This window comes from Castanea sativa, chromosome 4 (genome assembly GCF_040712315.1).
Source record: "Castanea sativa cultivar Marrone di Chiusa Pesio chromosome 4, ASM4071231v1".
Taxonomy (NCBI): domain Eukaryota; kingdom Viridiplantae; phylum Streptophyta; class Magnoliopsida; order Fagales; family Fagaceae; genus Castanea; species Castanea sativa.
The window spans coordinates 33,976,609-34,048,238 of NC_134016.1; the positions used below are offsets into that span (position 1 = coordinate 33,976,609).

The 71,630-nt window shown below is 37.2% G+C and overlaps 5 protein-coding genes, 1 long non-coding RNA gene and 1 other non-coding gene across 8 annotated transcripts; 5 read left to right on the top strand and 2 right to left on the bottom strand.

The window, feature by feature from the left end:
- The first annotated feature begins 7,073 nt into the window (after positions 1-7,073).
- Positions 7,074-13,307, top strand: LOC142630246 (uncharacterized). Of its 2 annotated transcripts, none has more exons than XM_075804223.1 (5): positions 7,074-7,215; positions 7,797-8,501; positions 9,034-9,167; positions 10,940-11,804; positions 12,896-13,307. In XM_075804223.1, the coding sequence occupies exons 2-5, from the start codon at positions 7,828-7,830 to the stop codon at positions 12,900-12,902; spliced, it is 1,680 nt and encodes a 559-aa protein (XP_075660338.1). In that variant the 5' UTR covers positions 7,074-7,215; positions 7,797-7,827; the 3' UTR covers positions 12,903-13,307. The 2 variants fall into 2 exon arrangements, with proteins under 2 accessions (XP_075660338.1, XP_075660339.1); XM_075804224.1 differs by having other exon boundaries at positions 10,949-11,804.
- Positions 13,308-16,039: 2,732 nt separating this feature from the next.
- TRNAD-GUC (transfer RNA aspartic acid (anticodon GUC)) lies at positions 16,040-16,111 on the top strand. Its single transcript has one exon. It is a non-coding gene; the product is annotated as a tRNA-Asp (tRNA).
- A 2,197-nt stretch (positions 16,112-18,308) lies between these two features.
- Positions 18,309-20,859, bottom strand: LOC142630929 (putative UDP-arabinopyranose mutase 2). The gene is made up of 4 exons (XM_075804995.1): positions 20,436-20,859; positions 19,255-19,505; positions 19,004-19,172; positions 18,309-18,869 (listed from the first exon to the last, which is right to left on the bottom strand). Exons 1-4 carry the CDS (start codon positions 20,757-20,759, stop codon positions 18,540-18,542), a joined length of 1,074 nt encoding a protein of 357 aa, XP_075661110.1. The 5' UTR covers positions 20,760-20,859; the 3' UTR covers positions 18,309-18,539.
- Positions 20,860-26,753: 5,894 nt separating this feature from the next.
- LOC142633129 (uncharacterized) lies at positions 26,754-30,291 on the top strand. Its single transcript, XR_012843812.1, has 4 exons — positions 26,754-26,926; positions 27,959-28,234; positions 28,340-29,375; positions 29,488-30,291. It is a non-coding gene; the product is annotated as an uncharacterized LOC142633129 (long non-coding RNA).
- A 9,083-nt stretch (positions 30,292-39,374) lies between these two features.
- LOC142632759 (uncharacterized) lies at positions 39,375-40,199 on the top strand. Its single transcript, XM_075807103.1, has 2 exons — positions 39,375-39,791; positions 39,939-40,199. Exons 1-2 carry the CDS (start codon positions 39,375-39,377, stop codon positions 40,197-40,199), a joined length of 678 nt encoding a protein of 225 aa, XP_075663218.1.
- A 111-nt stretch (positions 40,200-40,310) lies between these two features.
- On the top strand, positions 40,311-41,335 carry LOC142632760 (uncharacterized). The gene is made up of 2 exons (XM_075807104.1): positions 40,311-41,210; positions 41,300-41,335. Exons 1-2 carry the CDS (start codon positions 40,311-40,313, stop codon positions 41,333-41,335), a joined length of 936 nt encoding a protein of 311 aa, XP_075663219.1.
- A 25,902-nt stretch (positions 41,336-67,237) lies between these two features.
- On the bottom strand, positions 67,238-68,945 carry LOC142632761 (uncharacterized). The gene is made up of 2 exons (XM_075807106.1): positions 68,249-68,945; positions 67,238-67,860 (listed from the first exon to the last, which is right to left on the bottom strand). Exons 1-2 carry the CDS (start codon positions 68,943-68,945, stop codon positions 67,238-67,240), a joined length of 1,320 nt encoding a protein of 439 aa, XP_075663221.1.
- Between the last annotated feature and the right edge of the window lie 2,685 nt (positions 68,946-71,630).

The window sequence follows — 71,630 nt, forward strand, 5'->3', positions numbered from 1 at the left end:
AGGATGTTATTTTTTATTTGGGTCCAACTAAACCTTCTATTAAGTTAAAGAGGATCACAAGAAATTAGAATCGTTTGGGATCGATAGAATCGCACAATCCTACCAATTTTGAACGATTGTAGTGATCCTACCAAAGGTCCTTGAAAGATCCGAATTGTTTTAAGCAAGTGAAATTGTAAAATTATAAGATTGTAGGATCTAGATCAAAATTTTGACAAATATACTATTAAGTAAATTATACAAGAAATCAAAATTTGTTACCAGAAACGTGCATAGAGTTTAATAGATAAGAAATGTACTTTGTGATAAGACTCAACGTATATTCTAAATTGAAAATTATTCGTGTGTAATCAATGGTCAGCAACATAAAGAAGCAAAGCGATTATCAAAAAAAAAAAAAACATAAAGGAGCAAAGCACGTGACCAGATTTTTTTTTTTTTTTTGATAATTACCGGAATTGATTCTTGTTTGTTTCATTTGGGCTAGATACTACCAGCAATCAAGAATTCTAATAGTGGTCAAATGCTCAAATTGTCTAATTTTGGGCATTTGATATTTCTGTGCCAGGAACATTTTTATGTTTGCTTTGTCATTTAGAGAGCTTCCAGAATTTTGAATGAATAAAAAAATATATGAAAAAAATTTATTTCCAAACATGTTTAGAGCCAATGGCTCCAACACTCATTAAAAAAATTAATATGATTACGTATTTTAAAATTTTAATTATTAAATTGTATTTTTTATGTTCTTAACATGTATGTCAAATTTTGTTCCATTTGAATGTTATTTATTATTTGATCCACAAACTTATTTTTTATGCATAATCTTATATCACAAAAAATTTAAAATTTAAACATTTGTTGATACACATAACCATCGATATTTGATTTTTTAAAAATTTTGTAAGCATGAAAAATATGATAAGAAAATATAATATAACGACGGATTTTTTAAAATTTACATTCAATAAAAAGATATTAAATGATGTTGTCAAATATGTTTAAAGCTAAATTTTATCTAAAAATTTATTACTTGTTTTGTTTACCAGAATTAATATGAACCAACTAATATATCTATCTCCTACAAAAGCACAACCCTTATACCCTATAAACTATACAGTATTCCCAGCTAATGCAAAATTTTCGAAACCATGGTCTATCTCACAATTTACAAATGTCTTTGTAACTAGGTTCTCACAATTTGGACCTGTAAAAATCTATCAACAATTTTTCTCCATGGGTTGAAAGTCTTGTAACAACATCCACACTAGATGTGCTAAATGTGCCAAATGCCAAATATTTGGCACATTTAGCACACCAAACATCAAAAACCCTCTTTTATTAGATGTTCCAAATCTCATAATTTTTGCCACATGTAAACAATACCGTTGCATTTTGCAACGGTATGGGCGAGAATGCTAAAAACAAAAAATAGTTTTTTATTCATTCTCTCTCATCCCACTTTGAGCCACTCCATCACTTCCCCAAATCCTACTCTTTCTCCTCCCTCTTTGTCTAATCGCCCTCTCTCTAGTGAAGGATGGGTTCCGATGTGGGTATATTCTGGCGTGGGCTCCGGTGTGGGTCAGGTGACGGTATGGGTCGTGGGTATGGCGGCATGGTGGGTCGCGGTGTGGTGGGTCGTTGCGAGGTGGGTCACGGCAACCTGGGTCGTGGCGAGGTGGGTCATGGACTCACGGCAGAGGTGAGTGGGTTTTGATGGGTTTGTGGTTTCTTGGTGGCTGGATCGATGTTGGTTGTTGTTGGTGTTTGTCTATTTGAAACGGTGGCTGGATCGGTGTTGGTTGTTGTTGGTGTTTGTCTATTTGAAACAATGGCTAGATCGGTGAAGGTTGTTGTTGGTGTTTGTTTGATGAAATGATGAATCGGTGGTTGTTGTTGTTGCTATTGGTGTTGTTGGTGTTTGTCTGTTTGAATCAGTGGCTATTTGTTTGTTTGAATCGGTGGTGGTTTGGCATTTGGGTGGTGGTTGTGCTTGGTGATTGGTATTTCCTGGGTTTTTTTTTTTTTTTTCTTCTTCCTGTTTTGTTGTTGGTTTCTGCCTTGTTGGGGGGTGTGTGTGATGGTGGGGTGGTGGTGGTGGCTACCTTGCTGGGCATGCGTGGTGGCGAAGTGGTGGTTGTGCCGGTGGGGGTTGGTCGGTGTTGTTGCGGTAGTGGTTGTTGGTGGCTGTTGTTGCGGCAGTGTTCGATGTGCCGTTGTTGTTGTTGATGTTGTTGATGGTGATAACTGGGAGGAGATAATATATTATTTTAATGTGTAGTAAATATTATTTTAATGTATAGAATTGAATGATAGAACATCTGATAAATGAGATATTGTAAAATGATGTGATAAAATAATAAAGTAGACTTTTGGTGTGTCAAAATGACATTTTTTTTGCAACATCTGCTGTGGATGCTCTAACTCAACCTTTTAAGGGAAACATTCAACTAAGTTATAAAAAAAATTTAAAAAAAAAAGGTGTCATGTGCTTGTGAGTACATTGGTCAAAGTTATAATCGCTTAATATATTTAATATTCAATTATTTATTTTAATTTTTTTTATATATTACACAAACACAATCAAAAGAAGAAAGAAAGAAAGAAAGAAAAAGGTGCACCCATAAATCATTTTATTTTTTTGAGAATCCCTATAAATCATAATTGAGAATCTAATATTTGTTCCATCTTTTTTAGCAAGAATATGGTGTTTTACAAGTGTTGGGTTGAACCGTTGATGGGTTCCACTGCAATCAAACTTAAAGTTCAAGTGAAATGTAGGAGCTAAAAGAAAGAAAGAAAAAAAAAGAAAAAAAAAGGAGGAGCAAAACGGAGATAGTTAGTTAGATTATAGCTTTGTGGGCAGGGGCGGAGCTGCACTTACCATGGCCCCCCCAAAAGTTTTTAAAAACTTCATAATGTATACGTGTTTTGCAATTTTTTTTAAATATTAGACCTTAAACTTAATAGATAACCCCTCCAAAAAATAAAAGTTGGCCCCTACAAAAAGTAATTGAACAACTAATTGTGGGTTCCAAAAATTATTGGTTAATAACAACAAATTATCCATCTTGTAAGCAAAAAAAAAGTACTTTTTAGTTTTTTCTTCTCTTAATTGGTAAGTTTTAGTTGTTGAGTTCAAATAGTAAGTTTTTTATAAAAGAAACTTCTACTTAGAGTTATTTTGTTTTATTTGAATTAAGTCTTTCAATGTTGTTGTTAAGTTTCGGGTTGTTTTTCAATACTTGATTTAGTCATAAAATGTTGAATGAAAAAAACTACACCGAAAATATGTAATGTTTGGGGGTGATAATACTTAAAAAGCAGTTTTCTTGGACATACACACACATGCGTGTATGTGTGTGTGTGTATGAACATATCAATATGTAGTTGTGTAAATGAATGTATATATAAATATGTAATTCGGCCCCCTCCCCCAAACCAAAATTTCTGGCTCTGCCCCTGTTTGTGGGGGTAACACTAACATAGAGTCTCTCTATTTTTACTTTTTGATGTACGGGGGTTCGAATTTTTTTTTTTTATATAAGTTAGAATTTTACTCTAGCTTAATTTAAGTGTATATGTGTGTAAAGCTCCCTCCTGAAGCTTAGATCTCTTATTTTATATAAAAAAATTATCAATTAAGCTAACTATAAAGTCTTGATTGATAATAAATAGCACAATCATTAAAAGTGGACGCTATAAGTTGAAATTTTATAAAATTAAAAAAAAAAAACTATAACCCACTATAACCATCATTTAAGTAACTTAAATGGTAGTGAGTTTTAATTAGCTCAACTAGTAAAATCTTTGATGGTTGAATAAAAAATCTGAAAGTCAATCTCTGCCTACAAAAAAAATGATTGGTGTCTTCGTCTAATGATAAGAACTATTATCAGGAGCGGACACCATAGGTTAAAACTAAAACTAAAAAAAAAAAAAAGCAAGTTAAATGGTACGAGGTGTGTAAAAAAGAAATTCAATGATACCCAAATTTTTTTTTTTTTTTTTAATAAAGCTATTCATTTTTCTCCTTAAAGGAAAAACATATTTTAGGAAATAATGTCTTACCCATGCTATAAGTTAGATATTTTTGCATGTTATAATAAATGTAAATTTGGTACCATGCTTCTTTAATGACCATTGAGAATTTTTCAATAACTTAGTAATATATTTAATTCAAAATATGTACACTTTAATTTAATTACATAAGTCAAATGCTTTGTAGTTGAATTGACACCTTCTCATATATAAAGTAATTGAGGGTCTAAGGAGAAAAGAGTTTGAACTGCGAAGTTAACAACATATTGTAATTATCTCTAAAAAAAAAAAAATTAATCACATGAAACACTCAAATATAAAAGAGGAATAGAACTGAACTCTAGCCACGCAGGCAAGCACATGGTGTCGGTGTGATATAAATAAGCCTATTAAATTATTAATTACCCATATTATTAGCCTAAGTTGAAGACCATACACGTGGACAAATTCGAGCCTTTTTACCTAACTAATAATAAAAAGTCAAAAGTGCGCATAAATAAAAGACTCAAACAATATATTTGAAAAGAAAAAAAAAGGGTAATTGTATTTTAGTGATTTTTTTTTTCACAACTCATTAATAATACTATTTTTATAATTAATGCAAAAATTACAATTGACCAAGTCAATAATTATATTTAAAAAAATTGTATTATGAAAATTGTCGTGAGACACTAAAACACAGAGTACAAAATACATTACAGGGAAGATCATTATCGGAGTTTTTGTCCTCAAAAGTGATATATCATATCATATGTATTCTCATTTTCATCTATCAAAGATGCTATCCTCATGTCATTTTAACACCAAAAAAAAAAAAAAAAAAAAAAAAAAAATATATATATATATATATATATATATATATATATATATATACACCCACACTGCCATGACTTGTCAAAGATTGGTGAGCTACACCATTTTTCTTCTATTTATCTCATGTTGACAACATTTTACAATAAAGGTCTGATTAATGGGATTAACAGGTGCTCTTGAAATATTTATTAATGGAACATTTAAAAAAAAAATTGATACTAATTTTATGAAAAATATAAATATTAAAAAGTTGTAAAAAAATTAGTTACTTTTTTCTTTTCTTTTTTTTTTGAATTTTTTAAAATATTTCATAAAATAATGTCTTTACACTATCAGTTAACATTTCATATTTCATAATAAATTTTAGGTGGTAAATAATTATTAATTCTAATCTTGACTCATCAATAACATCATTTTTTTTTTATCTACTTATAACAGGGTAAGATTTATTGTGAAATTATTTTTTCACTTTAATTTAAGATAATTTCAAAAAAAGAAAAAGAAAAAGAAAAAGAAAAGTAGGTAAATAATGTGAGCGGTGATGCCCAGTCACAATGAGAGAGCGTGTAGACACGCGCGAGATAGACAAGATAGGGACTGTTAGGTATGGCAAAGGTGGGTGTTGTAGTTGTAGTTCTTAGTTGTGGGGCCTGTCTTCTAGATCCCAACACAAAATGGAGAGTTGGGTTTGATTGTGCGTTAACACTTGCACACTTGGCTTTGGTGGCCATCACTCAGTCACTCTTCACTTCAATTATTCATTGCTAATCTTGCATGGCTATTGGACACCATTGCTTTCTGATGGGGGCTACTTCCTCCCCTCCTCCCCCCTTTGAGCTTTTAATATCATTTCTTGCTACTAGAGAATATTCATTTTTTCTCAATTTCTCACCATCTTCACTAATAAATCCACAATTATCACGTTTTATGCTTCTAGAGGGAGGGGCACCCCTACGGACTTTGGATAACCGAAATGGAGATCTCTACCAACATGCTCATTTGTAGGGGAAAGATATTCAAACCTAAAATTGAAATCTTGTTAGCCCATGTCTCTTACCACTTGGCCATTTATTGTATTCGCATATCGTGTATATATTTCATTTTAACTACAACCAACCCTTTTGGCTTATTATAAGAATTAGGTGTTTATCAAAATTTTGGCTTTTTCTTTTTGATAATTTTATAATTAGGATAAAGAGAATTTACATCTTAAATGTTTTTATTAATAATATCAAAAAAAAAAAAATTGCTAGTTAAATTACAAAATTCTTATTCATAAACTGATGTATTGATTATTGAAGATAGTCATTTTTCTAGGAAAAAGAAAAAGGTAAGTTTTTTTCTTACATAAAATAAAATCTGAAATTAATAAAAATGAAATTTGTATTACATTGATAACTGGTCAATCTGATGATGAAAAATTTTCACCATTTCTAACGATTTGACATTTGACAAAACCTCTGGAAAGGAAGAAAAAAAAATTTATATAATCAAGCAAAAAAAAAAAAAAAATTCAAGTAAGAAGCAAAGAATAAGAGAAAACCATTGTCTTTTTTCTCCCACACATTTTTACTTTCTTTAGTCTTGGACAAGTTGCAAATCCCAATATTCTTTTTTTTTTTTTTTTGAGAAAGAAAATCCCAATATTCTTGAAACTCAATCAAGAACCAAACTATAAAGTAAAGGGCTTTTTTTTTTTTTTTTGGTACTGATTATCAGATTAAGTTCAATTAAACCTTCACTAAGTACATAAAAGTTTACAAATTAAATCTTAATCAAAGACAGATTGATAGGTTTAAGGTTCTAATCACACCCATAATACGTGAAGGTTACTATGCTATAAAGTGTATAAGCCAAACCCAGGGGGTTGTGAGTTTAAATTTCCTCAAAGTCTAGGCTCGGGTGTGCTTTCACTAGTTCGAGTCTGCTACCTGCACTTTGAAAAGAATTTCGAGTCTTTACCCCTTCGTAGGCTCTCGACGAACAGTGATTACCTCTTGAAAGCGAGGATACAGTAGGCAGCCAAAAAAAAAAAAAAAAAAAAAAAATTGTATAAGCCAAGTTCTGATTCAAATCTTGTAGCTATATTTAAAAGAAAAAAAAAAAAAAAAAACTTGTCCTAGACTTTGGAAATTTCAATTCTCTACTTAATAAACAAGGCAGAAAGAAGTTAAAAACTCCATAAATGTCAGTAGTTCAACCCTCTCTCTCTCTCTCTCTCTCTTTCTCTCTCTAAAAATAGCAACCACCACAACCTCTTCCTGTCTTCCATGGAGTTTGGGACACACTAAAATCTCTTTCACATAGAGTTCTGTCTGCCATAGCCCCACACTGCAAAACCACTATACCAGTACATTGGTAAAGTAACCTCTCTCTCTCTCTCTCTCCCTCTCTTATCATTTAAGTAACTTTTAGTTTGTTTTGTTTTTGTTTTTTTTTTTTTAATGAAAAAAAAATCAGCTCAATGAATAGGTTTCTCATTCTAGTATCTGAAGTGTGTTGTTGCTTCTACTTGTTCGTTGTTTCCACTTATTAAGTATTTGCATTGAGGATCCTTACCTATTTCCTGGTTATATTCACGTGGGGTTTAGACATTTATGTAGCTTTTGTACTGTTTAGTTATCTGGGTCTGTGTTTTTGTATTATTGGTTCTTTGATTTTTTTGGTCAATCCAATTGGGTTCTCAGGCATTGAGATTTCCTTGACTATGAAGCTTCAAGTATGGGAATTTGTGAGACTTTTCTCTTTGTATTGAGTTTGTCTTTTTGTGCCTTTTTTTTTTTTTAAACAGTACCTATCAAGATTTTCCATTTGTCACTCATATTTAGTTTTATGCACATTTCTGGACTATAAGAGATTGAGATTCTGCTTTGGTTATGGCTGCAAGTGCATGAGATTTTTCATTTTTGTTGCGTGAACTGAAGTGGGTTTATGTGCAGTCTCATAAAACTGTGATTCTGTTGCATAAAAATGGAGTCTTGGAACTGCGTTTCTGAAGGGAAGGAGTTTGAATCCGATGAAACAATTTTACCTACTAATAATTCACACTCAAGAAGTAAGAATTGCTTGCTGGGATGGGAATTGAGAACCCCATGTGGTTTTGGCAACGACTTGCTAGTCTCAAGTCAACAAGCTGTTGAGAATCACCGATTTGGGGAATTGGGTTTTCCAGAGATGATTGGGAGACAACTAAACCACAATTCCACTAGTGAAGTTGTGAGAAGTAGCAAGGTTGGTGGTGAACATGTTGGTAATCTGGTTATGTCTATGCCGAATGGATTTTCTGGTGAAGATGATTCCACTTCCAAGCTCACAAGCTCTGTGGCAGACTCAAATAGTAGGGATTCTTCATTCATTGATTTGAACCTCGGGCGTCTTGCTGATATTAGAGATGCTCATAATTCTAAATTTTCTAAAGGAGCTCCCATTTTATTATCTTCATCTGAATCATCTTCACCTGCCAAGAGAATTCGAGCATCTGGTATGCATTCTCAAATTTCCTTCTGCCAAGTTTATGGCTGTAATAAAGACCTCAGCTCTTCTAAAGACTACCACAAGAGGCATAAAGTTTGTGAGATTCACTCAAAGACAGCCAAAGTTATCGTTAATGGCATTGAACAGAGGTTTTGTCAGCAGTGTAGCAGGTATCTTATGTTTCTTTCTTCAAGTACCTATTTTTCATTATGATGATTAACTGCTGAGTACTAGACTTCAATCTTAGAATGCATTTCCCTTTTCATGTCCTTTTGCCTGTCAAAAGGAGCCTTGAGGAACGTTGAGTTTTTTCAATTTTGTTTCTCAGCACAGAATTTTAAAATTGGATTTTCACACATTGCTTTTCACCATTTGTTTTTCCTGTTATCTTTAGATCATTTAATATTTCCTTATTTATTCTTCCATAAAAGGTTAATGTCCTACAAAGAATTATTGTTTTAGGTTAGTGTGTCCTAATATCTTAAGTTTAGAATGGATCTGATCCCGTTTTCTTATGTATGGCTTGGATTTTCAACTCTAGACATGTTTGGAAAAGATAAACTTACAATTTTGGAAGATAGTTCATTTTGTTTATATACATCCAATTGATCATACTTTGTTCCTGTTAGTCTAGAACTTGAATCTAGTTCATAAATTTTTGTTGGTGCTCTGTATGGTATGCTCTAACTGTTAACCATCCAGGTTTCATTTGCTGGGTGAATTTGATGATGGTAAGCGTAGCTGCCGTAAACGCCTTGCAGGCCACAACGAGCGTCGGAGAAAGCCTCAAGGTATTCACACTGGGAGGGCCGGGAGATTTCTGCAGTCATATAATGGTATTGATTAAAAACTCTCTCTAATTAGAAATCATTCATAACCAACCACATACGCCGCCCCCCCCCCCCCTTTTTCCTTTTGTGCTTAATTGGACTAAAAAAATCAACTCATTCTCATGAACTAAACTTATTGAATCTTCAAAATTTATCATGGTTTTGTATTGCTTTGAAGATTTTTATTTTTTATTGTTCAAAATTTGAATGGATTTTCTTGGATCAAATAGAAAACCTGCTTGAGGGTATCAATTTCATTACCTGTTAAATGAAAGGAAAAGTAAAGGAAAAAAAGTGGAGAAGAGAAACCAGTCTGTTCCAACTCTAGGCGTTTGACTGTTTGTTATCGGCCCAATTGTGTGATAAGTTATCGCACAATTGGTCTAATAGAGTGCAGAATTTCATTATAGGGCATGGCATTTAGAACTTCCAGCTTTTGCTCCATCCTCTTTTCTGTCTCTAATTCATGAGTTATATTTGTGAGTTGGTTTATATCATGTGATTTTTTTGTTTTTGTTTTTTTGAACTTGATACATCTTAAACTTAAAGGGTGTTTTTTTCCCCAACTCTTATGTACAAGTAGATATATAACTTAGCAATCTCTGATAGTGTATTTACATTATTAATATTATATATTCTATTCTGGTTGTCCTTTCCTGGGAAAACTGGAATGTAAGCTACTGAAATGGTGAAGGCTGTTGCTACACTATATTGAGTTTTATGTGAATTAAGCTTTGATATCTGAATTGGGCAACAAACTAACCAGAAGTAGTTTTACTCACAATTCAGTTGACTTGAATGTCCATAAATCGCATTTTTATATTGCTAATTCAATTGGATATTCAACAATTACAAATTGATGGAGCATCGCATTTAGCCCATTGCTTCCTCATTGAAATCTAAACATTTTAATAATAAAATGTCCCCTAATTGGGTCTAACAACCTAAACATCTTTGAAGCTACTTTCCTCAATGTATTCCTTTCTTTCTCTAGAGGGTCAGTTTCCTGGGCCATGATAACGAAAAATTCTTGTTATGGTTATACATAACCACTTCCGTGCAGCTGAAAGGATTCTGTTATTTACACCCATCATTCCTTTAAACTCAAGCATACAAGCTGCTTTATTAGATGTCAAGACTCCAAGTAAATGCATCAACTAGTTGTTGGGGACTTAAGGTCGTGGGAACTAGCATCAACAATTGCAACTGGTAGAGTTTTATTCTATGTTACCTAATTTTAATTTTGCTGATTGCCTGCTATGGTTAAACTTAAATTTGTATGTTCCCAGCCCAAAAAAAAAAAAAAGACTTACATTTGTATGTTACCTACTTCTATCATATATAAATCAATATTTAAGGCATCAATATTGGACCAAATAATTTCCAGAGCATCTGTAAACACAGGAATCGTTTAGCCATTTCCATAATGACAGGATAGTCCTCTTGTTCTCTAAAATCTCTCTGGCCCTTGCTTAATTAATTTTGGTTCTGTTCGTTTGACTATGAGGATTTTCTTGTTCAGTTCTGATTGCAAATTTTGTTTCTTGTGAAGATGGATTCCTGAGTCCGCATTTTTATTGTTGCAGTCTTCTTGTATTCTTGAAATTGTTATTTTAATGTTCTAGGGCCTGTTTGGCACCCTAGTTTTAGCACACAACAACACATTTTAAACAACATTACACATATTTTCATGCACTTTTTCACCCACACATATATCAAAAACACTTAAACAACATAACTTAAACTACTCTCTTAAACACCCTCCTAATTTTCTGAAGACATTGCAGGCAGCAGATATCAGGGAAGTCCTTTAACAACGACATCCTTTGTTTGCCAAGAGATCCCCCCTAGTGGTCTTTTTCAACCTGAGAAATATGGAACTAGTGACTGGTGTAGGCATATAAAAATTGAAGATGGGTCTGATTATAGGCCTATGACAGCCTTTCCTATTACCAATGGGAATCAGAATTCAAAATCCCTCTTCCCTACCTATAATACAGAAAAACAGTTTCCCCCTTTTCATGAGAGTGGAGCTAATACTACAACAGGAAGCATTTTCAGTGAGAATGCTGGTCAATATACACATGATATAGGAGGCCAAAATTCTAGCTCACGTTCTTTTTTCCAGAGCACCTCAGGAAGTGAAGACTTCAGTGTTTTTGATGCAGCATCAACCGCTCAAGGATTATCGGGAATTTCAGATTCTGGTTGTGCTCTCTCTCTTCTGTCATCTCAATCACAGAACTCTTCAAGCCATTCATCTGGAATCCCCATGGCTCGTCCATTGATCATGCCAGGTAGCCACCCCCATTATGGCATTAGTCGAGTCTCCGAGAAATTCATAGGAGTAAGCTCACAAGCTTCCCCTAGTGGAACATCAAATAAGTTCATTTCATCAGAAATGAATTCTGCAGAAGAGAATCACCTTGGTCATGTGTTTATATCTGATAGTAGTGATGCTATTAACCTTGAAATTACAGATGGGATTTTCCAAGGCTCTAATTTTTTGCATTCCAGTGATCGCCATTCCTGTGAAAGTGGACCTACCATTGACTTGCTTCAACTGTCATCAGAACTCCACCGAGTGGAGCATCAGAGGCAATCCTTGCAGGTTAAGCAGGAAAATGATGCTCAGCAAACAAGGTATATGAATATGTCCCTTGGAAAATTTAATTTCTATGCTTCCACATGACTCAACAACTTGAGAATTTCCTTAGGAAAATGCTCCTCCTCACTGTTTACCTTTAAAATAATATGTTATTACTTGGGTAGAAAGGGGATTCTATGGTCCGATCAGGTTGACTTCAATATCAGTGGTTAAAGCTAATCATGGTAAAATAAAGAATAAGAAAAAAAAAAGGGTAAATAACCGTTGGAGAATGAATTATAATGCTCAAGCTGATGACTGGACAATCTGATCTATTCATAAAACTAATAACTCTGAATGCATTGCTTTAGTATAATTATTGTATTTGAATGATGTATGACACAAGTAAGACGGCAAGTTTCAAGAATCTGTATGCTATACTGTGTATTTAGGCATTTCATGGATAGCATCTTGGCAAACATCACACGCTACTGCTTGGGAAGATTATTAGTTATTGGCCAATTTGTGTTTAGTAAGACCTTTTAAAATTACTATCAAGAAATGGTAAATATTTTCAGCGAAAGAAGAAATGTTGCTCTTCTGATTGGCATGACCACACTTATGCCCATCAAATACACAATCATCAAAATAATTGGTGATATATCACCAGACCTCTACTACTACTATCTCAACGCATGACAACAAACACCATTACGTGGGGAAAACAATAGGCTTAGCAGAAGATAAGTTGATATGTCACTTCCAGAATGTCATGGTGCAACTATAGTTATGAAAAGCACAAGTCTCTCGTCAATATACTATAATTTTATATCAGATTATATATTTGATATTTTTCCTCTTTTGCATACAAAACACTAATTAAAATCAATATGATTGTGGGAATCGTTTGAAATTTGAACTCTGTAGTTGTGGTTGCATAAAGAAGCCATGAGATATTTCTTTTTGTTTATTTTACACAAGTGATGATTATATCACTGTCACTAGTGAACTTGGACCTGTATTAGTGAGAATTGCGCCATTTTATGTTTTGAATAAGCTGAATTTACTGCTCATTTTTAGTGATGCACTCATTTAAAACATTCATACGTGCAATTTTACCATTTTTAGCACTTTTTTTTGGTCTTAGGGGCTGAAAGGTTGCACTTGTATTCAGACAAGGAGAAAGGTATCATAGAATGCTGCAGTACAGAAGGCAACCTAAATTGAAGAAATAACATGGATGGATGTGCTAAAGAGCATCGAGGGAAAACTGAGAATATTTTAAATCATTCTTTAGAGTGGCTAACAAAGTTGTATAAGCCTGTTAATTCAGTTAGGCAGTCATTCTTTAGAGTGCTAATGGCTCCAAAATTGAAAATTTCACCTTTATGAGAAGTGTGAACTGATTTGGCCTCCATAGTCCAATCATTTTTAGTTTTTGAAATCCTCTTAAAAAATGGCATTACAACTCTAATCTTCCCACTGTCAAGCTTTAGTGGTGTAATAAATAATGAATAAAATTCTCGTTCTCACATTGAACTGTTCTATTTTATACTTTACCAATCGTAGCAAGTCATGTGTTTAAATTTTTATTTTTAGTATTCTTATAAGAAAACAGAAAAGGTCATGTTATGCTAATCTATTGATAAAGAGTAATGTTAAAGATGCAAAATATTTCACGGTACTTTTTCGACTTACTAAGATGAAAAGTTGTGATGGAACATCATTTTCACATGGGTTCATAACAATTAGCTCCATTTTTATCATGCATAAATCTCAACAATATATATATATATATATATATTTGACAATTATGAAACTTTTTATCACTAGATTTATTGATGGCCACAACGCTAATAGTATTGCTTATATGTCAATTTTGTACTTACGCTTAAAGGTTCTCACATTGAACTTGTTAATTTACTGTATAAAATTTTACAATTTTTTTCATAGTTGTTAAGGCGGTATGTTATGATTAGTGTATAATAAAAATAGTGTCAATGGTAGGCTTATTTTTAAAGTACTAATTTCAACTTGCTAGCTACCGATCTACTACCTAAACAAGATAAATACAATATATTAGGTGATAAATACGATATATTTGAACATATGGGGTATAATTCTTGATAATTGTTTTTTTACTATTAGGTTAAGATTTCATTTGATTTTTTGTATACAAAAATTTAAATCCAATTTTTTTATTCGATTACAAAAAATTTTACCCATTGAGTTAACTAAACCCATTACCACCTTAAGTGAAAATTGGTATGCTAAAATTATAATTTTGAAACTAAAATAAACAACCATGACATCAAATCTGAAAAATCTGATAGTATAACCCAAAGAGCAAAGACATATGATACTCACCGTGTGCTCAAAATTATGACGTGAAGAAGTATTTCCTGCAAATAGCAATTCGTGATAAGAAAAATTAATAGTCGATGAAAATTTTTAAAAGGGAAAAAAAATTAAAACGAAGTGAGTCTTAATATTTTGTTTTTCATTACCGTTAAATATTCACAATTTTACTGTTCAAGAGAAAAAAAAAAGCACAATTTACTGTACTGTTTCCATTTTCTTCAATTGGGAGAAAAGAATATAAATTAAAAAAGGAAAAAAAGAAGAAGAAGAAGGTAATACCTTTTTTCCCAGGACGTTATAAGCATTCCTTTGTAGCTGCGTCCTGAGCAAAAGTAAAGAAACGAAGTCGTTTTAGTTCTAACTTTGTGAGACAAAAAGAGAAATTAAAAGAATAAAGAGGAAATGGAGGAATAATAGAATATGCCAAAAATGTCCATTGCCAAGTTAATTAACCTTTTAAGAGGGTTCACATCATATTGGAAGAGAAAATAAAAGCATTTTTTCTCACCACAAAAAAACTTGTTTATATGAGAATAACTTATCTAGTTTTTTACTAAAATTATTTTGCTAAAAGTGTACTAATGTATACTTAACACACTTGAAAAAATGGAGTTTTAAAAAACTATACATAAAAACTTAAAACTAAAAGCTAAGCTTATAAGTTGATATCAAATAAACACACATAACCAGTTAATATATTTCAAAAAATAAGGTTTTAAAAAGTAATACATAAAAACTTAAAATTAAAAATTGAGCTTATAAGTTGATATCAAATAAATACACATAACCTGTTTTATTTGTGCTATTCATGTTGTGGTATGAAGATTTGAAGACAATGCATCAAGAAAATACGTTTTCTTCTATAAAGCTTTATAAAAGGCATAAATGATATCCAGTTATTAAGTTTCATCAATACTTGTAAAAATAAAAATACAAGAGTGTAAAAACAATAATACCTAAGTTACTGCACTTAAGTTTTCTCCCAATAAGTATATTTGCGCATGACATCAACTAAAAAACACAAAGACCTCAAAAAAAGAAAAAAAGAAAAAAAAGAGGAGGTTTTAGCGAAGTGGGTAAAGCCACTATTAGTGTGGTTTAAGCTTAATACAGATTGATCATCTAATCAATATAGAGGACTTGCGGGAGGAGGAGTTATCCGAGATGCTTTTGAAAATTGGGTTGTAGGATTTTCTAGTGTGATTTTTTTTTGATAACCTCTAGTGTGATTGATTTTACTAGTAGTGTCATGGTGGAATAGTCGGAATTACGTGATGGGTTGGTAATGGCAAAAAATCTTGGGATTGCGAAAATAGTAGTTGAACTAGATGCAGTTGTCAACCTTGTCACCATCAGTTCCAAGGCAAAGAAATTAATGAAGAGTATTGTGATGGAGTGCAAGAATCTTTTTCTAGATTTTGAAGAATATATTGTACACCATGACTACAAAATACGGAGTAGGTAATAGAGTTGTTGATGTCCTTACCAATGGGGAATCATCAAGTTGATACATTCGCTATTTGAAATCATTATGCCTTGTCTCATCTTCAGGTCAGTTTTCTTTTAGTTTTGGATAATATGGATGTACTCATTGCTCATAGTATTGAGACTTGGTATGGTATCTCTAGTAAATTGCCTGCAATCGTATTGAAATTATCCATAGCAGAAAGATAGTATAATGCAAATTTGTTAAGTATTGGCTTGGGTCTATTTTTCTGACTCATGCTTGTGAGTCGTGATCCTGGCGCAAAAGGGTGGTGCTAGATGTTCCTTTAAGGGGCTTTAACTACATTATCATATTCACAATATGTTTTATTCGATAGAGCCACCTTATTATAAACCACAGATGCTTGAGCTCTCTTTCCCAAAATAGGTCTCCATACTTTTATTTTGATTTGAATAAGCTTGGTGGCATTGCAGCAACCAACAGGTCGTTGTAGTATAGTGGTAAGTATTCCCGCCTGTCACGCGGGTGACCCGGGTTCGATCCCCGGCAACGGCGTTTTTTTATTCCTTAAATCTTTTGCATTCTCTTTTTCCTTTTCCTATTGAAATCTACAAGCACAAAAAATCTTTGTTTCTAGCATTGAAGCCCATTGGTAAACTCCAAATGAGATAATTCCCAATGTCCCTAAGCATGACAATCTAAGGAGTAAGTTACAGGCACCAATGATTTGTCTCAATTGTTGACACACCTCTTGTCTCAGTTGTTGACATACCTCATGTCTAGCTATATGTATGTATACACACACATCTCCCTTCTTTTTTCAAATCTCATCCATTCTCTTTTTTGAATATAGCAAATAGCCAATGATACAGTGCAGTCAAGTGTAATTCCAAATCAAACTACACTTGTACTAGTAAAATGCAAGATCATGATCCTTGTCTTCCTGTAGCCAATTTCTAAATTTTATATGTACTTTCAGGTATGGAGAATTAAAAATAACCAAAGGTGGGAAAATTAAATAGAAATCTGACATCCAACTGTATGTGCAGTGTAGGCCTAGTATTTTATTTAATTTAGTGACCATACAACTATATAACAGGCAATTGTGATCTGGAAACATAAAATAAAGTAGATCAAATACAACTATATGATTGACAACTGTGATCTGGAAAAATTAAAATAAAGTAGATCAAATGCAACTACATGATAGACAATTGTGTGATCTGGGAAAATAAAATAAAATAAAGTAAATCAAAGAAACAAACAAAAGGAATGAAATTTATGGGTCTTAAAGAGGCAAACTCCGCTTGACAAAATTTTCCTCCAAACCAATTTTCATTACATGATGGTTTATATGAATTTTTTTTTTTTATATGTTTAATAAATCATATGATATATCAAATCTTTTAAACAAGTAACATGATTTTTTAAATAGGTTACGTGACTAAAAGTAACATTTTACATTTACTAAGTCACAAGAATTATTAAATCTTTTATACAAGTAATATGAATATTTAAATAGGTAAATTTTATTCAAGATTAGTTAAAAAAAAAAAACTGTCCAACTCTTCTGGGGTGTTCAGTATCTAGCTTTGAGAATGTAATACACCAGAATGTAACAATATTCGCTCAGTAAAATCCCCAAAAATCCGTCTACTTTCATCATGTTGTCAGATCAAGTTATTTTTCCTTATATTATATAGTGATGATTAAGGCCTCGATTCTTTTTTTTCAAAACAATATAAAAATAATTTTCAGAAAATTGAACTGGAAATTAATTTTCAGATAATAATTTTTATATTTTACATATTTTGCTCACACTTTTCAGAACAATTTTTAAAATACTAAAAACAAAAAATAATTGTTTGGGAGACCATTTTTATTTTTGAGATTTAATTTTTTTTTTAAAGTAACATGTAAAATCTGTAGTTTAATTTTTTTTTTAAGTTCCTTAATTTAAAAGATAAAAAAGTTTAGACAAATATGTAGAATTCACTATTTCAATTTATTTACAACTATGTTATTAAAATCATTTTCTATAACCTGAAAATATCCCTTTGCCGTTTTAAAAATCATGTTCTGAATGATGAAAATAAGATACTGTTTTTTGAGAACTGTGTTTAGAAAATAGGCAAGTCTATTATACAAAATGAATATGGGTTTTAAGTAAAATTGCCTTAGGTTGAAAATCTATGTAGTGATTATAGACATGCCTCAAAACAATATTCTGCCGAATGATTCTACAATACCAATGTTTATTATAATTTTATCTACTTTAGCTGCAGTAATTGCAGTGCAGTCTCCAGATTATGTTAGCAACTGATAATTGCTGCTACCATAAATAAACCATGTTTCAATTAAGATTGCAGAAGCATTTCTGGGGTAAAAGTTTTTAACCTTCTAATAGAAATTACACCCAAAGACAATAGAGACTCCCCATTCCATTCTCTTTCGTTTTTGTTTTCAAAATGATAATAATAGCATCAAAATATAAAAGAAGCCCAGTCAAGATTCAAGAATATTTAAAGAGTCTAACAAGCAGTGACAGATTGCCGAATCCAATAGATCAATTTAGGCACTGGTGCACTGCGAAAAGCCATTTGCCAAGATGTCAAATGCAACTCTTTTTTCAAAAAACTTCCCACTATATTTTGACTCAATAGTCAAAAGTTAGGTTAAAGCTACTGAGTCCAGAAAAACGGACTTCTGAGTCCAAAATTTAAAGCACAAAATATTTAAGAGGTCACCAAAAGACAAATAAATGAAACCTAATATTAAATCAACCAAATTTGTGACTAACATTTCCGAATACCATAATCTCAATCAATGTCAAATAAATAGCTAAGCTCAATCTATAGAAATACAAAATCCTTGATCTTTTATTGTTCTAAGGTCATATAGAAGTGTATCCTCCGCCTTGCCAAATGAACTCTCATTAGCTTCATCGCAAAAGCTTGGATAAAAAGGGATGATGGTCAAAAATCTATTTTGCAGGACCCTTGGGTATATCGGAGGTCGAGTTCAGCTCATCCCAAGCTTCAATCCATGTGACCATGGCATCAGCCAGCTTGATGAAGTATTCATCCACGTGACCAAGTTTAGCCTTGACTTGCTTGGAGAGCTCAATGTAGCACTTCTGCACAGTGGTGCAATCCTTTGTAAGGGTAGCTGATTGGAAGAATGGGATCAGCTCTTCTTGCCAGTAGATTCCTTTGTATTCCTTCTTGAGGTTCACAAAAGGGTTGCTTGCTTTGCTGTGCCAGATATAAGGCAAACCAGTCTTGACTCCAAGTCCTAAATGATCGCATATCACCTACACATCATTAAATCAACTAGTTGTGAGCTACTGCAGCTTAACAACAATGCAAGAAGTAATTGCTGGAGAAGCAGACTGTAATCATTATATGGACAAAATGGCAGATGAAACCAACGAAAAAAAGTAGATACCTTGGTGCACCAGCCAGCCCACATATCATCGTAGCGTCCAATTGGTTGGCCGTCACCCATAAGTCCAAAGTACATTGCAGGGCCAATCAACTCACGGTCGAATGCCAGATTCATACCACACATGGGGAAGAGGGTTCCCTTTGGTATTGTCATAACGGCATCCACATACCTAACAAAGAAATGCATTTGGATAATGAGTTTTTATAACATAAGCAACATGCAAATTCTTTTGAGCGAAGGATCTTTATTACCTTGTGTTTCTTTCACGTGGTTTGACAAGCTGTGTGGGAGCATCATAATCTGGGATGTTGAGCCAGAGGCCATGAGAAACAGCTGTTGGAGCACCTTCACGGAGGCTGAATGGATATCCACGGACAAAATCTGCACCGTCTCTGTATGGGTCATACAGGGTGTTGAAGAAAAATGGAGTTGCTGGACACAGAAGGTTCTTTATGTGCTGCTCAAGCGCATTAATGTCCTTGCCAGATGGATCTTTAGCAACCTGCAAATCATACAGAATCATAGCTTGAGATCCAAGTGAACGACTGAATGACTCCACTCAAATTCATACTAACAATTGAATCCTAATAATATAGAGCAAAAGAAAAAACATTAAAGCTTCTAGAACAACGAGTAAGGAATAAGTGCAAAACAAGTTGTTCAGTTCAGTTGAAACTTGAAATGAACATGCATTGGGAGATCTCAGTAGGTAATGCTTCCTGGAATGGTTAAAAACTTTCGGTACCAAGGAGCGCAAAATATATTAAGTAACGCATGCCAAAAGTGGATGATCATCGATTAGATCTGGAGGCAACAAGAACTAAGTACACATAAAACACAATGACATATCTACTATACCTTGTTCATATTTCAACTTAAATTAAATAATCTAAAACATTCACTAAAATCAAAGATCTTAGAATAAGTTTACAGCAAACATAATTGCCAAAATGCTTTAACATTCGAGAACACTTATAAGCAAACAGATCTGTACACACATACCTCACCTATTATGATTCACCGTCAAAAAATAACAAAACAACAAAGATCATCTTTGATCCTACTGCAAAAATATTTCATCACAAGAATAAAACCAAAATTCACATAAACAAAATCCAATCTCTTATTGTTCAAAACCCCCATCAGATCCATACACTCGGACCAAAATGAATTCAAAAACAACGACTTACTCTTAGTTGATTTTTATGCTCAAATACCCAACAAAAACAATAGCAAATCAAAACCAAACACCATCAAAATCCAGCTATTCACCAAAAAAACAAAAAAAAAAAAATCCAAAACCCACAATTCCAAAATCCCCCAAAAAAAAAAAAAATATTCACATCAAAATCCAAACTTTCTCACCATAATATCCAAAACCCACATCCAAAACATCACCAAAAAGAGAGAGAAAAAAAAAAGTACTACTCACAAAGCAATCGTCATCGATGGTGTAGATGTACTTCTTCTTGGAGACCAAGTAGCCGAAGCAACGGCAAGCAGAGTCCTTGAATGAAATGCAAGAGGCTTTGGGACCGAGAATCCTGTTGATATCGTTGCGATTGTAGAGCTCATAGTCGAAGCCTTCGGGGACCTTGACGACCCTACTGGGGTCACCGTCCTGAACGATGATGATATGGTATGGCTGGAAGAAAGGCCTCCACATCTCGAGGAAGTCGAGGTTTCGGATCGTGGGGATCACGATGTCCAGTTCATCTTTCAACAGAGGAGTCGGAGCTACTGAGGTTCCAGCCATTGTTTACCGGATTTTGTGTTTCACACCCAGAGAGAGAGATAGAGAGAGAGAGAGTTGAGTTGAGTTGAGTTTGTGTTTGGGTTTGCAACCTTCTATTTATAAAACGAAAAGAGAGATTACTTACTTTTAACACTAGTAAAAAAAAAGTAATTTCTCATTTTCTTAAAAAAGAAAGAAAATAATTTCTTGCTTTACTTTTATATATTTTTTTAAAAATATATAAAATTGAATGATTATGATAGTTATAATTATTAATAAGAATTTATTATAATTGCGCTCATATATAATATTACCGTATATTCTAGCTGGCCAAGGTATTTATTATAATGTATGTGTAAGTTATATATTATTATGATATTATGTATTTATTATGATTGTATTTATATATAGAATTATAAATTCTATTGTTTAAAGAAAATATGATGTTGGTTGATTTTAATGGAAGGTTTAAATAGAAAATAAAATTTAAATTCAAATGAAAATAATATATTCTAATAATACTAAATATGTAAAATCTTAAAAGTTTGTGGTATAATAATATTATAAAGTCAATTAAAAAGTTAGTTACTTTGGGTTTTGAGGTTTTAGATTAATAGGTATGACTCTATGAGTAATTGTGGTTAATTAATGTCATTCAATGAGAGAATCTGAGTTTCAATATTATCTTTTTCAAATCCTTTCATAACTGTTTACCCAAAAAAAAAAAAAAAAAAATCCTTTCATAACTTTTTTTAACAAATAAAGAATGTTACCTAATTATTATTATTATTATTTTTTACTCAATTGAGAAGCAAATTTCATTTTTGTGTAGTTATCTCCTATGCTTTGGGATTCTTGTTTATTGTGTTAAGGGAATTTTTTTTTGGTTGCGAAACTAAGACACTAACACTGCAGGGGAAGAGGAAAGCTATGTAAAATAATCCTTTTTATACAAGGTAAAGAACTAAATAACCCCCTTTATCCTCCAACTGTATTATTTCCCTAATTAAACATCATTCTCGCACTTCCACACAAATATTAAAATAATGCTCTTTTTATTTATTTGTTTTTTTTAGTGTTATAATTTTTAGAAGTGATATATAAATAACTGTTTGTATTTTTTTTTAAAAAGAGATAAGATAACGTGGAATAATTTTTAAGAATGAGGTAAGGTAAGGTAAGGTGAAATAATTTTTAAAAATGAGATAGAGATAGTGTCCTAAATTTTAGGCTTAATTGAGAAGATAAAAGAAAAAACCTAAATCTTAAGAATAATAAATTACTTTTTTTTAAATTAGTTTCTTTTTTTTTTTTTAAATTTAAAATTATTTAACTAAAAGATAGAGATATTTAAGAGAGTTTAATAATGAGAAATGATATGTCCACAACATTTTTACAATATTTTTACAACAAATCTTAAATAGCAGGATGTTACTGGTTGTTATTATTGGGGCAAAAAAGTAATCTTAGTGTTAGGTTCAAATTTGAACCAATAACAACTAACCACCTATGATTTATTCTAAAAATGTTGTAAAAATGTTGTGGACGTAGCACCTCTCTTTAATAATTTATGCGAGGGTATTTAGTACGCAAAATGTTAAACCCAAATAAGGAATCAAGTTTTTTTTTTTTTTTTTTGAGTAGAAGGAATCATGTTATTAATAGTATAGATTTTGAATAAATATTTAAGTGGATTACTTGTATATGTACTCTGTAGCATCTCATGTATGATGGAAATTTTCATAATTTCAAATATTAATAGCGAGTTAACATTACCATATGGTGGTTCTTAATACACAATTGATCAATTTACTGTTTTTCTAAAAAAAAAGAAAAAGAAATGTACAAACACTTATCAGGATTTGTTTATGTCATAGTTACCAGATCATTACCAATAACTTCATAAGTATATATATTGCACCTATATTCTAGGTTTTATTTTATTTTTTTCAATATCAGAAATAAACAAAAATAAGTAATGGCATGATGACACCTCCTCTGTTACTCATTTTAATAACACAAGGATATCAAAACTTTTTTTAATTTATAAGTTATAATTTATAACTCCATATAGAATAACTCCATTTTCTTTTTAATACAAGATAGAAATTCTACTCTAACCTAATCTAAGTATATATGTGTGTGAAATTTTCTTTTGGAGACTTGAAACTCTGTCCTTGTCCCCACACTCTATAAGAAATTATACTTATAGAGTAATAAAAAATAAGTAATGGTACCTCTGTTATTTAAATTAATAACCCAAAGAAACCAAAATCTTGTTATTACTTTATAACTTTATATTGAATAACACAATTAATCTCTTTAAATGATATTAATAGGTATTTAATGAAAGGAAAAAAAAGTTGAGTTTCGGCACAATATGTGGTGCAACTTGTTATTAGTTTTCTCTAATATTTTGATAAGTTTTATCAAAAATCTTATAACTTAACTGATTGTTACCTCAATTTCCAATAAAAACATTCATGATTTAGATCTCACCCCAACTATCGAGGTATAAAAAAGATATTTCAATAAATTTTATTGTAAAAAATTGTAATCTTTAGTTATTTTATATATAGACAAAATTAAAATACACTAAGAATAGTATAGTGATTTGATCATACTATATATATATATATATATATGTGTGTGTGTTTACAAATTGAAAATTGCATGATATAGTAGCTAATATAGACAGACATGTTTCATGTCTACTAAAAAATGCATATATCCTTTAATTATTATTTTTTTTTTTACATTCTTATTGTGTGTTACTAAAAAAAAATTTCCATTTTTTTTACATGGTTTCAATTATTGCAAAAACAACGAAATTTGAGTAAAACTGCCATATTTCAAATTAATTGTTTCTCACATAAAAAAACAACAACTATTTCTCATAAATTTTACAAAATAGTATTAAAATTTCATTATGCTTAAAATAATTAATAAAAAAAACATATTTTAGTAATCTTTCTAATTACATAGAATACATACTACAGTGTTAGTTCCACACACACACACGTACGCATACCCACACGCGCAAATGAGTTAGGAAATTTAAAGGATTAAGATTAATTTTAGTGTATTCATAAATATTTAATTTTTTTATGGCTTTTTGTGACAATTGTTATCAAAGCAAGGAACCATGAGTAAAAATGTCATATTCAAAATTTATTATTATTATTCCGACTAAAAATTATTTTTTATATAGAGTTTATAAAAATAATCACATAAATTCAATTAATATAAATAATTAATGCACAACAATAGATAATTAATATATGCATTTATTTTATTAACTAATGCAATGAACTAATACTTTAATATAAATGAAAACTTTGTTGAAGTAGAAAATTAAATAAAGAGAATTTTAATAAATGCGTCATATGACACAACCTTATACTTTTAAATATGAGGCCTATACTTTTATATATATATATATATATATATATATATATATATATTTTGATAGATTGATTAATGAGTTCTCTTAAAGTATTTGTTAACGACTACTTAAAAAAAATTAATACTACTTTCATAAAAAATATAAACAAAAACTATCGAAAAAATTAGTTAATTTTTTCATAATTTTTCTTAAAAAAATTAATTCTTAAACCTATGCCTTAGACACCGGCTAACTTTTCCCTATATTAATGGCTAGAAGAACTCTTAAATTATTCTCTTCTCTCGATAGTCAATAATTGAAAAACATACTTGGAATGTATATCCAAGTGTCACACATAGCATGCAAGTTGGGAGCACAAGATAAGTTTTGTTTTTTTTTTTTGGGTAAACGAGCACAAGATAAGTTGGTATATAAATATAAAGGGAAGAGAGCGACGTGTCTGGACATTCTTGGTTATGGCCATTGTGGGTGGCGACTCCTTCAAAGTCTCAAAGTCTCAAAGTCGTAGGTGGCTTTGGACCCCTTGAGCTAGACCTAGACGTGTATGTAATTATGTACTGTATGTGCTTTGTCCAAAACCAATTAAAAATGCTTCTCAACACTGTTGTGTGAACCTTTTTTTTTTTTTTTTGAGAAAGATGTTGTGTGAACCTGATCAATGGAAACTCCACCGACACTAAACTACAGGGTCTTCATGCCGTAGATCTTGAACTTGTTAATGTGGAAATTGCAATAGGAATAGGTCTTGTTGACTGGGTTAGGCAGCTGGCATGCTTGGTTTGGTTGGTTTCACTTTGAATTGTCAGAGAGGGAAAGGTTACTTACGGAGTAAACAAGTTTTGGACAGTTTCTATTGTTTTTGGGGGTAACGGGTCCAACCCGCAACACGAAAATATGAGGCACGAGAATTGTCCCAATAACTGGGTTACATCTTATTATTACAAATGATAATGAAAACGAAAAAGTGTTCATTTATAATATTTTTATAACAAAATTTTATAGTTTAAAATTTATTATAAAAATATTGTGAAAATAACACTACTCGTTATAAAATTTGTTGACATTTTGGGCCAATTTTAAATTCTAATGCCGTGCTTGTGCTTGTGGAGTTTATGCCTTTATGGAATTTAATAGGATATTGAATGAAAATAATGGGAATTTAATGGTATGAAGGAAGATGGGGAACCTTAGAAAAAAAAAAAACAAAATAGGGTAAAAAAAAAGGGTTTCGTTAATCAGCGTCCAAAGGGTATATATTAAAAATTGACTACAAGTTAAAAATAATATGAAACAAATCAATAGATACTAAAATATAAGGATTTAATTGACAATAACTTTAAAATGTAAAAGTTAAAATGATATTTTCCTATAAAAAATTGCTGAGATTTTTTTTTAATGTTTTTTACCTTAATGATTCTCGTGACAAGTTTTTTTTTTTTTTTTTTTTTTTTGGAGAAACGAATCATACCCGGGTCTCCTGGGTTCGTGACGAGCATTTGGTTAAAAAATAGTACCTTTGGAAATTTAAATTAGAATAGTAAGAAAGCAACTTTAGATTATAAAGTGAAAGAAAAAGGGCCACTTGTATCCTTTTCGCACCGACGCTGTTTTAAAAAAAAAGAGTCGTTGACCTCATAGAAAACTTCTCTCCCTGACTTTGCATTACTTTTTTTAACTGGCAATTGCAGAGTAGGAGCTGAATCTCGTATTTTCCCTGCCGCAAGTTCACAAGGCTTTTGAGCTTTACAGTCACTGCTGCAAGTTCTTACATTTGTAAGATCTCACTTTCACCTATGTCCTTCTCTTTTATTTCTTTCTTCTTTTGATAACTTCTTCAAATAAAAATCCATATGTTTTTTCGCATATCATTATTGTGGTTAAATTTTTACCAGCGTACTGTCAAAGGCTTTTATGGGTACCAAAAGATTGACTTCATCTACCCCACAATCGACTTCGTCTCCCCCACAATGGAACTACGATGTCTTCCTCAGTTTTAGAGGTGACGATACCCGAAAGAGTTTTACAGGCCATCTATATTCTGCTTTAAAACAAAATGGTATTTTCACCTTTAAAGACAATGAAAAACTTGAAAGAGGAAAACCTATTTCTTTGAAACTCTGGAAAGCAATAGAAGGATCAAAGGTTGTTATTGTCATTCTCCAAAAACTATGCATCTTCTACGTGATGTGTGAATGAGCTTACAAAGATCATTGAATGCGTGAAAGAGATAGGATTGACTGTTCTACCAGTTTTTTACGACGTGGATCCAGTTGATGTAAGGAAGCAAACAGGGCCTTTTGCACAAGCCTTTGCTTCAAGGAAAACATAGAGAAGGTGCATATATGGAGAGCAGCTGATATCTCGGGTTATCATTTGATGGACAAGTAATTAATTTTACATTTTTTTTTTAAAAACATTCATTCTCACTCTTCTTATATATTGCCTTGTTTTGAACCTTAAGCAAACTTATTTACAAGTCGGTAATTCTTTCAATTTTTTTGAGCTAAGCAATTTACATATTTTTGTATTTGACATGAGATGTTTACTCTTTTTATTTATTTTTGTTTCTAGACATATCATGTATTGTTCATTTTTCACTGTAGGTGTGAGTCAAAATTTATTCTAGATATCGTGGGGGTGATTTCTCATAAATTGAGCTATGCATCTACATATACCAAGAACTTAGTAGGAATAAGTTCTCGAGTCGAAGAACTAAAGTTGCATTTAGCTATTGGGTCAAATGATGTTCGCATTATAGGAGTTTGGGGGATGGGTGGAATGGGTAAGACATCTCTTACTAAAGTTGTTTATGATATGGTCTCTAATAAATTTGAAGGAAGTTGTTTTATTGCTAATCTTAGGGAAGTTTGTGAAAAAGATGGTTTACTTCCATTACAGCAAAAACTTATTCATAAAATTTTGAAGGAAGAAAATATGAAGATAGAGGATATTGATGGTGGAGTTCTTATAATCAAGAATAGGTTACGTAATAGAAGGATTTTCCTCGTTTTTGATGATATAAATCAATTAGACCAATTAAATACTTAGTTGGGGGACATGATTGATTTGGTCTAGGTAGTAGAGTTATCATAACAACAAGAGATAAACATTTGCTAAAAATACTTGAAGTAGATGAAATATATGAGGCTGAAGGATTGAATGATGGTGAAGCTCTTCATTTCTAAGTTTAAAAGCTTTTAAACAAGACCATCCTCCTCAAGATTATTTAGAGTTGTCCAAACAAGTTGTTCATTATGCTAATGGTCTTCCTTTAGCTATTGAGACTCTTGGTTCCTTTTTGTTCAATAGAAGAAATGATGAATGGAAAAGTGCATTAAGTAGGCTCAAGGACTATCTTGAAAGAAAAATTCTTGAGATACTTTAGATAAGTTTTGATGGATTACATGAAACAGAGAAGGAAATATTCTTGCATATTGCATGTTTCTTTAATTTGAAACCCAAGGACTATGTAGTAGAAATACTAGATTGTCTTGTCCTTTACCCTGATATTGGATTAAGGGTTCTCATTGAAAAATCTCTCTTAAAGATTTATCACAACAAATTGTTGATGCATATTTATTACAAGACATGGGCCAAGATATAGTCTGTCAAGAGTGCCTTAAAATGCCAGGAAAGCGTAGCAGGCTATGGCAATATAAGGACATTAACCATGTGTTAACAAAAAATAAGGTAAGAGCTTATTTAAAGAATTTTATAGGATATAACATATCAAAATATTCAACATAATTTGAATTTGAACGGTTGTGCTCATCATATGTTGTGACTGCTAATCCATTTTTTCCTTAATAATTAGGGAACAGAAGTAGTTCAGGCACTAGTTTCAATTTTTCCTCTACCAAAAGAGGTACATTGGAACCTAGAAGTCCTATCAAATATGCCTCAACTTAAATTGCTCGTAATTCAAAAGGTTCACCTTTTGCGTGGCCCCAAACATCTTTCTAATGAGTTAAGGTTCCTTGATTGGAGTGAGTACCCTTCAAAATCTTTTTCATCAAGTTTCCAACCAATGGAGCTTGTTGATCTTTGCATGTGCTACAGTAACATTGAACAACTTTGGAAAGGAATAAAGGTATGATTGTTACTTAAGTACCCTCATCTCGCATACATAATTGTTTGTATTTATAAATAAATTATAAGGTTTATTAAAGCTAAACCTTTTTTATTTTTTACATAGTATTTTGACAGTTTGAAGTTCATCAAATTGAACCATTCTCAAAATTTGATTGTTGAAGGTTGTACAAGTTTACGTGAGGTTCATTCATCAATTGGAGTTCATAAAAGGCTTATCCTTCTTAATTTGAAAGTTGCAAAAGCCTTTGTAATCTTCCATGCAAGTTTGAAATGGAGTCTCTTGATATTCTTATTTTTTCTGGATGTTCAAAAATCAAGAATATTCTAACATTTGTGGGAAACATGAAATGCTTATCCAAGCTTTATGTGGAAGGAACTGCTATTACAAAACTACCCATGTCAATTGAGCACTTGACTGGCCTTAAATCATTGAGTTTAAGAGATTGCAAAAATCTTGTGTGCATTCCTAGCATCATATGTAATTTTAAGCTGCTCAAAGATCTTGATATTTCAGGATGCTTAAGACTTCAAAAACTACCAGAAAACTTGGGGAATGCCAAAGGTTTAGAGGAGCTTGATGTGAGTGGAACTGCAATAAGGAAAGCACCTTCTTCCATTGTTCTCTTAGAAAAACTTGAAGTACTATCTTTCCGTGGATGTAAAGGGTCATTGTCTAAATCATGGAATAAAGCTCTTAGTTTTGATTTAATGTCAAGAAGAAGTCTAGATCTTGCAGTTTGTCAGTGCCTTCTTTGTCAAGTTTGTCTTCTTTGAAAACACCGGATCTAAGTGATTGCAAAGTTCAGGCAATTCCCAATGAGCTTGGCTGCCTATCCTCTTTACAAGTACTAAATCTAAGCAAAAATAACTTTGAGTTCATTCCGGAAAGCATCATTCGACTATCAAATCTTAAAGAACTCTACCTGTTGAATTGCACTAGTATTCGTTCATTGCCAAAGCTTCCCTCGAGTATTCGTTATTATTTGACAACTGGTTCTTCCTCATTGGAAAGATTATCGGATCCACAAATGCCAAAAGCTTCACTTGAGTTATCTCCTAGTCTTCACGATTGCTTTAAATTGCTTGACATTCAAGCCCACAATGAAGATTCATTTAAAATTCTGGGAAGGGCCAATCAGGTATCTCTATCTCTCTCTCTCTCTCTCTCTCTCTCTCTATATATATATATATATATATATATATATATATATATATGTCTGAGCTCTAAACACCATGGTTTTTATGTTTCAGGAAATTTGTATTCATGATTCGAATTTAGGTAAGATTGATCTTATCATTCCTGGAAGTGAAATTCCAAAATGGTTTAGGCGTCAAACTATGGGGAAAAAAATGAATATACAAGTGAATTCTTATTTGAGTAATAAGTGGATGGGAATGGCTTTATGTTGTGTTTTAGAAGTAATTCTTAGGTACTTCCGGAGTATAAAGAATGGTACTCCCTCCTTTCACATTCATGGTGGAGTCCACTCATTAAATTCATAGTGGAGTCCACCATGAATGTGAGAGGAAGGAACACAATTTTTCCATACTCCGGGAGCACCTAAGAATTTTCCGTGTTTTAGTACTCAATGAGTATCATGCACCAAACCAAAGTCTTGATGGAGACACGCATTCCTTTGATTGTGAACTGAGGGTCAATGGACATAAATATCATATTGACTCAAACTTTTCCTTTTCTAAAGCATTTGGTAGAGTTGAATCATGTTTCCGTTGGCTGATTTATTTGTTCCCACAATACTTTGAAGACTATAGGAATGGATCATGGGGTTCAATTGAGGAGAATATGTTAAGCCGGATTGAGATTATATTTGAAACAGAGGGTACAGACTTGGAGGTGAAGAAATGTGGAGTCCATTTGGTATATGAGCAAGATATTGAAGATCTTAAACAAAGTATGGCTCAGTGCATCAACAACGTCCCTCCTTATGATGATTATGATTGGCTTGGACCTCGTCGAGAATTCATTTTTAAGCTGTGGTTCCTAGTCGGATTCTACAAGGATAGAAAATATCTGGCTATTTCATTGTTTACATGGAAAACAAGTTATAAAACATTTATGCTTTGTTGTTGTTAGAGCATCCACAGCAGTGGAGTTAAAAATTTAGCTTTTTAGCTCCACAAAAAGTTACTTTATCTATTTTACCTACTCACTTTACAAAACATGCTGCAGCAGTGGATCTATTTTAGCTTTCAACACAATAAAATAATATAAACATCACAATAAAATAATATATCTATTACAATAAAATAATATATCCAATACAATAAAATAATATATCCACTACAATAAATAACAATCACAACCACCCACAACCGCAACTGCAACCACTGCCACTACCGCCGCCGCCACCGCAATTGCTACCACCGCCACTACCACTGTCGCCGCCGCCGCAACAATCTTTATTTTTTCTTCTTCTTCTATTTATTCTCAAGAATTATATTTTTCAAAAAAAAATGTTACATCCACAATATTTTTTACAATACTTTCACGAGAATCATAACAAAATCTTATATGGAAAATTGTTACTAATTCTAATTTGATCCCGCCATTAAAATTATATTTTTACTCACCAATATTAGTTAATTACTTAAAAATTTATTGTAAAAATATTTTTAAATTGAGATGTCTTATTCTTTGCTTTTCTTTCATCCGTTTCTTTTCTTTTTTCTTTTTTCTTTTTTTTTTCTCTTGCATTTTGTCCACCACACACGTAGATAGGACTCCATCCACTCCTTTTTTTTTTTTCTTTACTTTCCCCTTTCTCCAAACCCACCCTCCCTCTTTCTTTCTGCCTCCTCCAGCTCTCTCGTTTTCTCCTCTCTTCTTCTTCTTTTTTTTTTTTTTTTTTTCATCTTCTACTTGATTCCATAAATTCTCTAGCTCTTTTTGTGGTTTGGGTTCGTGTGTTTGGGTCCGTGTAGATCGGTAGTGGTGGTGGGTTTGCTCATCAATGGTTTTTTTTTTTTCCTTCTATTTTTGAGATGGGTTTGGTGATTGGTGGTAGTAGGTTGATGGTGTTGGTTTTGGTTTTGGTTGTGTTGACGGTGGTGTGAATTTAATGGGTTTTGGGGTTATTTTGGTTGTTGTTGGTGGTGGTTCATGGTGGATTTATGGGTTTAGTGGTGGTGGATTTATGGGTTTTTGTGTGTTGGAGGTGGTGGAGGTGTGTGTATGGTGTTGGAGAGGTTGCTGATTTTTTTGTTTTTTTTTTTTTTTTTTGTTTTTTTTGTGATTGTTGGGGTGTGTGTGGTGGTGAGGTGGTGGAAGAGACAGTGTCGGCTTGGGTCAGTGACGTTGAGGCCGGCGGCTTGGGACTTGGGTCGGCTTTGGCCGATGACGTTGAGGCCGGCGGAGGTGCGCTGAGCTTCAGAGAAGGAGAGACTGAAATGGATGAGCTTTCCGGAGTGACTGAAGCGAGGAGGGACAGCGTGAAATGAAAGCCAGGGAGCAGGGAGTCTGATAAATGGTTTTTTAATCGAACCCGAATAAAATACTTTTTTTTTTTTATAACTTTCAGCTACAGTGCTCATGTATTGATACATGAGCACTGTAGCGCAAAGCTAAAAAATTTTAGCTTTGCCTCCACTGCTGCGTATGGGATTTTGTGGTTTGAGTGGAACTAAAATAGCAATATAGCTATTACTAGTTATATGGTGTATAATATATATATATATATTGGTAATCTGGTGTGTAATAATATGATTTTTGTATAAATAAAATATGTATATATAAATATTTGTGCATGCCTCTTGTAAGAAGAATTCTTGGTTTCTTTGTTTTGCTATTGCTGCAATATAAGAACTAGAGTAAAGATTGTGTGAACTGGTCAAAATTATTACATATATCTACTTTTGGTCAAGTGTCATGATCTGAACAGGTTCATTGTATAAATAAGAACACTAAATCCAAGCCAATTCCTATTAGCTAATGCAAAAACTATTTTATATCTTCAAATTTAAATAATGTCCCCAAGAGAGATGTGAGTTCTTGATAAACCGTGCTTTTCCAAAATAACATTTGTTAATTAGCCCCAACTATCCCAAGTAACACACAAACTCAACCGCAAGCAGATGCATCGAGAATTCTCTTCTGTAGAGCCATTGTTCAAACAAAACGTGGTGGAAGCAAAATTATGAGAGGCTCTATATATATTGAGTTTGTACCAAGGTAGTCAATACCGTACCGATATTGGCCGTACTGGCCGGTATGTATATTGGTATTAAAACGTCAACGTTTCATACTGGTTTAAATACCGGCCATACCAGCCAATTTCGAGTAATACCGGCTGGCACCGGCCTGTACCAAAAAAAAAAAGTTTTTATTTTATTTTATTTTAGTTTTGTAATTTTTGAATTTTTGTAAAGGCAGAATGGTAACTTATTTGCGTTAACTTATTAATATTATTTGTTTTCTTAGTATGCAATGAACAATTAAGCTTTCTATTTTTTATATTGTGTTTTTTTTTTCTTCTAATTGATGCCAAAGTCTAAAACCTTGAATAATTTGTTCTAAATTAAGGTAATGTTTTATAGTAAACTTTTATATTTATTATAATATATATACACACACATACATACATATATATATATATATATATATATATAAATAATGGTAAACCCGAAATGGAATACTAGTATTGACTGGTACCGAAATATATAGTTTTGCTGGTGAAATCAGTATAACCTCTGATATGAGATTGACTCCCTTGGTTTCTACCAACCCTACCTTGGAGGAGAGGAGACCATCAATCGGGAACAAACTCTTCCCTCACTTTGGCTGTGAATTGTGATGATACTCCTCAAACTAATCAGAAGTTTGTTTGCATGCACTTCGGTAGCTCCAAATTTTCCTTACCACAATGCAGAGAACATTCCAAGGCGAAAAACTATTTCGGACTTGCTCCACCAAGTCAATGAATGACCCCCATGTTGTCCAAAGGCTAGTGTACTCTGGGCCCAATACCCTGTTGCGCTGACTAACCAACTTGCACTACCAAAGGGCATGCAATTCGATCATCAGTCTCTTCACCATCCTGGCATTAGGTGGTGATTTTGTGCTTATTGAAGACTAGAACTTCTATTTAAGTTGGGGATTTCATCAAATCAAGGAGTAATAATGAAAATAAACAAATAAATAAACGCATCAAGTAAATAGAAAATATGATTGACTTGGAGGCACAGTTGAATGTTATCCTTAAACAATATTTGTCCCCATGCGCAAGTTGCTAAAGGGTTTTTACAAACTTGTCCTCAAGATACAACCAAGTTATTAGATTCTACGAATAGTAATTTTGGAAAATACTCACAGGATTTCTTATTTGTTTAGACCTCTTAAAATTAGATTAGTTTAACCTAATGAATTAGCCAAGTGTTTTCTTAAGTTAATTATGAGATCTAGGTTAAACAGTGAAAGATCATATCATGTACAACAGCGAAAAAGTAAATAACTCATAAATATGATCACCCAGGAATACCAATAAAACAAACTGTTTCAAGGTAAAAACTTGGGGAGGATTTGACCTAGCTGTCCCAAGGTAAACAAATCCACTAATTGAGAATTGAAGTTTGTGGTGAGCCTTTTTTGTAATATTGGGCTGAACTGCCTCCTGTCACGCTGGGCCCAAGTGTTCTGGATTAGGGAGTTGGGACCGGTCCAATCGCAATGCACCTTGGTCCGACTTGTGCACAAACTATGCCTTGTTTACCAGGATTTTTTATCACATGCCCATGGCAGGCAGAGCTGCTAAAATAATTACGACAGACAAATATAGCAAAGATAATAAAAGAGATACATTCGCTATTTAGACAAAGGTAAATGATGGGCCATTACAAGGAATGCATATTTTATGAAATAGCAACAAAAATAAATACGGGAGAGGTGGTAATAAGCTTATTGAATCAAAGAGAAATATTAGTTTACCGTGTCAAGTTATGTTGCGGGGTCTAAGTCGAGAAGGAAGTCATTTCCTCAATGCAAATAATTTCTCTGGGAATAAATTAACTCCTTTAAGGGAACAGGCCTAAATGACTTATGCCTAGAGAAATCCCTTGCCTTTAGCAGAGAGCATGGGTCTGAGAGGGAGAGAGGGAATCAACCTATTTGGTGCATGCTTGCCATTCTATTCTCTCCCTTTTGTTTTTCCCGTTCTCTCTAATTCTTTCTTTCTTTTCTCTTCGTTTTATCTCTCGGTGTTTGCTTAGTTGTTGTGATTCTCTTCTTAGAGGTTACTATTACCGTCCCCCTCTCTCTGTGCACAGTAAGAGTTCTTTATATAATGCCTGCTGCGGCTGGCTTTTACCATTTTAGTCTTTAACCGTCTTTGTCTGGTGTGGGTGTCCTTACCAACCATTATTGATTGGTCAGTCGTCCAACCAGCACCATTTACATGTGCTGGTTGTGCCACTCCACATCACCAGACGAAGATAACTATTTTGCTTGTTTGCTTGCCGTGGCATTCTTACCTGCCACGATGTGAGTGCTCTTTCTCTTCATCCCTCATGGCATGCACCTAGTGGTTCCAACTCATCCTTACTTCTTTTGGGCGGTATGTCATCCCAACAGGACATATCGACCATGCCCTCTTACCTCTTACCCATGACCCACCACTTCCTGTATCGGCTGGGTACAGACTAATGGTGTCTAGGTCTTGCGCGTGCCTCACTTCCATGCTTGTCCAAAATCTGCCTGCTGCTCATGCGTTTGCCGCAGTCTGGAGGTCCGCCTGCCTATTCTATTGTTCGTCCTTAACTTCTCATGGTGTGAGTTGTTTCCTGATTTCTCATTCTTTATGGCTTGCTCCTTTAGAGGCTGGGCTTTGCCTGATTGTGGACTTTCCCTCCTTCAAGCCATTCTTATTACTTTATTCCTACGGTCTTGTTATTACTTCTCGCCGTATCATTTTGCTATTCTTGTCGTGATGTCATTTGACCAAGAACTGCTGGGCCTCTTTGGGCTTGCTGCTTATTTCTTTTTTGATGACTCATTTAGCTCATTGGGCCTTTTACTACATTACTTGCGGGCTCCCGTATTGCATTTACTTTCTTTTGGGCATCCTTGGCCCATTTACTTTCTTGGGGCATTCTTGGCCCTTTCTAATTTTGTGTTTCCCATGAGCTTTTATTAACTCCTTGGACTTCCCTGGCCCAATTACTTTATCCTTCATCCTTGGGGCTTATGGACTCTTCATTGCCCCTTACTTTCTTTACTTGCATTACTTTGGGCCTGTTGTGGCTCATTCTCACTTTTCTACATTACATACTGCCCATGAGTTTGCTACTTCTCTCTTTTCGGGCCTTTTGGGCCTATTTGCTTCCTCAAGGTCCATTTGTTTGCTTTATGGACCTATGATCCATTATTCTTGCTGCTTGGGCTTAATGACTTTTCTATCCGATTTCTAACTCTCTTCTGCCCATGTTGTTGGGCTTCCTAAAAAATGAGCATCTACAAAGTTTTTACAAAAGATTTAACCTTAAATCTATTACTACCTCCAGTAGTAACTTACTAAAAAGACCATGTGCAAACTGCGAATCAACAGACTCTTCTCTCTTGGATTTGAAGTACACATGCTCCCATGCTTATTACTTTAAGATCCCACTCAAAGGTTACAGATCACCACGTGTTGATCTTGCAGCAACTAAACTCCACCAGCATTTGATTGCAGATCTAGTTCCGATAGACACTTGTAGAGTTAGAAAGCATAGAACCTATCATATCTCACAAGAGTAACTCACAAGTCTTCCAAGAGTCTTCAAAACGTAGTTAGAGTTTTCCTTTTATACTTAAGAGTGTTGGGTAGAAACCCTAAACATTTTCATGGGCTTGGGCTTGATTTAAAATTCTGTAGAATCTGTTTTTCTATGATTTTCGATCGATCAAGCCTGTCCTTCGATTGATCGAGCTTCACTGAAATTTAATTCTTTTTCCTGTAGCTTGAATGTTCTTGCGACTTGACTTGAATCACCTTGAGCAATGTCTAACACGTATTCTAGACATGTTTTTGTTTTCAGTTTGCCAACATAAACAAATTAGGACTATAAACATTTAATCCTAAATCTTTAGAACCTAACAACAACCATTCAAAAGGTACATATAGAGAGTTAAAATGTTTCATAAAACCTTTCACAAGGCTTGAAACATTTTCAAACGTTCAGAACAGTTATAAGAAATTTTGTAGAAATTCAGTTTTGACAAGTTCTGATCGATCGAGAGGAATCGAGCATCGATTGAAAGTTCTTTTCGATTGATCGAACATGAATTAAAAACCAATCAAATTAGGCAGAAATTCCAGGATTATTTTCCTCATCATTTCGATCAATCGAACAGAAGTCTTAACCTATCGAAAATCCTAGAACTTGAATTTTCACAAAGAAAATTCTAGAACTTGAATTTCCACTTTATTCATTTTACAAATGAATACTCTTTAACCTTATATCATTATTACAACCTATACTTGTATATACCTATATATATACAACATTCAATGTGCAAGATTGAAGACTTGGCTCAAGTAAAATCTAACAATTGGTCAAGCAAAAATGAAGATCAAACATAAAGTTTCATAAGACGCTAGATAGTCCCTCAGTCGACCGAAACCTTATTTTGGATGCTATAGATTTTTACTTCCAGCTATTTTTGTAGCCACCTCAACCCTTAAACCCTACGTGTATTAAATTAATTAAAATCATATTTTAACCCAAATCTCTATAGAGGAAGACGGCTGTAAAAATTGTGAAAAAGTTAGAGAGAGAATTAATCCGTAGTTTGCCAACCTAGCTCTCCAATTGAATACCCATGAGACGCTTTTCTATTCCAACACCTTGATCACCATATTGTGTGTGATGAACCTTGATTACAAAAACACAAAGATGATCCCAAATATCCAAGAAGCTCTAGGAGTGGCTGAGGGATCAGTCTACAAGCAGTGATAACTTGCAAAGCGGATTATATAAAAGACATATAGAAGACAAGAGTTTGCACTTGCTAGAAAGAGTGGAGAGCTTGGATACAGTGTCTATCTACATATACATGGTGTTGTGTGAATGTTGGATTAATTTTGTGCAAAGTTAACTATGAGATACTCTAAGGTTTTCAAAATTGAACAGTCTCTTAGCTTCGGCTTTATTATATTTATAATAAAAAATAAAAAATAAAAAGTTATAAGTGTTATTGGATTTTGAATAATACTAGAAATACAAATTATTTTACAATTTTTTTTACAAACTACTGACGTAGTGAGTGATTATTGGTAAATGAAAAAGTGATATTAGTAGTAAGGCTAAATGAAAACCAATAAAAAGTTGGTCATATCAACATTTTGTAAAAATGTTGTAAAATAGTTTGTGGCTGTAACATTGCTCTTAGATTTTAACCTAAGAAATTACATAACAAATATGAGTAATACTACAGCCATAAACTATTTTACAATATTTTTATAAATTGTTGATGCGACTAACTTCTTATTGATTTTCATCTAAGCTTACCATTAACATCGTTTTTTCATTTACGAATAACCACTCAACTCAACGTATCAACAGTTTGTAAATTTTTTTGTAAAAGGTTTGTATTTCTAACATTACTCAACAAATATATTAATGGATTGGCACCTTCTGATCCATGTGCACTCTCTCTCTCTCTCATGATGGGTTTAGATCCAACCATTAACTAGACGTTAGCTTGCTCTATTTTGAAAGTGCTCCAACTTGATCGAAGCAATGAGATCTACCCGGTGAACTAGATAATAATTCCTTGAGTCATGTTGAGACTCCGAATTCCTTGAGTTCATTTCAATGCTAATTTATTGATGACCCATGATTTTTAAAAATACAAAAAAAAAAAATCTTGTTTTTTTTTAAAAGTATTTCGCACCTTTAATGATGTTATAGTATTACCCCGAAACCAAAACAAATATTTTAATTTATTTTCCATTTACGGGAGATATTCAAAATGAGGTAATTGTTAAGCCAAATTGAATATTTTAATTTATTTTTCATTTATAGGAGATATTCAAAATGAAGTAATTGTTATATAACAAATATCATGGGATGGTTAGCACATTTTTCACTTATAACTTTGATGGGAATGACGAGAATGGCTCACAGACGGGTATAATGCTACAGACGACCTATACCCCCATGACGAGAAAAATATTGCCACGTCACTGACGAAGGCACCAAAATGATTCAATGCCGGCAGTAATACCTCGAGCGGTTACGACGCCAGCTAGGTAGACCGTTGGAAACATATTAAAGAACCATTACTCGGCCAGAAGCACCATTAAGCCAGGAATTAATGCCACAACGGCTAGACACAAAAAAAAAGGTATATAAAGGAGAGGCACCACCCACATAAGGGCGACACGAGAAAACACAATTATAGGAAAAACAAAGTAATTCCTTTATAAAAACTCTATTTTCTTTTTGTGCTAACTTTGGCATCGGAGGTGTTGTGGCAGGCACCGCACCGGTGACCGAGTAAAGAGGCTTCTGTCTTATTCGCAGGAGTGATACAATCATCACCTAGACGGACTACCACCGGCTGGTATTCATCTGGACGAACCCTCCTCAACTGACGATATTCTGCTTCATTAGTTTGGCGCCGTCTGTGGGGACGACGTTCTCGTACTACGATCCGAAAGCGTAGTTCCTACCAACTTCAATATCCAGATGGAGTCCAACCAAGACCCAGCAGCTTTGGCTCAGCAAGTTCAAGCTCTTGCGACCACTGTGGAAGAGCTCACCAGACAGAATGAAGAAATGAGGCAAAAGCTTCAGCAGGAAGAGAACCGATCGAGAGCGGTCCAAGAAGACGAAGGAGATAGCCACGGGAGAACTGACCGACGAAGGACCATCACTCCAGAGGAACAACATTTTGATCTCCTCCAGGAAATGAGAAAGGAGATGAACGAGCTGAAAAATGCCATCAAGGAGAAGACGGACCGGAGCCTAGATAAGATGGTCAGGGCCACAGATTCACCCTTTACCATGACAGTTTTAGAACAGCCAATACTGCCAAAGTTTCGGTTACCTCAACTCGAACCCTTTGACGGACTGAAGGACCCCTAAGACACCTTAATACCTTCAAGACGACATTGGGTCTCCAACAGCCCCCTGACGAGATAATGTGTCGTTCTTTCCCTACCACGCTAAAGGGGGCTGGCAGGGAATGGTTCACGAGGCTGCCCACCTCATCTATCGACAGCTTCGAACAGTTAAGTAGCGCCTTTCTGCGCCATTTTTTCGGAGGGCAACGTCCCAAGAGACCCGTGGATCACCGGCTCACTATTAAGCAAGGTGAGAAGGAGACCTTGCGCTCGTACGTGAAGCGCTTCACTCGAGAGACCTTAGAAGTGGACGATGCAGACGACAAAGTACAGCTGACGACATTTAAGGCCGGGCTTAGGTCTCGGGAATTCGTCGTCTCGCTGGCAAAGAATCCGCCCCGGACGATGGCAGAGATGCTCCTAAAAGCGCAAAAATACATGAATGCCGAGGACGCATTGGCAGCCATTATTGACGAGGGCAGATCAAAAAAGGAAGTCAGGCACGAAGACGAACGTAGGGGGTAAAAGAGGGAACGTCCAAACCGTCGGGGAAGTGACGTAGACAAACGAAAGGAAGAGAAGACGCCACGAACGGTAAAATTTACCCCTCTGATTATGCCTATTGACAAAATTTTGACACAGATCCAGGATCAACACTACCTTCAGTGGCCAAAGCCTTTACATTCATCCCCTAACGTGTGGGACAAGAACAAATACTGCCGATTCCACAAGGATCACGGCCATTACACGGAGGACTGCCGAGACCTGAAAGGACAAATAGAAGAGTTGATACAGAAAGGAAAATTGCAGAAGTATGTCAAGAAGGGAGAACCCAGCAGGTTCAGAGACGAAGGCAAGGGCCAGTGCGAGCCTTCGGCAAAGAATGGGGTCAGCACTTCTTAACTACCACAAGACGTGATTGGAGAAAGACACACGATTGCAGGAGGGCCGCCAACGGGAGGGTCGTGCAAGTCCCTCAAGAAAGCATGCCAGAGGCAAGTGAATAGCGTCCATATGCAGCCCCCATTCAAGCAGAGACGAACAGACCATGACATATCTTTCAACGAAGAAGATGCACGAGGAGTAAGACAGCCACACAACGACCCCCTAGTTATAACACTCACGATCGAGGGATTTAACACCAAGAGGATACTTATAGATAATGGCAGTTCTGCAGACATTATGTACCTGCCAGCCTTCCAGCAGCTGAAACTTGATCCCAAGAGGCTGCGCCCCTTCGACTCTCCTCTCGTTAGCTTCAGTGGGGACAAAGTATACCCCAAGGGCATAGTAACATTAAAAGTCACGATAGGAACATACCCAAAGCAGCAAACACGTCAGTTGGACTTTCTGGTAGTAGACTACCCGTCGGCGTACAATGTGATCATTGGTAGACCTACGCTCAACAGATGGAAGGCGGTCACGTCCACATATTGCTTAAAGGTGAAATTCCTAACTGAGGACGGTGTCGGCAAAGTTAAAGGAGATCAAGTCCTGGCCAGGGAATGCTACCAGGCTGTAGTGGCCACAAAGGAGAGTCAAACATGGACGATAGAAAAGGAGAAAGAAGACAAAGCAGAGGCTTTGGAAGCCGTTGAGCTCGTAGAGGGGGAAACCGCGAAGATGACGAGGATAGGGACAACACTAAGCCCCGAAATGAGAACGAAGCTCATTCAATTCCTCAGGAAAAACCAGGACGTCTTCACATGGAGTCATGAGGATATGCTCGGCATATCGCGACAAGTGATTCAGCACAAATTAAACGTAGATCCCGAAAAGAAACCTGTCCAGCAGAGGCGCCGCGTCTTTGCCCCCGAACGAAGCCAGGCGATCAACGACGAAGTTAACAAGTTGTTGCAAGCAGACTTCATCAGGGAAGTGTATTATCCCGAGTGGGTTGCCAATGTCGTGCTGGTAAAGAAAGCAAACGGAAAATGGAGAATGTGTGTAGATTTCACGGACCTAAACAAGGCATGCCCAAAGGATAGTTTCCCCTTGCCTAGGATAGACCAGCTGGTGGATTCCACGGCCGGGCATAAAATCTTGACGTTCATGGACGCCTTTTCAGGATACAACCAAATAAAGATGGCTGAGGAAGATCAAGAAAAAACCGCCTTCATCACGAGCCAGGGGCTCTACTGCAATAAGGTAATGCCTTTTGGACTGAAGAACGTGGGGGCAACGTACCAAAGGTTAGTAAACAAAATGTTCGGCAAGCAAATTGGCAGAAACATGGAGGTATATGTGGACGACATGCTCGTCAAGAGCAAAAAAGAACTGGCACACTTGGACGACTTGGAAGAAACATTCAACACCCTCAGGAGATATCAGATGAAGTTGAATCCCAGTAAGTGTGTTTTTGGGGTAGCATCAGGGAAATTCTTGGGATTCATGGTGTCCCAAAGAGGGATAGAGGCCAATCCGGAGAAGGTGCAAGCAATACTAGACATGACGTCACCAAAGTCCGTCAAAGATGTCCAGAAGCTCACAGGGCGGATCGCTGCATTGAATAGGTTCGTCTCCAAAGCAACAGACAAATGCCTCCCCTTTTTTAAGACGTTGAAGCAAGCTTTTGCCTGGACTGACGAATGTGAAGCCGCGTTTCAAGAGCTCAAACGCTACCTAAGCAATCCACCCCTACTGAGTCCGTCAAAGGAAGGCGAAAGCCTCTACCTATATCTGGCAGTGTCAGCAACTGCCGTCAGCGCGGGCCTGATCAGAGAAGAAGACAAGAAACAACTACCAGTTTATTACATAAGCCAAGTCCTCCAGGGGGCAGAAGCCAAGTACCCCAGGATTGAAAAAATTGCATTCGCTTTGATAGTAGCTTCACGGAAGCTGCGACCATACTTCGAAGCACACCCAATATTGGTAATGACGGACCAACCGATCAGGAAGTCCATGAACAAGCCAGAGGCAGCCGGGAGAATGGTTCAATGGGCAGTGGAACTTAGCCAGTTTGATATCGAGTACCTTCCCAGAACTGCCATCAAAGCCCAAGCGTTAGCAGATTTCATTGCCGAGTTCACCCCTAACGACGATGACAACTGCGAAGATGCTGCGGAACGATGGATGATCCATACTGACGGATCATCAGCCCAAAAAAGGGGAGGAGTAGGGATCGTTATAACAACTCCCAACGGAGAAAAACTCAGGTATGGAGTTCGACTTAAGTTCCCAGCCACCAATAACGAAGCCGAGTACGAAGGAATATTGACAGGGCTGAGACTAGGGAAGGCAATCGGAGCAAAAAACCTGGTCGTCCAAAGTGACTCGAAGCTAGTAGTAGCACAGATCAAGGAGGAGTACGAAGCAAAGGAGGAAAGAATGCAGAAATACCTCAAGATAGCAAAGCATTTGGCCCGGGAATTTGACAAACTGGATTTCATGCAGATCCCAAGAGGCCAGAATATGGAAGCAGACGAGATTGCAAAGATAGCCTCGTCAGAAGATGAACCAACATGCACAGAGCTGACCATGGAAATACAAGAACGCCCCAGCATTGAAGAAATCTCGATATTCGCAGTCCAGAGGATAAACAGCTGGATGGCACCAATCATATCCTTCCTCCAAGACGGGCACCTCCCCCAGGACCCCAAAGACGCCAGGAAAATCAAGCAAAGAGCAACCAGATTCACCATTCTGAATGACCGACTATACAAAAGAGGTTATTCCCTACCATACTTGAAATGTGTCGACGAGGACGAAGCCAGGTACATCTTAGAAGAACTACACGAAGGCGTATGCGGGAACCACGCTGGCCCCAGATCCCTGGCGAGCAAAGTCATCCGAACAGGTTATTTCTGGCCAACCGTCCAAACGGACACAGCGCAACTCATCAAAAATTGCGACAAGTGTCAGAGATTTGGGAACATCCAACGACTCCCGGCGGAGAAGTTGACGACCATATCATCCCCGTGGCCATTTGCACAATGGGGAATCGACATCGTCAGACCGCTACCCCCAGGAAAAGGACAGGTAAGATTCCTACTCGTCGCAATTGATTACTTTACAAAGTGGGTCGAAGCCGAGGCAACGGCATCCATCACCGAAGCACGAATCCGAAGCTTCGTGTGGAAAAGTATCATCTGCAGGTTCGGGATCCCACGGACAATCGTCACGGACAATGGGTGGCAGTTTGATAACCAAGGCTTCAAAGATTTTTGCTCCGGCCTTGGCATCAAAAATCAGTTCTCATCCCCTGGGCATCCACAGGTGAACGGGCAGACGGAAGTAACGAATTGGACATTGCTCCAGATAATCAAAACCAAGCTAGACGACGCGAAGGGTGCCTGGCCAGAAGAATTACCCAACGTGTTATGGGCCTACAGAACCACGGCAAGAACTCCGACGGGCGAAACCCCATTCAGGCTTACATATGGCACTGAAGCAGTAATCCTGGTCGAAGTGGGAGTAACCAGCATCAGACGAGAAGCATTCCACGACGAAAGCAATAACCAACAGTTACGAGTAAACCTGGACTTTCTGGACGAGGTAAGAGACAGAGCCTCGGACAGGATGGCGCAATACCAGAAGAAAATGACCGAATACTACAATAGAAGAGTGAGGCTCAGGCGACTCCACATTGGCGACCTCGTCCTGCGGAAGGTGACGACAGCAACTAGAAACTCCACCCAAGGGAAGCTCGTCCCCACATGGGAAGGACCATACCGAGTCACTCATTACTCCAGGCAAGGCAGTTATCACCTGGAAACCCTGGACGGTAAAGCGCTTCCTCGACCATGGAACATTGAGCATTTAAAGAAGTACCATCAAAAGGTGTAACAAGCTAATGTATTCACTTTTCTGAAATTAATAAAAGCATTGCCTACAGTCGTGCTAACTGGCCAGTCCACATTACTGACGAGGCACAAAGAATGTCTCCAAAAATCTAAGTAATAAAATTCCGCACCGACGGATGTATATTACTGACGAGGCACAAAGAATGTCTCCAAAAATCTAAGTAATAAAATTCCGCGTTGACGGATGTATATTACTGATGAGGCACAAAGAATGTCTCCAAAAATCTAAGTAATAAAATTCCGCATCGACGGATGTATATTACTGACAAAGACACAAAGAATGTCTCCGAAAAAAAAAATATCTAAGTAATGACAGATATGCATTACTGACGAGACAGAAAGATTGTCTCTAAAAGTCTAAGTAAAAGAATTCCACAATAACGGATGTATATTCTAGGTGAAGGCAGCAAAACATGTAGTATCCTCAAAGTACAAATAAAATTTGAGATAACAAGACAAGTAGCTATGAAACCAAGAGCAGTGAGCGATTTCTTTGAAACAAAAATAGTATTCTTAAAATATGAGTAAAATTGTTCTCAAATTAAAGCCCAAAATACAAAGGGCACATCCAAAAAAAACAAAACACAAACAGAAATTATAACAACTTCTCATTCGTCATCTCTTTCATCAGCAGGAGGAACTTCAGCTGGGGTACTGGCATCAAGAACCGATTGCTGCACAGCCTCATCAGCAGACATCTCCTTATCTACCTCCTCCATATCTAGCGTCTCCAAGTTTACTCCAGAGGGGTGTTTGATCAGGCATCTCCGCAGCAGCTCGAATCCCTTGAAGTACCAGCTGAAGAGAACAGAGTTGTACTCTTCAGTTTGCTGGAAGCCCTCTATGGCCCTCGCGGCAACTCCCTTCAGCCTCTCCCGAGCAGAAGCAAGTTGTTCGTCCTTCTCTAGAACCAACTGCCGCTCAGTTCTAAGGTCATCCTGAAGCTTCCTGGCCTCTTCCTTTGCAGCATTGGCCTCACCCACGGCAGTTATAACCTCCTTCTTCAGCTTTGAATTATCCATCTCCAAGATCGATATCTGCGATAAAGCAGACTCGACCTTGGCCTCTTGAGCTAAATACTCAGAGGAAAGATGGATACTCTCCCCCAACACCTGTAGAACACACAGGGAGGTCACATTCAAAAAAAAAAAAGGAGAAGGGGGAAGTGGACGAGCATATGAAGCAAAAATAACACAAGGGCATTACCTGGACTAGCTTGTGCAAATGACGATCCACGAGGTCCTTTGTTGATGAGCCTGAAAAGACCCTTAAGTCCTCTGCCGTCACCACCTCACGAGCTCTGTCCACAGCAAGTTTCTCGTCGTCCCAGATTAATGACGAACGAGAATCAACTTTCTCCTTCCCCTTGTCTGAAGTTCGCTGCTTCTTAGAAGCAGGAGTGGGGATCTCCTTGATAGAGGCAACAGGAGAGGCTGACCTCGTCGTGTCAGTCCCAGAGGCAAGATGCGTGACAGAAGCCGCAGAAGTAACCGGAGGGCCCTTCCCGGTAATGCGTACCACCTTCTTCCCGAGGTGGGACAAAGGTTCGTCCTTTTTTGCTCTCATCTTGTCATACATGCCTTTGTTAAATTTGGTCGTCATCTCTGCAAGAAAGAAACATACATAAAAGAAACATACATGAGAAAGAAATACACGAGGCGAAAATTCCTTTTTTTGCCCTCAATCCTGAGGTTACGCAAGACGAAAGCAGAAGGTTCGGGGCCGAGGCAATAGAACGCGAGAGTGCGCGGATCTACAAGGTCGTCCCAATCCTAAATTATCCGCGCGTACTCGATCGCCTTCTCCACATGTTCCTTATACCTGCTCTTGAGCTTAGGACGCCTTTTTACTGCGCAAAACAATGAACATAGAAGTTTAAAAAAAAAAAGAAGAGAAAGTCAAGTTCAACGAAACTTGGGTGACGGGAATAAGTAATGACGCACCTAAGTTTGGGGTCCTCCATTGACGAGATAGCCTCAGGAGTTCACCCCAAACCCCTCCAAAGGGGGTTTCAAAATCGTCCCCCGACACAAAGAAGAACCGAGATTTCCAGTACCTGAAAGACGAGGGTAGATTTCGGACGATCCTGGTCCTCTTTTCCCATGGGACTAACTCATAGTACCCGAACTCTTTAGACGGTACAAATAGGTGAGCTCGTCCACCCTAAGCTCTCCACCGTCCGTAGCGGCCAGCCATATTCCCATACAGCTGACTAGTATTCTCCAGGAGTTAGGCATAAGTTGCCCCGGAGCAATGCCGTAACGATCTAACAACTCCATAAAAAAAGGATGGACCGGGAGCCTCAACCCGCAGATAAAGGAAGACTCATAAAAACAGACCTCCCCAAGGAAAGAATGACAAGCCCGATCCTCCTTGGTGGGCAAACGAACCCTAACCCGCTCCGGGAACTGAAATCTTTCCCTAAATCGACCTAGAGTCTCAGAATCCAGCCCACATACCTCTCTAAGGGCGTGGAAAGCCCTTAGCTCCCGGAAGGAAGAGACGGCGGTATCTCCCCCCACTGGGTCGTCACTAGATGACAACCCGGTCTCGAGCTCACTAGTCCTCACCTCAGACATTTCTACCCACTCCCTTAACAAATTCCCCAACCAATTGACGGATAGACGAAGCAATGGCAACAAATTGGCCACCACTACTCCCAAACCGTTACCCTCTAAGACAAAACCCTCAAGGCTTGGGGAAACTCCTATAAACCCTCCTAAGCGCATGAAAAGGAAAGAAACCGAAGGACAAATAGCCCAAACCTCAGAACTATCTATCATAGAAAGACCAAAGAAGCTAAAAAAAAAAAAAAAAAAAGGGAAAGAGGGAAAAAAAGGGGGCATCAGAATCTCATTATTAAAAAAAAAAAAAAAAAAAGAGGGGAAGAAGAAAAGAAAAGGAAAAAGAAAGGAAAGATCGAGAGGGGAAGGACATACCTCGGATAGAGAAAGCTAGGGAACCTTGCCTCGCACCAGCTTTGGAAAAATGGAGAATGCGCACTAGTTTACAGAGAAAATCGAAGAGATAGGAAAGAGCATAAACAGGGAATTTTAGAAGATGAGACACGAAAAAGAAAAGGAAAAGAGGGAGTTTTTAAATGAAGCCCAGAAAAAAACCGCAAATCAGCGGCAAACCCAAGGGTCACACAAAAGAAACAGTAACTGCACCCACCAGTAAGCGCCACGTGGCAACAACCAGAATGGCGCCGCCACTACGCCTTTATTACAGCACAAAACCCCAAAAGTCATCTGCAGCTCAAACGATTTGCATTCTGTGGACGACGTATTCGAACGATTCGCATTCTGTGGACGACGTGACGTGTCACGTCGACCACATGATCCGGGGGCATCTGATGGGAATGACGAGAATGGCTCACAGACGGGTATAATGCTACAGACGACCTATACCCCCATGACGAGAAAAATATTGCCACGTCACTGACGAAGGCACCAAAATGATTCAATGCCAGCAGTAATACCTCGAGCGGTTACGACGCCAGCTGGGTAGACCGTTGGAAACATATTAAAGAACCATTACTCGGCCAGAAGCACCATTAAGCTAGGAATTAATGCCACAACGGCTAGACACCAAAAAAAAGGTATATAAAGGAGAGGCACCACCCACATAAGGGCGACACGAGAAAACACAATTATAGGAAAAACAAAGTAATTCCTTTATAAAAACTCTATTTTCTTTTTGTGCTAACTTTGGCATCGGAGGTGTTGTGGCAGGCACTGCACCGGTGACCGAGTAAAGAGGCTTCTGTCTTATTCGCAGGAGTGATACAGTCATCACCTGGGTGGACTACGACCGGCTGGTATTCATCTGGACGAATCCTCCTCAACTGACGATATTCTGCTTCATCAAACTTAATTTTCATTGTGGGTTTCAATTAACTGAACTAGTAAAGTTTTTGACGGTTGAATAAGAAATCCAAGATTCAATTCTCACTTACAACAAAAATTAATTGATTTCTTTATTTAATGAGAAAAACGGTAATCATTAGAATCAGACGCTATAGGTTGAAAATTTAGTAAATAAAATAAATTAAAAACTTAATTTTCATTGATTTGTTTGAAATTTAAGATGCAATTTTAACTTATCATTTAGGGGTTGGTCCGAAACCCAAAATCAAAACAATCTATGAATCATCTATGAGAGAAAAAGAGTATTGTAAATGAGAATACAGATCATTTGCCCCACTCTTAATGTTCTATTTTATGCTCCTCTAATGCTTGTCACACAATCTGTTCTTCTTTTTCTTTTTTCCTTTTTGGTAAAGTAACTAAAGTTTAAAAATGTAAAAAATTAAAAGTAAAAATAAAGATTCATGGTATATTATAATTGATTGAGTATAAGTAGAACAATCAACGAGGGAAAAAGATTTTTATTCTGTAACAGAGAGCTACAAATTAATATGAAATATATTATTAAAAAAAAAAATGTTTATACTTCGTATTTTTTTTCCATTTTTTTTCTTCTACTTTTGGTTTGAACTGGTGAGCAAGATTAGTTGGGAGAAGTTACATTATCTAAACATACATCAACCAAAAAGACATCAAACGTAGATGGTAGAGAAATCCATGTTTGAATTCGTCATGAAGCTGATGACCTCCCTTAAAATAGAAAAGTAAAACCGATGATTCTTAGAATAATTGCATTAATTTTCCTCAGTCTTCTCCGTGTGATTCATGCTCAAAAGTCAATAAGCATTGGAAGAAAAATAGTGAATCAATCGAATTTTCAATTTTGTAATTCACCCATAAAAACAATATTATTGCAACCTCCAGTCAACATCTCAATAACGTATATAATGTTTCGGGTGTATAAAGCTAGACACTCGCAATAATAATTAACAAAGTATAAGAGTTGATTAGCATACCTATGAGAAAGAAAGAGATGCCAGTCTATGTTTTGGAGAAAATTAAAATATACCTACATCTGTATAGTAATTAACAAAGCATACATGATTACAACTTAGTCTAATAATTCTTGTAGGGAGTAAAAGGATCTAAGTAGGCATTTGGGCTCTAACAAGGAGGGCCGACCTGTTCTTAAATTAAGAACCTGTTAGTACTGCAAATCGGCCCACACGCCGAGGGTCCGAGGATACATTCGAGGGTGAGTTTCTCCTCGGATAGACCCAAGAGAACTCGGAGATTCACTATAAAGGTCAAGGCAAAGTTCCGGAAGGACTGTTGGTTAAAATAGGGAATCCCTGAACCTTTTAGATGCACCGGTGTTAGAAAAATATCTTAGGCAAAGGCTGTCACCTCCACATTAAAGACCCTTCACCTACCTCCCTGGCCGCATTAATGGGGAAGTGACCCCTGAACAGTAGAACCGAAACTTCTGGTTACTATTTAAAGTACTAAGAGAAGAAATGTCTGGGGGGGAGGAGATTTGAGCAACACGTGGATAAAGCACTAAGGGAAGAAGTATTTAAAGGGGGTGAAGGCCAAAGAAAAGAGGATCGATTAGTAACAAAGAAAGAAATTAAGAATTGTAACCTTTAAGAAAAAAAGAGAAATAATACAAAAGTGGTCTTCGGCTTACGTCCGAGGAGATCCCTTTGCAATTACCATCTACTATTTACAAGTATCTTCACACCTTAGCCTGTTATCAAGTTTCCAGCACCTCTAAATTAGATTTCAAACCCACACTCTACAAATTTCATTGTTTAAGGCTCATTAGGCCTGAGCCCATAATTGTCTTTGGGTCCAGGTGTAATTGTGCACTTACAATTGGCGCCGTCTGTGGGGATCTAGTCTTGAAGGAGCTGGGATATTATGGTAGGCCTAGGCTCACACCATGCAGAGTCTCAAGGATCACAACTTGAGGATCTTTTAGAGCGTCTTGAGCGTCGGAGGGATCGAGAGGGAAGCGTTCATACGGAATACCTTAGGACGAGCCATACTCATGGCGGAGGTAGCACCACCCATGAGGATGGTGCTAAGGCCATGCAGAAGGAGATTAATCATCTGAAAAGGAAACTGCGCCGCGTTAGACGCAAGCATTCACCGTCCTCATCTAATCCTTCTTCAGTGGAGGTCTGTGGAAGTAGCTACAACTCGAGGTCATGGTCGCCCCCCAGCGCAACGTCCTCTTATGAGGAGGACGACCCACCAACTCACAAGCACAAGGAGCTCCCTTCCAGGGGCTTGGGGAACGATGCTATGAGTCGGGCGTTGTACCAACTCTCTAAATCACCATTCTCACAGAGGATTGAGAAGGGGAGGCTCCCCAGGAGGTTTACCTAGCCTACTTTCACCATCTACAATGGCTGGACTGATCCGGTGGAGCACGTGAGTCACTTTAATCAGAGGATGGCGTTGCATTTTCATAATGAGACCCTGATGTGTAAAGTTTTCCCCTCTAGCTTGGGACCTATTGCTATGAGGTGGTTCAACGGCCTTAAATCGGGGTCTGTATGTTCGTTTGGGGAGCTTACTAGAGCATTTGCGTCGCGGTTTATCACATGTAGCAGAGTGCCTCGACCATTGGACTCACTGTTATCCATGGCCATGAGGGAAGGGGAGACGTTGAAAGCATACTTCGACTGGTACTGGGAGATGTTTAACGAGATAGATGGTGATTTTGATGAGGTGGCACTCAATACCTTTAAGGTTGGCCTTCCTACTGATCACGACTTGAGGAAGTCCTTGACCGAAAAGCCCGTCCGCAGCGTACGTCGCCTCATGGATCGTATTGATGAATACAAAAGGGTAAAGGAAGACCAGCAGCAAGGAAAGGGTAAGGAGAAGGTTATCCTGCAGGAGAGAAGGGATTTTAGGTCGGACAGATACCACAACAACAAGCCGAGAAGAGATTACACCGGGCAGTCCGGTTCGGCAGCACCTCAGACCGTGAATACTGTGTTCCGAGAACCAGTACACCAGCTACTGGAGAAAGTTTGTAAGGAGCCTTTCTTTAGGTGGCCTAGTAAGATGGCGGGGGACCCTGCGAAGAGGAATCATAATCTCTTTTGTCAGTACCACCAGGACGTGGGCCACGCTATCGAGAACTGTCGGACCCATTGGAACCACTTGGAGCAGCTTATCAGTGAAGGAAAACTGAAGCAGCACCTTTATCAACCTAATGGGTAGGGCAGTCAGTCCGGCTCAAATAATCAAAGGAATAATCAATCTCGGCCGGCATTGGGAACAATTAACGTTATCTTTGCTGCACCTGGCAGGACCAGCTCAGGTCCCACCAAGGTAATGGCAGTTTCTCATTCTCAGGCCGAAGAGGCAGGTTGCAGGCCGAAGAGGTTAAAGGTGAGTTTACCCGTCTTGGGATTCTCAAAGGAGGATAAGGTTGGTACCATCCAACCCCATGACGATGCACTTGTGGTCACTCTTAGGATAGGGAATTATGACGTAAAGAGGGTGATGATTGATCAGGGCAGCGGTGTAGATATCATGTACCTTGATTTGTTTAAGGGGCTAAGCTTGAAGTTGGAAGATCTTACTCCTTATGACTCGCCACTCATAAGCTTTGAAGGAAAAGCCGTTGTATCGAAGGGACAGATTCGTTTGCCCATTCAATCTGGCTCAGAAACGGTTGAGGTGGATTTTATTGTGGTTGTCGCGTATTCCCCATATACAGCCATCCTTGCCAGGCCATGGCTGCACGCTTTGGGTGCTGTCTCCTCTACCTTGCATGTTAATGTTAAATTCCCGTCGGGAGAATATGTTGAAGAGATCCTCGGCAGCCAATCGGTGGCCAGGCAATGCATATCGGCTGCAGTGTTGCATCAGACGAAAGCTGAGTCCTCGACTTTGATCACCAAAAACTTATAGCAATTAACAGCTCCGGATGCGCCCGATGCGGTGACAGGAGAGGAAGCTCTATGTGAGGGTTTGAAAAAATTTCTGATAGCGAATGACCCTGAAAGGTTCTTTCAACTAGGCATACGTTTGCCACATCAGGAGAAAAAAGATTTGTTGGAATTTCTGAAAGACAACATTGATGTTTTTGCGTGGGACCCTTATAAGGCTCCGGGCGTAGACCCAAGCTTCATTTGTCATCATTTGAATGTCAACCCCACCATTGTTTCGAGAAGGCAGCCACCTCGGCGTTCTTCCAAGGAACATTCCGAGGCTGTCAAAGAGGAAGTGCTCAAGCTCAAGAAGGTTGGGGCTTTTAAAGAAGTTTTCTACCCCGAATGGTTGGCACATATGGTTGTGGTCAAAAAGAAGAATGGAACGTGGAGGGTATGTGTGGACTTCACCGATTTGAACAAAGCCTACCCCAAGGATTCGTTCCCAATGCCACGTATTGATTAGCTTGTGGACGCCACTGTCGGATATCCTTGTATGAGTTTTTTGGATGCCTTCCAGGGTTACCATCAGATTCCATTGGCATTGGAGGATCAAGAGAAGACTGCTTTCATTACTCCAACAGGGAACTACCACTATAAGGTCATGCCGTTTGGGTTGAAGAATGTTGGGGCTACTTATCAAAGAATGATGACCAAAATGTTCGAACAGCAACTTGGGAAGACCATTGAGGTATACGTGGATGATATGGTGGTGAAGAGTAAAACAATACCTTCGCACGTTAAAGATTTGGCCGACACCTTCCAGGTGCTTAGAAAGTACAAGCTACGCCTTAACGCCTCAAAGTGTTCTTTTGGTGTGGGTTCTGGAAAGTTCTTGGGTTATATGATTACTCATAGAGGTATAGGGGTTAACTCGGCGCAGGTCAAAACTATTCAGGACTTACAGCCGCCTCGGAACCCAAGAGAGATCCAGAAGTTGACCGGAATGATCGTCGCACTCAGCAGATTTATCTCTCGGTTAGCTGACCGGTGCCGTCCTTTCTTCCAATTGTTGAATAAATGGAAAGGGTTTCAGTGGACCAAGGACTGCGTGTTAGCCTTCCAACAGCTTAAGCAATATTTTTCTCGGCCACCCATTTTGTCTCGGCCCGAAGTGGACGAGGTCCTGTTTGCGTATCTGGCAGTGGCCGTTCACGCAGTCAGCCTGGTCCTCATAAAGGACGAGGATGGGGTGCAGAGACCGGTATACTACGTCAGTAATTCTTTGAATGAGGTCGAGGTACGTTATCTACTTTTGGAGAAAGCACTGCTGGCCGTAGTTCATGCCACGTGGAAGCTTCCTCACTATTTCCAGTCTCACACTGTGGTGGTTCTAACCCAACTGCCCCTCAAGTCAGTGTTACGTAGTGCAAATTATACTGGCAGGGTGGCTAAGTGGGGAACCATTTTGGGAGCCTTTGACATTAAATACATGCCTCGCACCTCGGTGAAAGGCCAGGTCCTTGCTGACTTGGTGGCAGAGTTTGCCAAACCATTGCTGGAAGAAACTCTGAAGGAATCACACATGGATGAAAAATCAGTTGGTGTGATCACGGGCGCAGCCCCTCCGACGTGGAGGGTGTATGTGGATGGGGCAGCCAATCAGAGAGGGTTTAGCGTTGGACTTGTCCTGATGTCTCCTGAGGGAATTGTCTTCGAAAAATCTCTGAGACTGGCGTTCTCGGCTACTAATAATGAGGCTGAGTACGAAGCAATCTTGGTGGGCATGAGCATGGTACATAGGATGGGAGGAAAGGAAGTTAATGTATTCTCGGATTCTCAGTTAGTGGTCGGCCAGGTCACGGGGACCATAGAGGCTAGGGACCCAAGAATGCAAGAGTACTTGGCCCAGGTCAAACGTCAGCAAGCTAAATTTAATTCTTTCGTCTTATCTCATGTTCCTAGAAGTGGAAACACTCATGCAGATTCTTTGGCCACATTAGCAACATCCTCAGCTCAGTGTTTACCTAGAATTATCCTTGTAGAGGATTTGCTAGAGCCAACTCTTACCTTTGTCAACGCAGCTCGTATCCATCTAATAAGGCCTGGACCTAGTTGGATTGACCCGGTGATATCTTTTCTGAAAAACGACATCCTTCCTGAGGACAAGTCTGAAGCAAATAAAATTCGTCGAAAGGCGCCACGTTTCTGGTTGTCCGAGGATCAGAAATTGTATAAACGATCCTTCTCGGGACCATACTTGTTATGTGTGCACCCTGAATCAACGAAAACGCTTCTAGAAGAATTGCATGAAGGGATTTGTGGGAGCCACACTGGGGGAAGGTCCTTAGCCCATAGAGCCCTAACTCAGGGATATTGGTGGCCCAATATGCAGAGGGAGGCTCAAAACTATGCAAGAAAATGCGACCAATGCCAGAGGTTTGCCCCCAACATTCATCAACCTGGAGGGGTTCTCAATCCTCTCTCCAGTCCTTGGCCTTTCGCGCAGTGGGGATTGGACATAGTGGGGCCATTTTCAAGGGTTGCGGGAAACAAAAGGTGGCTGCTCGTGGGGACCGATTACTTCACCAAATAGGTTGAAGCTGAGCACTTAGCAAACATCAGAGGCGTTGATTTCAAGAAGTTTGTTTGGAAAAATATTGTTACCAGATTTGGTGTACCAGACACACTTATTTCAGATAATGGCGTCCAATTCGATAGCAAGGCTTTTAGGAAATATTGTGGTGATATGGGCATCATAAATAAATACTCCACTCCAGCTTATCCGTAGGGAAATGGGCAAGCTGAGGCCATTAATAAGGTCATATTCAGTGGGCTCAAGAAAAGGTTGGAAGATGCGAAAGGTAGATGGGTAGAAGAACTACCACATGTTCTATGGACCTATCGAACTACGCCGCGCAGGTCCACTGGAGAAACTCCATTCTCTATGACTTATGGAGCCGAGGCAGTGATACCTCTGGAATCTGGTTTCCCCACCCTAAAGACGAGTTCTTTTAACCCAGAGAATAACGATGGCCTCCTAGAGAAAGACTTGGATTTAGTTGAGGAACGGCGCGAGGCAGCTATGGTCCAAATGACTTATTATCAACAGAAGCTTAAGCGGAGGTATGACGCCCACGTGAAGTTAAGGCCACTCGCACCTGGGGATCTTGTACTAAGAAAAGTTGTGGGTACTGCTAAGAACCCAGCTTGGGGTAAGCTAGGACCAAACTGGGAAGGGCCCTATCGCATTGTTTCAGTAGCAGGCGTAAGGTCGCATTGACTAGCTGACCTAGATGAAAGAATTGTACAACGCCCATGGAATGTAAATAACCTTCGAAGGTATTATTATTAATAAAAGGTGCTTTTGTTGGTTAGCAGTTCAAAGTTGTGAATACATTAGGGGCTTACAGTTACTATTCTTAAGTGTCAAACAGAAACTTAGTTAAGTATGGTCTTCGGACCACAAACCTTGTGGAAATTGATATCTTATCATTTGTTAAACAGAACCTTAGTTATACCGGGTCTTCGGGCCTCCTACTTTGGGGAAATTAACATTTGAAGTTACTATTCTTAAGTGTCAAACAGAAACTTGGTTAAGTATAGTCCTCGGACCACAAACCTTGTGAAAATTGATATCTTATCATTTGTTAAATAGAACCTTAGTTATGCCGGGTCCTCGGGCCTCCTACTTTGGGGAAATTAACATTTGAAGTTACTATTCTTAAGTGTCAAACAGAAACTTGGCTAAGCATGGTCCTCGGACCACAAACCTTGTGGAAATTGATATCTTATCATTTGTTAAACAGAACCTTAGTTATGCCGGGTCCTCGGGCCTCCTACTTTGGGGAAATTAACATTTGAAGTTACTATTCTTAAGTGTCAAATAGAAACTTGGTTAAATATGGTCCTTGGACCACAAACCTTGTGGAAATTGATATCTTATCATTTGTTAAACAGAACCTTAGTTATGCCGGGTCCTCGGATCTTCTACTTTGGAGAAATTAACATTTGAAGTTATTGTTATTGAGTATCAAATAGAAACTTGGTTTTGTATGGTCCTCGGACCACAAACCCGATGGAAATTGATGTCTTGTTATTTGTTAAAAAGAGCCCTAGTTAGGGAAATTAACATTTTTTAGTTATTGTTCTTATTCTTATCACACACTTTGTGGAAATCAATACCTTACCATCTGTTAAATTGGATCTTAAGTTGTACATCTGTAAGTATTAAAACAAAAGTTTTGTAAGGTATGGTCCTCGGACCTTACACTATACTAAAATTGGTATCTCAGATTACAAAGTTTAGCTATCATGTGGGTTTTCTAAGTAAGGCACTGTATACCATCCAAACTAAGTTAATTCTTGTCAGATTCTTGAATGTCTTACTTTGCAAAGCAAGTATGCATATGGCTGTTTAAAGGTTATAATTGTTCAACTGTTGGAGTTAAACTTATTTATTCCGTTCTTTCTTTAGCTACGTGTTAGTGAAAACTTTCATGACAAGCATAAAAAGGACAAAGTAAAATAAATACAACTCGAATGAGAATTGAATAAAATTGTTCTTTATTAAATGTAAATAGAATACATCATTATGTGAAAAACTGCAAAGTACAGAAGAAGTCCTATGCTAGGCCCTAAGCTTTTGGAGGGGGATCTTGAAGGGAAGTGCTGCCAGCCTCGGTGCTTTTTAATTCCAACTCAAAGGCAGACAAGACTTGTTTCCCTTTGTCTGTTGAAGGAATGATAGGCTCCACATTCTGGCTTTGCTCCTTCTCGACACCTTCACACCTGTCCTTCTCTTTATGGGAACCTTCATGTTTTGTAGGATCAGGAACGAGTTCTGGCACCACGGGAGGAAGGGCAGGAGAGGCAACAACATGAGTGTCTTCTATCTCCTGTATGTCAAGGGGAAGCCAAACGTTCTCGGGCTTCCTCAGCTCGGAAGCTTGAGGAACCCCTGCTGCGTTTAAAGCCTCCCCCTAGACCTGCTGACAGTATTCTTGGCACAAGGCTGCGAAAGCTTCTGTCAGCTGGTCCTGTGTTGCAACCACTCCCTCCTGATAACTGGCCTGCTTCGCAGCCTCCAGTGAATGCTTGAAGGTGTGAGCTTCCTCCTTCATTCGTGCAAGCTCCTTCTCCAAGTCAGAGCGTGCCCGTTGGGCTTGGGAGAGCTCATCATCCTTTTGGTGAAGAAGCTTACATTGCCCTTCCACTCAATTCTTCATCGTTTTTAGGTTGGCTTCGGCACCGTCCTTCTCTCTTTTTAGGTCGGCCAGCTGTGAAGTAAGCTTCCCATTTTCCGCTAGGGCCTGGCTTAGGGACTTTTCCATCTCTTGCTGTATCTCCTACTCCATTCCAACTCGCTTCCAAGAATCCTCCACGAACTTCTCGGCAACGAAAACTTCTTGGATGGCCTGTGAAAAATGTTAGGGGGTTAAACGCGATAAAGTGTTTACAAATGACCTTAGAGTATAAGTACGAAGTGGAACTTACCAGAGCTAAATCCCTTTTCAAAGAAAGGAACAGCTAAGGCTAGCTCATCTTTTCCAAGGCTTCCATGTCCTTGGGCAGCAGAAAAGGATGCTCCAACGCCTCGGCCAGGTGGAGGGCATGGCCTTGTTGGAATGCCCTGATGTTAGACTGAAGGGGAATTGGTGCTTCATCCAGTCTTAGTTCAGAAGACCACATAGCCGGTGCTCAACGCACCTCGGCCATGTCCCTGATCTCCCCACTTTCAACTGAACGGGCGCGCCCTTTGCCCTTGTCCAGCTTCTGCTGCTGAGCCTGCGGTGGCTGCTGTTTCAGCTTTTTCTGCTTCTCGCCACCAGGCCCCTCGGCCTCCACCTTCCTTTTCTTCTTCGGATTGTCAGCAGGAGGCTTGGGGTTGGCTGGAGGAGGGGGTGGCGGCAAGGCTGGGGGAGCTTGAGATCCCCTCGCTCCCTTCTTGGCAACTCTCTCGCCTCTCACGGTTAGGAGGCCCTTAAGCATGTCCATATCTTCTTCAATAGATCTGTCGTCTGGACGTGCTATCACTAGGCTGGCTATCCCAGAGGTCTCGGCAGGTTCCTCTTCCTCGTCGGAAAGGACAACAAACGGGCTTCCACGAGGTCTTTGGACGTCCTCAAGTTGAAACTTGTTTATCTCCTCGTCCAACGTGTTCGACGAAGACACTTGCTCTTCTGGGACAACAGTTGCCTGAGAGTGCATGGCAAGAGGGATTGCCGCGATGAGTTGCGTGTACAGTATGGTGTGGGGGTCGTCAGGAATGTCGTGGTCGGCTAAGAAGTGCGGTCGGGCTACGTGGATCTTCCTACGCCTCCGGTCACCCGCAACGATTGCGTTCTCGATCTCCTGGAAGTCCGAGGATATAGGGTCGTACCATAGTATCAAGTGAGCCGCTCTAAGTTGCAAGTCTTCACTCACGAAAACTTCTGAGCGTAGCACTCGGTTCAAATCCGCAACGTTGCAGTGGCTCAAGCGCGGGCGCACGTGTTGTTTATCTGCAAGGGAAGACACCAAAACAGACAAACATGGTCAGATTTGTAAGACATGTGATAAATCAAAGTCGAACGGTTTGTAAATGCAAATGACATTCTAAAATGTTTAGATGGAGTTATAGGGTGGGAAGTTAGATCCTAAGGAGTCACACCTAGATCTCCCCATTCGACTAGGCAGTGGGGGCCGTCGTGCCAGTTGCCTGAGGTGATGAGGTAGTCGTCCTTCATGCCTTTATTGGACTTAGGCAGACAAGAAATTAACCTAACTACGCTAGAGCGGGATTTGATATAATAGCCTACCCTAGTAAGTTTGTGGCATTCGTACATAAAAACGACATCATGCCAAGTCAGATTTAGACTCATCTGCTCGTTTAGAGCGTCAATACTTCCTAAGACTCTAAAGACGTTGGGAGCACACTGGTCAGGACACAACCGGTGGTTACGGAGGTATTCCCTGGTCGTGCTTCTCATAGGGAGGGTCATCCCCCCTTCTATAAAGGCAATCATAGGGATGATAACCTCTCCCGTTTTCCTAGACCCAGCCACGGCTTTCGTCGGACAGTATCTTAAACCTACGTCGCTGGGAATGTGGTATTTGGCTCTAAAACCTTCCATTCCAGCGGCGGTGTCAACTAAACACTTGAATTTACCCATCAGAAAGGAACGAAAGATTGAGTTTTAAGAGGGAGAGTGATTGAGGTGGGAGCCGAGGACAGAATCCGAGGAGAATGGATTAAAGAAAAAATAGGAACTTATAAGTTTGAAGTTGTGCGAGTTTCCACGAATTTCTGCAGAGAAAAGGCAACTACTGATGTTTTGATGTGATTAGCCTCTGCAGAAATAAACGAAGGCGCGTGTTTCTAAAGCGTTACGACGTGCGGGAAGCGGCCTCGAAATTGCATCCGTCCTGCCCAAATTTTCAGGGGGGCAACAAGGGCCGTTGGATGCTCATCTCACCGTTGAACGTGGGGAACAAGGTGTAACTTGTGGTCATAAATGCGAGCGTTTTTTAAATTGAAACCGCCAAATGGCATCCTCTGGAACACGAAACGATCTCCACACACGTGGTTATTTACAAAACATGTGGGGTAAGTTCTCGTTGGATCAAAACCCTATTTTTCTCCTCGGATGCTGAAAAATAGAGTTTTGAGGGGCTATTGTGGGGAGTAAAAGGACCCAAGCAGGCATTTGGTCTCTAACAAGGAGGGCCGACCTGTTCTTAAATTAAGAACCTGTTAGTACTGCAAATCGGCCCATACGCCGAGGGTCCGAGGATACATCTGAGGGTGAGTTTCTCCTCGGATAGACCCAAGAGAACTCGGAGATTCACTATAAAGGTCAAGGCAAAGTTCCGGAAGGACTGTTGGTTAAAAGAGGGAATCCCTGAACCTTTTAGATGCACCGGTGTTAGAAAAATATCTTAGGCAAAGGCTGTCACCTCCACATTAAAGACCCTGCACCTACCTCACTGGCTGCATTAATGGGAAAGTGACCCCTGAACAGTAGAACCGAAACTTCTGGTTACTATTTAAAGTACTAAGAGAAGAAATATCTGGGGGGAGGAGATTTGAGCAACACGTGGATAAAGCACAAAGGGAAGAAGTATTTAAAGGGGGTGAAGGCCAAAGAAAAGAGGATCGATTAGTCACAAAGAAAGAAATTAAGAATTGTAACCTTTAAGAAAGAAAGAGAAATAATACAGAAGTGGTCCTCGGCTTACGTCCGAGGAGGTCCCTTTGCAATTATCATCTACTATTTACAAGTATCTTCACACCTTAGCCTGTTATCAAGTTTCCAGCACTTCTAAATTAGATTTCAAACCCACACTCTACAAATTTCATTGTTTAAGGCTCATTGGACCTAAGCCCATAATTGTTTTTGGGTCTAGGTGCAATTATGCACTTACAATTCTCACACTATAAAATAAAAGAAAACTTTTTTATTGCGTTGCGTTTTCATACATATCTCACTATATATAATACCCGACTACAAAATATATTATGTTATACTACAAAAAACTTCTAACATAATTTCAAATAACACATATTGACTTAAAATATATATATATATATATATATATATATATATATAATCTAATATATTAATTCAATAATTATTCTTTCTCAAAAAAAAAAAAATCAACAATTATTCAATAAAAAATAATCATATTAATTTTTTTGCGCATCACAAGAATTAGTGACTAGCTTGTATTAAAATATGAGGCCTACTTCCTTCACAACTAGTGCCTCTCCAATTCCTTCCGTGACCAGTCACATCACATAGCGTATGAAACAAGTTTCTATCACTTGATGAAAAAAAAAAATACTATCTAATAATATTTCTTGAGTAATGTTACACCCATCATTTTTGCCACAACTTTTGTTACAACTTACACGGAAAGTTCCTTGTTTTAAGTTTTTATATCTGATACTTTTGCATTGGTGCTATAATGATAATTTTAGCTTAATAGATATAGACTTGGTTTCTTATAAAAAAAATAGACATTTTCTTTGTATATGGAAGATTAATGAAAGATTACAGGGTTATTTTTTTTAATAATTGATAAATTTCCTATTATCTTACTTATGAAAAATGCTGTGGGTGATAATTGAATTTTAAGTAAATCAGAAAGGCACCCTGCTGCATATTGTGAGTTTCACCATTGGATGCTCTAAACATCTTGCTGCATAGAAGTTTCTCTGATTGGACTTTGCTGGCATGTTATTATATGCTTTACAATGAAAGAGGTTGTGACTTCTTTTGTGAATTTTTTGTGCTACAGTTTCTCCTGTTTATAAATTTCATCCAAAGAAGAATGGACTGCTGTAAAATTATAGAACTCGTCTTATTAGCAAACTGTTGATTTGAAACAGAACAAATTGATCTAACATACTCAGATGCCAATCCAAATTGTTGTTGTCTCCAAATATGCTAGACGACTAAGCATACATCATGCTGCCACTGCCTGTGTTATACTAAAAAATTAATAACCTACATATATGACCAAAAATCTGATACAATGGCCATTCATTACCATGCCAAAAGTGTATAATAGCCTCCACCTTCCCCCACTCTGAAATTCATGAGTGCTCTAGTTATGCACTCAATTGAAGCAACTTCCTCTGGCTCTAATAAAAATTTAAAACAATCTCATGGAATATGAATTTTTCACCAAAAAAAAAAACTGTTTCTAGTCATAGAAACAGTGGGCTGGTAGACTGTTTCTGGTTCCTCTTTTGATTGCCTTGTACTTGCATTTATCATATCCTTAGAGCTTAAGATCATCAACTTGGTCTTTTTGCACTATGCTTTTTGGAGTTCATCATTGTGCAGTCTCATATGTTATGAGTTGCACTTTTTATACATTATTGCTATAAATGTCTGGAAAGGAAAGTACTTTATTCTGTTTTGCGTATTTTATCTATTGTATTATATAATGTCTCAAACTCTACATTGAAATAATTTTTTATGCAGGCTTTTCCACTTGATTTAGTACTCTTTTCTGGTTAAGGGCAACTTAAGTTGTGTCCCTCATTGAAGATTTTTACAAATTTAATATACGGTTTTCATGCTTGGATAATACAACATGTTGATGCTATTGCTATTTCTTAATAAATGATATCCCTGTTAGTGTAGCAGTCCTGTCATATCGGTTGAGATAACAATTATCCAATTCATTTTAATGTGGCAGTCCTGTCGCCTGTGTTCTCAAAGGCCAGGTGTAAACTGTCAAGTATTAGTATTAGATGATCGAATTCTTATATATATATATAAACAGAGTACTAAGGATAATAGCAGTTTTAGAGAGTAATTGGGATAAAGAAGCTAAGGGTCATTGCATGAAATATTCTTTTGGAAATGATTAAAAAGGGTTTCTGTCACGCCCCAAACCCAAGTGAGAGCTAGGCACGTGACAACGGCCACACACTTATAAAGTTTACACCCTACAATATCCTCAATAATCAAATCTTGAAAGATCTTCAAATAATAATCTTCCAACATCAAAATGAAAATAAATAAATAACTAAACCCTTTAAACTTGAGGGTCCACACAAAATGGTAATCTTAAACATAAAAATTCAAATCTTATTCCATTGATTTCCTAAACTTCACTCAGGCACACATCCCAGCGGAAGTCCCAACATATGCTACTCTTCCTGATCAAAATCTGAAAGGAGAAAGAGGGGGGGGGGGGGGGGTGAGTGAAACCTCAATAAGTAACCAAAATCCTATGAAGTTCTATCAAGTAATAGATCCATAAAGTAATAGGTGTAATATGTGTTTTCAAATTAACTGAAGAAGTTTCATAGTCTTAAAATAATAGGTTGCACATAGATCACATACTTTATTCTTACAAGTATATCATAGATGGTTTAGAAAATAGTAAGTTTCTCATATATCCAGAAGCCATAACTTACAATACGTTCCAAAACTCATAAGCAATGTTTGTATCTCAAAATAGTTCCAATACTTAAACATTTCCATAATCATATGTGTAGTTTAAGGACTCAAAATAAATTAAATATTCAATGAAATTCATATTTCTTAATAATCTTATGACTATGGTCACGCTATATTCCCGCGACTGGGCATCAGAGTATCAATGAATAACCCCCATTGGCTGGGTATCAGAGTACCAATGAATAACCCCCATTGGTTTGGGTATCAGAATCAATTCATGGTCAGACTGTCTATAATCATATATATGAACTCACAATTTCTAACAAAATATATCTTATTCAATTGCATATACATATAATCATATTTTCAATATTTTCAATACATTTGTGATATTTCTATATTTCTTACTTTAAATCAATATAGCAAAAAAAAAAAAACAATTAAATAAAATAAATCTTATATTCAATGCTCATATATATTTGTGGAAATTCTTTATTATTTAAATTTAAACAGTATGGCTAAAAACAATTAAACAAAACACATCATATATTCAGTAACTAGATATATTTGTGATAATTCTTTACTTTGAAATTAGTGATACAATAGAAATAAAATTGTAACAATTATAAACAAATTTTTAGTAGTTAAAAATACATTAACATAAGCAAAATAAAACCCAATTAGGATAAGGTTACTTACCTCCAAAAGTTGTACCAAAAGGAACTTCTCCCTAACACTTCTTCTAAAATCCTTAGGTATTACCTAAAACAAGTTTGCAAGTACTATTCACTCAATAATCAAATAATTTAAGAATGATTTATAATGGTATCCGACCAACAGAGCGACTACTAAAATTATCCAATAATTTCTTTTTTTTTTATTATCTCAAAGTAAAAATCCTTGTATATATCCTCTATTGCCTCCAATTAAAACCTAGGATACATATTGTCATATAGGGTTAAAAGCATCGCCTAGACCATGTTCCATGATCACTTGTTGACTTCCCTATATGCCTCAATAACCAAACCAATGAACTAATAATAATAATAAAAAAAAAAAAAATTAAAAAGAAGCTGGCGTTGGCACATTGCTTTGTCAAGGGGATTATTCTATGGATTTATATATATATATTTGCTCCTGCCGCCTCTAGCTTTCTTTTGGCATGAGGACAAATCACCCAAATGATGTTCTGACACAAGCTTTATGGAAGCTCTATTCTTCCTCTACCAAATCAATAAACAAATAATAATAAATCCTAAAGAAGTTGGTGTTCCTTCTTTTCATCAAGCATTTTTTTTTTCTAACTCCATCAATCCGGTACTACTCCTTTAAGAAAATTATGCAGAAAGTCTCACTGTTGGCCGAAATTCTCACATAAAAAAAAAATTCTAAATCCATATAAAATCTAAATCTGACAAAGAATGAGATTTCTTAGGCTCTTACCTCAATTGTGTAGTCAAATCTTCTCTACTTGAGTATTTTGGCTAGTCTCCTCCTCAAAACATCCGTCAAGATACGCCGACTTAAATTAGATTATATAAACTAGGGTTTCAACCTTATTTTCTAAAAACCCCTTAGTAATTTTAATTATAACAATTGACCCCATAAACAAATTTACTTAAATACCCCTCCTTTTAATTTTTTTTTCTTTTCTTTTCGGGTATTACATTCTCCCCAACATTAAAAGAATTTTAGTATTCTAAACTTGACAAACCATAGTACTCAAAAAGGTATGGGTATTTCTCCTTCATTTCATCTTCTAACTCCCATGTAGCCTCTCTCACAGATCGGTTCCTCCATTGAACCTTGACATAATGTATGGTACGACGCTTTAGCTCTTGCTCCTTCTTGTCCACAATTTTAACTGGTTGCTCTTCATAAGATAAATCATCTCTTAATTTTAGAGGCTCATAATCCACTACATGACTAGGGTCTGGAACATATTTCCTCAACATTGAGACATGGAAAACGTTATGTACCCCTGATAAAGAAGGTGGTAAGGCGAGCCTATAAGCAACATTACCCACCCTCTCCAAGACTTCAAAAGGTCCTACAAAACGAGGGCTTAATTTACCTCGAAAACCAAATCTCATAACTCCTTTAGTAGGTGAAATCTTCAAGAACACATGATCACCTACTTGGAACTCTAATTTCCTTCTTCTAAGGTCTGCATAGCTCTTCTGCCTACTTTGAGCTGTTTGTAGCCGCCCTTTAATCACTTGAATTTTATCTACTGTTTGCTGTACAATCTCAGGACCCAATAATCTTTTTTCTCCAACATCATCCCAACATATAGGAGACCTACACTTCCTACCATACAAAGCCTCATATGGTGCTGCTTTAATACTTGCCTGGTAGCTATTATTATATGCAAACTCCACCAAAGGTAGATGTTCATCCCATGAACCTTTGAAATCAATTACACAAGCTCTCAGCATATCTTCCAATGTTTGTATAGTTCTTTCTAAAAGTCCATCTGTTTGAGGGTGAAAGGCTGTGCTGAACTTCAAGTTAGTACCCATTGCCTTATGCACGCTTTCCCAAAATTGAGACACAAATCTTCGGTCTCTATCAGACACAATGGACACAAGAGCACCATGCAATCTCACTATTTCATTGATATACAATCTAGCTAACCTTTCAAGTGTGAAATCCACCCTAATGGCCAAAAAGTGTGCAGATCTTGTCAACCGATCCACAATCACCCAAATTGCATCCTTACCAGTAGGGGTTCTAGGCAGCCCCGTCACAAAGTCCATAGTAATGTCCTCCCACTTCCGTTCTGGAATGGGAAGATGTTGCAAAAATCCAGCCGGTCTTTGATGCTCCATCTTGACTTGTTGACACACTAGACATTGAGCAACATATTGAGCAATCTCCCTCTTCATGTTGTTCCACCAAAAAGTCTCCCTTAAATCCCGATACATCTTAGTGCCCCGGATGTATCGTGTAACTCGTGTTATGAGCCTCCTTTAGAATTTCGCCTTAAGGTTGGGATCATTTGGTACACAAAGCCGATTATCGAACCTCAAGGATCCATCCTTATGAATGCAAAACTCAGATTGAGAGCTTAGATTTATCAAATCTCTTATCTTCTCGTAACCGTGGATCATTACTTTGCGTGCAGTCTTTATCCTTTCAATCAAGGTAGGCTGAACTCTAAAGTTTGCCGATGTGCCTTCGCTTCATGAAACCGTACTTCTATCCTCATCTTCCTCAAATCTTCTAGGATGTGTTTTTGTGTAGTCAACAATGTTGCCAAATTTCCCGTAGACTTCCTACTTAAAGCATCGCCTACCACATTAGCTTTTCCAGATGGTAACTAATAGTCGTGTCATAGTCCTTTATTAGCTCCAACCATCTTCTTTGTCTCATATTCAACTCTTTTCGAGTAAAGAGGTACTTCGAGGCTCTTGTGGTCAGTGAATATCTCACACTGTTCTCCATACAAATAGTGCCTCCAAATTTTTAGTGCAAAAACCACCGCAGCTAACTCCAAGTCATGTGTAGGATAATTTTGCTCATAAGGCTTCAACTGTCTCGAGGCATATGCCACTACCTTCCCGTGTTGCATAAGAACACACCCCAAGCCTTTCCTGGAGGCATCACTATAAATGGTGAAACCTCCACTTCCTGAAGGTACGGTGAGAATGGGTGCTGACACCAACCTTCTCTTCAATTCCTGAAAGCTTTCTTCACACTTTCCGGTCCACTCAAACGTAGCTACCTTTTGGGTCAAGCGAGTCAAAGGCATGGCTAAGTGAGAAAATCCTTCAACAAACCTCCTGTAATAACTAGCTAATCCCAAAAAGCTACGAACCTCTGTCACATTGTTTGGTCTATTCCATTCTACTACTGCTTCCACTTTCTTAGGGTCAACAACAATCCCATCTTTAGACACAACATGCCCAAGGAATGCAACAATGTCTAGCGAAAATTCACATTTTTTAAGCTTCGCATACAACTTCTTCTCCTGCAATAGTTGTAGTACAAGCCTCAAATGATTCTCATGCTCCTCCACACTCTTAGAATATATCAAAATATCATCAATAAAAACCACAACAAATTTGTCTAAGAAGGGTTTAAACACCCTATTCATCAAGTCCATAAAGGCTGCTGGTGCATTGGTTAAGCCAAAAGGCATCACCAAAAATTCATAATGGCCATATCTTGTACGGAAGGCTGTCTTAGGCACATCAGTGGTCTTAATCTTCAATTGATGGTAACCAGAACGAAGATCAATCTTAGAGAAAACCTGTGCTCCTTGGAGTTGATCAAACAAATCCTCTATCCTTGGTAAAGGGTACTTATTTCGCACCGTCACTCTATTCATTTCCTCTATAATCAATGCAAAGTCGCATACTCCCATCCTTTTTCTTTACAAACAATACGGTGCACCCCAAGGGGAAACACTAGGCCTCGATGAAGCCTTTTCAAGCAAACTCTTGAAGTTGTTCTTTTAATTCCCTTAACTCACAGTGCCATTCGATATGGGGCTTTAGAAATTGGGCTAGAACCTGGTAATAGGTCAATAGAAAACTCTATCTCCCTATCTGGTGGTAACCCTGATAAGTCTTCTGGAAACACTTCTGGAAACTCTTTCACTACAAGGATGTCCTCTAGCTTCAATTCACCTCGTTGTGTGTCTCTCACGGTGGCCAAATATCCTTTACACCCTTTCCTCATCATACGTCTAGCTTGTAAAGCTGAAATCACCCGTGGAGAAGTATATGCCCCACTTCCCACAAAACAGAACTCTATCTCACCAGGTACTTGGAAAATTACCTTCTTCCTATGACAATCAACTATGGCATAATGGGCAGCCAACCAATCCATCCCAAGGATTATGTCAAAATCCCGCATCTCCAACAATGTTAGATCTGCAAGTAACTCTCTATCTGCTATTTTGACAACACAAGCCTTGCAAACACTATCAGCAACTACTACACCCCCAACTGGGGTATCCACACATAATTCAGACTCCATAGGCTCAAATTTAAAATTATGTTTCTTTGCAAAATTAGTAGATATGAAGGAGTGAGTGGCACCAGGATCAAACAATGCATAAGCATAAGTTGTGGAAACTGGAATAATACCTGTTACCACAACATTAGAAGTATTAGCATCCCGTCGAGTAAGTGCATAAACCCTTCCTTGGATCTTCGGGCCTTTGGCTTGCTCCCCGATTCGTCCCGTTGTTGGTCTTGGAATGGTCTCGACCCTCCTTCCGTTGGGGGACACTCAAAGAATCCCGTGACCCCTTTGTCCACATGAGAAACATGCTCCGCATTCCAAAGGGCAATCCTTATCCGTACGAGACCTACCACATCGAGAGCACTTTGCGTTGCCTTGGTATCGCACGTTGTGTTCCTTGTTTCTTGGCTTGAAAACTAGAGCTTTGCTCTCCTTGCCTAGGCCTCTTCTTCGGTTGTTATCTCTTCGCTCGAGCCTCATTAAGCCCCATCTCCACTAATAAAGCCTTACTCACCACTGCCCTAAACGTAGTTAACTCAAAGGGCACAACTCCTTGCTTGATTCGGAACCTTAATCCATCTTTAAACCTTCGAGCCTTAGTTTCTTCATCCACCACCATTGTTGGAGCAAATTTGGCTAACCTGGAAAATTCTGCTTCATATTGAGCAACTGTCATGTTACCTTGTGTCAGCCTGATAAACTCTTTTTCCTTCTGAAAACGGATGCTCTTAGGAAAATATTTCTCATAGAATACAGACTTAAATAGCTCCCAAGTCCAAGGCTCAGTCTCTTGGCCACGTTTGTCTTCTTCCAACCGCCACCAGTCATAAGCATCTCCACGCAACATATAGGCTGCATAAGTCACTTTCTCACCCTCAGAGCATTCAAGGACTTTGAATACTTTCTCCATCTCAATGATCCATTTTTCTGCTTCCATAGGCTCAGTAGTCCCCTTAAAAGTTGGAGGAGACAACCTCTTGAATTCAATCATCCCACCATGATGACCTCGGCGTTGCTCCATCATCCTAGCCAAGTTTTCTCCAGTAGTGACCTGTTGTTGGACTACTCCAACAAAGGTCTGCATCATCTGGATCATCTCTGGTGGCTGGCCTTGATCGTGCCTAAACTCTTGGTTCTCATCTTGCTGATTCCTACCATTGCCAGAGTCGTTGGGAATGTTCCCAGTGTTTTTGCTACGAGGTGGCATCCTAACCTCTGTTCAATATGCACATGACAAATTGACATGTCATCAAATTTCTAATAATAAAAAAAGAAAACAGATCCGAAACTCATTTAGTGTATATATCATACAACGTATCCCCAAATGCCTAATTTCTACCCCCCTCTCACCATTTAGTTTCATAAATCAATGCCTAAGGATCCAACCTAGAGCTCTGATACCATAAATATTGTCACGCCCCAAACCCAAGTGAGAGCTAGGCACGTGACAACGGCCACACACTTATAAAGTTTACACCTACAAGTATGTAAGGCCCTCATAACAATTAAAGAGTTATCCTCAAAGAAAATTTCATCAAGTCCATAAATTTGAAAATATCCTCAATAATCAAATCTTGAAAGATCTTTAAATAATAATCTTCCAACATCAAAATAAAAATAAATAAATAACTAAACCCTTTAAATTTGAGGGTCCACACAAAATGGTAATCTTAAACATAAAAATTCAAATCTTATTCCATTGATTTCCTAAACTTCACTCGGGCACACATCCCAGCGGAAGCCCCAACATATGCTACTCTTCCTGATCAAAATCTGAAAGGAGAAAGAGGGGGGGGGGGTGAGTGATAACTCAATAAGTAACCAAAATCCTATGAAGTTCTATCAAGTAATAGATCCATAAAGTAATAGGTGTAATATGTGTTTTCAAATTAACTGAAGAAGTTTCATAGTCTTAAAATAATAGGTTGCACATAGATCACATACTTTACTCTTACAAGTATATCATAGATGGTTTAGAAAATAGTAAGTTTCTCATATATCCAGAAGCCATAACTTACAATACGTTCCAAAACTCATAAGCAATGTTTGTGTCTCAAAATAGTTCCAATACTTAAACATTTCCATAATCATATGTGTAGTTTAAGGACTCAAAATAAATTAAATATTCAATGAAATTCTTATTTCTTAATAATCTTATGACTATGGTCACGCTATATCCCCGCGACTGGGCATCAGAGTACCAATGAATAACCCCCATTGGTTTGGGTATCAGAATCAATTTATGGTCAGACTGTCTATAATCATATATATGAACTCACAATTTCTAACAAAATATATCTTATTCAATTGCATATACATATAATCATATTTTCAATATTTTCAATACATTTGTGATATTTCTATATTTCTTACTTTAAATCAATATAGCAAAAAAAAAAACAATTAAATAAAATAAATCTTATATTCAATGCTCATATATATTTGTGGAAATTCTTTATTCTTTACTTTGAATCAGTATGGCTAAAAACAATTAAACAAAACACATCATATATTCAGTAACTAGATATATTTGTGATAATTCTTTACTTTGAAATTAGTGATACAATAGAAATAAAATTGTAACAGTTATATACAAATTTTTAGTAGTTAAAAATACATTAACATAAGCAAAATAAAACCCAATTAGGATAAGGTTACTTACCTCCAAAAGTTGTACCAAAAGGAACTTCTCCCTAACACTTCTTCTAAAATCCTTAGGTATTACCTAAAACAAGTTTGCAAGTACTATTCACTCAATAATCAAATAATTTAAGAATGATTTATAACGGTATCCGACCAACAGAGCGACTACTAAAATTATCCAATAATTTCTTTTTTTTTATTATCTCAAAGTAAAAATCCTTGTATATATCCTCTATTGCCTCCAATTAAAACCTAGGATACATATTGTCATATAGGGTTAAAAGCATCGCCTAGACCATGTTCCATGATCACTTGTTGACTTCCCTATATGCCTCAATAACCAAACCAATGAACTAATAATAATAATAAAAAAAAAAATTAAAAAGAAGCTGGCGTTGGCACATTGCTTTGTCAAGGGGATTATTCTATGGATTTATATATATATATATATATATATATATATTTGCTCCTGCCGCCTCTAGCTTTCTTTTGGCATGAGGACAAATCACCCAAATGATGTTCTGACACAAGCTTTATGGAAGCTCTATTCTTCCTCTACCAAATCAATAAACAAATAATAATAAATCCTAAAGAAGTTGGTGTTCCTTCTTTTCATCAAGCAATTTTTTTTTTTTTATAACTCCATCAATCCGGTACTACTCCTTTAAGAAAATTATGCAGAAAGTCTCACTGTTGGCCGAAATTCTCACATAAAAAAAAAATTCTAAATCCATATAAAATCTAAATCTGACAAAGAATGAGATTTCTTAGGCTCTTATCTCAATTGTGCAGTCAAATCTTCTCTACTTGAGTATTTTGGCCAATTCCTCCTCAAAACATCTGTCAGTATACGCTGACTTAAATTAGACTATATAAACTAGGGTTTCAACCTTATTTTCTAAAAACCCCTTAGTAATTTTAATTATAACAATTGACCCCATAAACAAATTTACTTAAATACCCCTCCTTTTAATTTTTCTTTTCTTTTCTTTTCGGGTATTACAGTTTCAGACCAAACTTTGCAGTGTATAAGAGGGTTTTGTGTCATCTAGATGTTGCAGACAGGGAAGACTTGGCCAGAGACTTAAAGAGCAGCTTCTCTAGTTTGAGTTTACAGCCAAGTTCAGAAACTGGATTAGTTCTGTAATTTTTTTCATCTTCTGCTCTGTGAGTTTACACATAAGAGCATTTCCAGTGGATTTTATTTCTCACTTTAATTGAACAAGTAATGAAGTTCTTCTCCTCTAAG

What these genes read in the sequence shown, in the direction of transcription:
- LOC142630246 (XM_075804223.1), top strand. Translation starts at nt 7,828, where the DNA reads ATGGAGTCTTGGAACTGCGTTTCTGAAGGGAAGGAGTTTGAATCCGAT. An exon ending in TTTTGTCAGCAGTGTAGCAG is followed by an intron (nt 8,502 to 9,033) that starts GTATCTTATGTT and finishes TTAACCATCCAG; the next exon opens with GTTTCATTTGCTGGGTGAAT. An exon ending in ATTTCTGCAGTCATATAATG is followed by an intron (nt 9,168 to 10,939) that starts GTATTGATTAAA and finishes AATTTTCTGAAG; the next exon opens with ACATTGCAGGCAGCAGATAT.
- LOC142630929 (XM_075804995.1), bottom strand. Translation starts at nt 20,759, where the DNA reads ATGGCTGGAACCTCAGTAGCTCCGACTCCTCTGTTGAAAGATGAACTG. An exon ending in CCATCGATGACGATTGCTTT is followed by an intron (nt 19,506 to 20,435) that starts GTGAGTAGTACT and finishes TATGATTTGCAG; the next exon opens with GTTGCTAAAGATCCATCTGG. An exon ending in GGGCTGGCTGGTGCACCAAG is followed by an intron (nt 18,870 to 19,003) that starts GTATCTACTTTT and finishes AATGATGTGTAG; the next exon opens with GTGATATGCGATCATTTAGG.
- LOC142632759 (XM_075807103.1), top strand. Translation starts at nt 39,375, where the DNA reads ATGTGTCGTTCTTTCCCTACCACGCTAAAGGGGGCTGGCAGGGAATGG. An exon ending in AGGGCAGATCAAAAAAGGAA is followed by an intron (nt 39,792 to 39,938) that starts GTCAGGCACGAA and finishes ATTTTGACACAG; the next exon opens with ATCCAGGATCAACACTACCT.
- LOC142632760 (XM_075807104.1), top strand. Translation starts at nt 40,311, where the DNA reads ATGCAGCCCCCATTCAAGCAGAGACGAACAGACCATGACATATCTTTC. An exon ending in GGGTTGCCAATGTCGTGCTG is followed by an intron (nt 41,211 to 41,299) that starts GTAAAGAAAGCA and finishes CCCCTTGCCTAG; the next exon opens with GATAGACCAGCTGGTGGATT.
- LOC142632761 (XM_075807106.1), bottom strand. Translation starts at nt 68,945, where the DNA reads ATGCCACCTCGTAGCAAAAACACTGGGAACATTCCCAACGACTCTGGC. An exon ending in TACGTTTAGGGCAGTGGTGA is followed by an intron (nt 67,861 to 68,248) that starts GTAAGGCTTTAT and finishes TTGTGGTAACAG; the next exon opens with GTATTATTCCAGTTTCCACA.